Here is a 57363-nt window from a genome sequence, read left to right on the forward strand (position 1 = left end):
GAGGACTCGATGCTCTCCTTCATTTTTGCAGCGCTTTCTTTGTCGCCTCTGGTGAGCTCGAGAAGCAGATTACCGTTTGCAGTACGGCGAACACTTCTGCTCAGATCTTGCAGCTGGCCGTCGTCTCTCCGCGTAATCAGTGCGAGCACCTCGCTGTAGGTTTTTCCTTTCGCCTCGCTGCGCATCGCCAATTCTTCATTCACCGCGACGGAGTTTTCTTTTGCGGCCTCCTGGTTGCGTTGGCGCTTTTCTATCCAGGAAACCTTTTGGTCCGGTTCAGGTGGCTATATACCGTGCCGGCTATGAGTAAAATTTCCTGCATTAACATCTATTTGTTCACCCGCCTTTCTTCTGTACTCACTTCAAACTTTATATTTTACGCACAAAATTTCAACGGTGCTGAGTCAACGTTTCTCTTCCGTCCACACTCTACGAATTTCATAATCCACTCCACGTTTTCTACTTCTTTTCACTCCTATTTTTCCCCTTTCATCCTTAATCCTTTAATCCTATTTTCTTTCTTACATCCCCAGAACCGGCTTTAGCTCCCCCCGATGTCCCCATACACCATCGAGCCTGCCTGGACTTCCGCTAGATGGCGCGTCGCCCTCGGCCCTGGTCACCTATCGTTCAGGTGGGACTGAAACACCACCACGAGTATTTCGTCAGTCCTTGGAGGGACAACATTCGCGTGGGCATGACCACCGGAATCAGGAACACTCTAGAGCACATGCCACGCCCAACGTAGGCCACACCCACACCTCACTACAGTTTCAGGTCTTTGGCGTGGTATACTCCTATGGGACGGTCGTTAAGGTCCTCCAGAGCATACGCGTGCTATCCTACTGGCTTCACTACCCGGCATCGGATAAACTTGCGCGCGAACATGGCATTAAAGCCTTTGCCAAAGTCAGTAAGGACAAAATTTCGGCGGAATACCTCTTGTCCCGGACTTGCGTAGAACACCCGAGCTCGCTGGTTATACCGTACCCTACTACGCTCATATGCCTTATGTATGTATGTATGTATCGCGAATCCTCTCTTGGATGAGTTGTCGCTTTTCCTGACTCTCCAGCAGCGATATGTCCTGCTCGCCGATTGAACGCAGTCGCTTTGCCAGCTTGTAGCATAACCCATGCAAGTACATTTACTGCCCGAAGACTGCGAAGAATGGCGTTACGACCGTCGCCTCGTGAACCGAGTTCCTGATGGCCAGCTCTATCTCCGGCATCCCAGTCCCGGTGGTCGTCATTCAGATACCTCATATGAGTGACCCCGAATGCTTCTATCATCTCCCTAAAACTTTTCGAGACGAACTGAGCCCCATTGTCCGAGTGAATAATTCCCGGCACTCCCGTCCTGCCCTCGGGAAGGTTCAGTCGCAGAACTCCATCATACATAGTGTTCCATAGAAGCCCCAGCACCGACCCCTGCGGGACTCCAGCAGTTACTCTGTATACTCTTGTCCCTTCGCACGTCTCGTACAGCAGCACCCTCTCACTGAGATGGCTGTCCACTGTTCTCAAGAGGTATTCCGGGATCCGTAGCATCCGTAGGGCTTCCCTCGTTCTTCCCCAGTCCGCCGTGTTGAACGCATTTTTAATATCGAGGGTGACCAGCAGGCAGTACTGCTTCTTGCCCGCTCTACAACGCGTCCCGCTGATGGCGTTCTCCGCAATGTTGGTGACAATGCTGATAGAATCCAGAGTTGATCTGCCTTTCCGGAAGCCATACTGGTTGGGCGAAAGGCCGCCGGCATCTTCAATAGCATGACAGAACCTACGAGCGATGAGCTTTTCGCATTCCTTCCCCGCGTTGTCTAGGAGACAAATTGGTCTATACGAGGAAGGCTCGCCTGGTGGTTTTCCTGGTTTTTTGAGCAGCAATAGCTTCTGTGTCTTCGACCTATCGGGGAAGGTACCTTCTAGGAGATACTTATTGAAAACATCAGCAAAGGCGGATGGCTGTAGTGCCAATGCCAGTTTAAGAGCCCTATTTGGGATTGAATCCGGGCCTGGGGCTTTTTTGCTGGACAGCCTCCTCCCGGCTTCCAGGACCTCTTCTTCTGTGATCATTTCGATGTCCTTTATCGACGCATCGCTTGCTATGGGGACTACACGTCTTTGTGGCCTGCTTGGGAACAGGGTGCTCACTATGTCCTCGAGCGTGCTGGGTTCCGTAGGCGCTTTGCTTCCGGCACTGAGCCGCTTCATGACAATTTTGTAGGCTCTGCCCCAGGTCTTGTTCCGCTGTGTCGCAGAGCTGGAGGAAACATTTCCGTTTGCTACTCAATGCTTCAATGCCTTCCTGGCGGTTCTATACTCCTCATGCGCCATGTCGAACCGAGTCGTGCGTCTCGCTCTCTGCATAGCTCGTCTGGCCCTTAGGCACTCTGTCCGAAGTATATCGATCTCGGCGTTCCACCAGACGATTGGCTCGTGGTGCCGCATGAATGGCTTTCGCTGTCTCATGCTCGTGGCACAGGCCTCCTCCATTCGCGAGGCGAGCTGGTTAGCAGACTCGTTGGCGCTTGTGTCGCCGAATTCCTCCCACGTCCCGAGGGTTCTGACGAGTGCACTGATGTTGAGCGTGTCCTCGATGTAGGCTTTGCCCCTCGTGTTTGCCCTGCTTGGTCTGGGGCGTTCGCCAATAGTGCACACTATGGCTTCGTGATCGCTTCCGGTGTATTCGCCACCTTGTGTTGCGCAGTTGCGAAGGGCTGGCGAACGTTAGGTCAATGATCGACCCAGCGCCACCCCTGCAAAAAGTTTTCTGGGAGCCCTCGTTCAGCAGGGCTAGGTCCAGCGATGCAAATATTTAGAGAAAAATTCGGCCTCTTGCGTTGGTGACTTGGCAGCCCCACTCGTGTGCCCACGCATTAAAGTCCCCGGCGATTAGGACTGTCCCGCGGTTCCTTGCGTCTTCTGCTATATCTTCTATGATCCTGGTGTAGGACTCGAGCGCTAGGTAGCAGCTGTATACCCATAGGTAACCAGCTCTCGCGCGCACAAATCCGCTTCCTGCCAGCACGTTGCAGAGTTTGGAGGGATCGTCTCCACATGCCCACAGGGATGCCTTTCCCGTTTTGTCGGTCGCCCAGAACTCGTTATCGTCAGTTTTGTACTGCTCGCTGAGGATAGCCAGATCCGATTTGAGCTCTTTTACCGTCTGCAGGAGCAGGTCCTTTGCGGCCCTACAGTGATTAAGATTGAGCTGAATCACTTCCATCCTCTTTTACCAGCTACCTCTCCTAGCTTCGAGAAGGGGCACTGTCGGCTTCCCGATTGATGGCCTCTGTCCTCTCGGCCTTTCCCAGCGCAGACGAACAGTTCGAACAGTCTGCTATTTTGTGCCCATTGGCGCCACAGCGAATGCAGCACCCGGTTCGGTCCACAGTACTATGGCAGTTGGGCGCAATGTGCCCAATATCCAGGCACTTTTAGCACCTGGGCTGCGAGTCCTTCTCCTTGATTTTGCACACTGTCCATCCCACCTTAATCTTGCCCTTGCCGAGGACCACGTCAGCATCCTTGCTCGGCAGTCCAATTATGGCAACCTTGGCAAGGTCCTCCGAGGTTATTAGCGTGTCCAGGTTGCTGATCGCTAGCACCCTCGTCTTGGAGTCTTCCGAAAGGGCTCGAACCTCCGCTACTCCATCGAGGACTCGATGCTCTCCTTCATTTTTGCAGCGCTTTCTTTGTCGCCTCTGGTGAGCTCGAGAAGCAGATTACCGTTTGCAGTACGGCGAACCTTGTTAACACTTCTGCTCAGATCTTGCAGCTGGCCGTCGTCTCTCCGCGTAATCAGTGCGAGCACCTCGCTGTAGGTTTTTCCTTTCGCCTCGCTGCGCATCGCCAATTCTTCATTCACCGCGACGGAGTTTTCTTTTGCGGCCTCCTGGTTGCGTTGGCGCTTTTCTATCCAGGAAACCTTTTGGTCCGGTTCAGGTGGCTATATACCGTGCCGGCTATGAGTAAAATTTCCTGCATTAACATCTATTTGTTCACCCGCCTTTCTTCTGTACTCACTTCAAACTTTATATTTTACGCACAAAATTTCAACGGTGCTGAGTCAACGTTTCTCTTCCGTCCACACTCTACGAATTTCATAATCCACTCCACGTCTTCCCCATACACCATCGAGCCTGCCTGGACTTCCGCTAGATGGCGCGTCGCCCTCGGCCCTGGTCACCTATCGTTCAGGTGGGACTGAAACACCACCACGAGTATTTCGTCAGTCCTTGGAGGGACAACATTCGCGTGGGCATGACCACCGGAATCAGGAACACTCTAGAGCACATGCCACGCCCAACGTAGGCCACACCCACACCTCACTACAGTTTCAGGTCTTTGGCGTGGTATACTCCTATGGGACGGTCGTTAAGGTCCTCCAGAGCATACGCGTGCTATCCTACTGGCTTCACTACCCGGCATCGGATAAACTTGCGCGCGAACATGGCATTAAAGCCTTTGCCAAAGTCAGTAAGGACAAAAAGACTCTCCAGCAGCGATATGTCCTCCTCGCCGATTGACCGCAGTCGCTTTGCCAGCTTGTAGCATAACCCATGCAAGTACATTTACTGCCCGAAGACTGCGAAGAATGGCGTTACGACCGTCGCCTCGTGAACCGAGTTCCTGATGGCCAGCTCTATCTCCGGCATCCCAGTCCCGGTGGTCGTCATTCAGATACCTCATATGAGTGACCCCGAATGCTTCTATCATCTCCCTAAAACTTTTCGAGACGAGCTGAGCCCCATTGTCCGAGTGAATATTCCCGGCACTCCAAACTTGTAAAATACCTCGTGGACGAGGAATCTCACAACTTCCTTTCCTGACCAACATGGTTTTCAGGAACATGAACTTCGATACTATAAAAATCCACGCCTGGCCGTTCTTTGATCTCGGATATTTGCCCAAGAAATCAGTGTACAGTTTTTGGAACAGGCGCTCGGTGACCACCTATTGCCCTATTCCGACCTGCATCCGCTAGTTCTGCGCCTTCGACTCCTTGTACACGGTGCACCGTCGGATATAATCCCCCACCTGTACGGGATGTATCTGCCACTACATTGTCCACTCCTTTCCGGTGTTCTATGCCGAAATCGAAGGCTTGCAGTTGAGTGGACCACCGAGCTAGGCGACCATCCAGGTTTTTCATGGTCATGAGCCATTTGAGACTGGCGGGGTCAGTAATGACTGTAAATGGCATAAGATCCACGTACGGACGGAACTTTAGGATTGCCGATTGACCGCAGTCGCTTTGCCAGCTTGTAGCATAACCCATGCAAGTACATTTACTGCCCGAAGACTGCGAAGAATGGCGTTACGACCGTCGCCTCGTGAACCGAGTTCCTGATGGCCAGCTCTATCTCCGGCATCCCAGTCCCGGTGGACTCTGTCACCCAGTAGTTCTTCTGATGGCAATTTAGTTTGGTGGAGAAAAACGCTATGGGCCTCTCGTTCTGCTCGTCATCCCGTTGGAAGAGTACGGCTCCTACCCCATAATGTGAGGCGTCGCACTGTATATAGGAGTGCCGCTTGAAATCTGCGTGTACCAGGACTGGTGCCGAGGTGAGTGCAGTATTTACCTCCCCCATGGCTCGTTTTGCCTCATCCGTTAATCTAAATTTCCCTTTTCCCGACTTTTTCAGGGCATCTGTAAGCCGAGCGGCCATCTTAGCATCATTTTCTTTCTTACATCCCCAGTACCGGCTTTAGCTCCCCCCGATGTCCCCATACACCATCGAGCCTGCCTGGACTTCCGCTAGATGGCACGTCGCCCTCGGCCCTGGTCACCTATCGTTCAGGTGGGACGTCGCTATAGACGCTACATGTTCAGTTCTTAAATCAGAAACTTTGAAGTGAGTACAGGATAAAGGGGTCGAGCAAATAGATTGTAATCACAGCCGGCAAGGGATACTGGAGTTCGAGAAAGTCGACTGCGGAGAAGAAGACCATCCGACATGATCCTGAGTGAGTTCGTTGCAGTTGCGCGTGTGTGAGCCAAGAAGCGCGGGACGTGTGAAGGGGGGGGGTAAAAGAGGACGATTTAGCTGCCAGGGCGATCCTAGCCATAACGCACGTACGTTGCATCGCCTTCCAGTGCGTGCCACACGTTTGGTCTCATGCACCACGTAAAGACCCCGTAACCCTATTCACACACACATACACACACACACACACACACACACGCGCGACACCCACAGTGTGTATTCTAGTGAGTGCGGTCGTGTTTTTAAATCGTTCCGTATAATTCAGTGGAAAACGTCGGAAGTTAGCCTGGAAAAGAGGCAAAGAGTAGTTAGCGCGAGCCATAGTAGTGCTGCGTTACTTACCTGCGCGGAACGCAAGTCCGCAAGCAGAGAAGCGGCCACCTGGCCAATAGTACTGGCCGAAATCCCAGTGGGACGCCGTCGAGCCATAGGCCGAGAGGAGGGGGAAGGAGGAGCAGGTAAGTGCCTGTTTTCCTATTCTTCTTCGCTGTGATTCTTGGCGCCACTTGTTGGTTGCTGCCTTTTTTGTTTTTGGGCAAAATTGGCCAAGCACACCGCAAGTGGTGTTGGATAACGACGGAAGAACAGCTGACTGGAGGCTAAGTGCTGGAGGCTAGAGGGCGCGGCCACAGCAACCGGAGTTGCCAGATCAACGGCCAGATCGGAGATGAGCGATCAGCGGGAACAAGCTGCGGCTTGCAGCACTCCGCTGACAAGCTCATTCGCCTGGGATGAGGAGAATCCCTTTCGCCGGAGAAATGCTCTGGCGCGATCGCCAAACCAGCCGGCGGAAGCAGTGGAGGAGCGCGCAAGATCCTCTCCTCCAACGCTGCAGCGCCCCCAAGAGGAGCAAGCAGACCCGAAGGAGAGGGCCATGGCGCATTTGGCGAGCTTGGGCCAAAAGGCCAGAGAGTTGAGGAAGCTGATGGTGCTCCCAAAGAGGTCCATCACGAACCCAATGAGGGATCTGGTGGATGAGATCGAATATCTGCAGCGAGAGTTGGAATCGTGCTGGCAGGCGATCTCTGCGGAGCAGGCTGTAGCCAAGGTTGCACAGCCGGCAGTGACGGAGAGGGCGGGAAAGAGGGCACGGCCAGAGCCCAGGAACACCACCCACCCGTCCCCGTCCCCGTCCCCAAGACCGAAGAAGCCAAAACATGGACCCAAAAAGTCAAAAAAACGGAGAAGAAGCCGCAGGAAGGCCAAATGAGGGACGCCGTAGCTCGCAAAGGACCGGAGGACGCCCCAAAGGATCGAGAGGTGGGGTGGGTGAAGGTCGTAGCCAGGCAAAGGCCAAAGCCAAAGCAGCAGCAACGACCAAGACCGCCACGCAGCGATGCAATAGTCATCGCCGCCACCAGCACTGTCTCATATGCAGACATCCTAAGGAAGGTCAAGACAGAGCCAAGTCTTAAAAGGCTAGGGCAATCGGTGCAAGGGGTGCGACGCACAGCAAAAGGAGAGCTGTTGCTGATGCTGGAAAAATCGGCGGACCCGAGAACCCAAGAGATGCAGGCAGCAGTCAAGGAAGCGCTAGGAAGCACGGTTGAAGTAAGGAGTCTTACCGAAACTGTCATCTTGGAGGTAAGGGACATAGACGAAGTGTCCACCCAAGAGGAAGTCCTAGCGGAACTCAAAGCGCAGGCAGGGGTGGAAATATGCGAGGCCGCAGCCATCTCCATCAGACCAGCCTATAGGAGCACGCAGACCCTGACCCTGAAAGTTCCACCGGCTATAGCAAAGCCCCTCCTGGAGAAAGGAAGAATTCGCCTGGGGTGGGGGTACTGCAGAATACGACCCAAGTCAACTCCCCGAAGATGCTACAAGTGCATGGAGTTTGGCCACATCGCGCCTAATTGTAAGAGCAGCCAAGACTTCACGAAGTGCTGCTACAATTGCGCAGGAGCCGACCACCAGGCCAAAGATTGCAAAGACGAACCAAGTTGCATTCTTTGCAAGCGCCACCGGGTGAAGGACCCGAAGCACCAAACGACGAGTTCGAGGTGCCCGCAGTACCAAAAGGCGATGCAGCAAATGAAGGATAGATGAAAATCATCCAACTAAACCTCAACCACTGCGAGATGGCACAGCAGCTGCTGGACCAGACCATAAGGGAGCACCGTATTGATGTAGCAGTCATAAGCGAGCAATACCGGAATCGCAACTCGGGAGAGTGGATTGCTGACTCGAGCAAGAAGGCAGCGATATGGAGCTGTGCGAGTCCCACACAGCAACTACTGCAAACATACGTCGGAGACGGATTCGCCAGAGCCCGGATAAATGGAGTGCACATATATAGCTGCTACCTGCCCCCGAGCCTCAGCCTACAGCAGGCGACGCAGGCACTGGAAAGGATTGCTGAAGATGCGCGGGAGAAACACCCTATGCTCATAGCCGGCGATTTCAACGCTTGGGCGACGGAGTGGGGATGCCCGAGAACGAACCCAAGGGGACAGGCACTCTTAGAATGCTTTGCGACGTTGGATGCCGTACTGCTGAACACAGGCACACAGCAGACGTTCGGCAGAGCTGGAACGGGGTCTATAATAGACCTTACGTTCGTGAGCAGCAGCCTCAGCCGCAGGACAACGTGGGAAGTTAGTGGCTTATACACCGGGAGTGACCACCAAGCCCTCATATGTGAAATCCAGGAAGCGGGCGCACCTAACCCGTTCATTGGCAAGCGGATCGGTTATAAGACCGAAACGCTAGAGCCGGATATGGTCCGGGCCATGTTTGAGGACTACGAGACCAACGGTACGGCTGAAGAGAGAGCAAGCCAACTGGCTATACATACGCTGGAAGCATGTGATGCCTCCATGCTAAGGAAAAGAAGAAGCCTGAACAACCGCAGGCCAGCTTATTGGTGGAACGCTGCAATAGGTAGCGCCAGGCAGGAGTGCCAGCGGAAAAGACGACTGTACCAGCGTTCGAGAGGTTCCCCGGAATTCGAGAGGCTCCAAGGAGAATATAAGGAAAGCAGACGCTGCTTGAAGAGACAGATCAAAGATGCCAAGCGCAAATGCTTCGAAAAGCTCTGCGATGACGCAGATGCGAACCCTTGGGGCTACGCATACAGGCTGGTAATGAAGAGACTGCGAGTGTTCAGTCCCCCGCCGCCAATGTGTGCAGATCTGCTGGTTAACATAGTAGAAACCCTATTCCCAGAGAAAGTGGCAGCCCAGAGGGTGATGGATAGAATACCGCCAACTGAAATAGAAGCCACCACGGGAGCAGAAGTCCTCGAAGCTCTACAACGGATAAAGAACGGCAAAGCACCAGGACCTGATGGGGTCCCAAATGCCGTTCTCCGCACGGCTATTGAGACCAATCCACAAATGTACGTGGATTTATTCAATGCGTGCATGTCCGAAGGGACCTTCCCCAGACCATGGAAGCGACAGCGGCTAGTCCTCTTACCCAAGGGGAACAAGCCGACCGAGGAGCCATCATCCTATAGACCACTCTGCATGCTCGACACAGTGGGTAAGATCCTCGAGCGCATAATCCACACCAGGCTGGAGAAGGCAGTAACGCGTCAGCTCTCACCGAGACAGCACGGGTTTCGCAAAGGTAGGTCCACGGTGGACGCAATCGGCGAGGTATGTGAGATAGCAAAGCGAGCTATCGATGGCACCCGGTGGATGTACGGGACCAAAGAGTATTGCATAGTGGCAACACTCGATGTCCAAAATGCATTCAACTCTGCCAATTGGGATCACATACTAGAAGAACTGAGAAACTTTCAAGTACCGCCGTATCTGCAGAATATCATCGCGGACTACCTAAGAGACCGATTGCTCATATATGAGACGGATAAGGGGACACGTGAGCACCAAATCACTGGAGGAGTTCCCCAAGGATCGGTCCTCTGCCCGCTGATGTGGAACATCATGTATGATGGAATCCTCAAGATGGATATGCCAATGTGCGCAACGGTGATAGGCTTTGCCGACGACATAGCAATAGTCGTAGTGGCAAAACAGAAAGAAGCGGCGGAAGAAATCTGCAACGACGCGGTAGAGAGAGCCAGAACATGGCTATCAGGGAGTGAACTCGCATTAGCCACCCACAAAACGGAGGCGGTGCTCATAAGCAGCAGGAAAGTAGTGGAGACGGCCACGATCCGAGTAGGAGACTGCACTATTAGCTCCAGTCCAAGCCTGAAGTACCTGGGGGTCATGATTGACCACAGACTCAGCTTCAAGCATCACATGGCGTATGCAAGCAGCAAAGCAGGAAAGACGGCAGTGGCCCTATCCCGCATCATGGCCAACACCGGAGGCCCGAAACAGCCAAGGCGAAAGCTACTAGCGAGCGTAGTTGGCTCAACGCTAATGTACGCGGCACCAATATGGGTTGATGCAATGAAGCATAAAACATATGCCCGAGAATGCAACGCAGTCCAGAGGCTGTGTGCCCTGAGGGTGTGTTGCGCATTCAGAACGGTATCCCAAGACGCCGCACTTGTGGTAGCAGGAATGATTCCCATCCATCTGCTGGCAAGAGAAGCCGCAGGAATCAGGGCACAGCGAACCCTGGGGACTACGGACCAGGACACCAGAGGTGCCTTAAGGCAGCGCACAATCCTGCAATGGCAAGACTGGTGGGATAACAGAAGCAAAGGGCGATGGACCCATGGGCTAGTCCCAGACCTGAAGAGTTGGCTGAACCGTAGCCATGGACAAGTGGAGTATCACCTAACTCAACTGCTGACAGGACACGGTTGCCTTAAAGCCTACCTGCATAGGTTTAAGCACGAGGACGACCCCTTCTGCGTGGTCTGCGCAGGGGTCATCGAAGACGCAGAGCACTGCTTCTTCGAATGTCCAAGATTTCGGCAAGAACGAGAGGATCTAAGCAACAAGCTTGGAAGAATGCCAGCGGTGACAAACCTGGCAGAATGCCTGCTGGAGTCGGAAGGAAACTGGGCCGCGATTAGATTCATGGCCGTAACTATGGCTACCAAACTGCGTCGCGAAGAAAGAGCACGCAATGCTAGGAGATAAAGGATAAAGGAGATTGTTAAGAGAAGAGCCCTACGGGCATCTCCCCCCGGCGAAGTAATATCTCGCGACAGTACCGCCGGGATCCGGGATAGGTGTGGTTGGTTTTAGAGCGGTTAGAGTCCCTCACTTCGGCTTCGGCTGAGTCGGCATGAAGCTTTCCTGTAGTCACACAACAACACACACACGCGCGCATACACCACAATCACAACAAAAAATTATAGAGGAAGAAAACGTATTCACGAGGAGTGCAAGGATGGCAAGATCACCGGTGGTGGTGAGACCTGCGGGAGAAGCAGCAGTAGCAGTCCAGGAGCGGACTCAAAAAGAGCGGAACAAAAATGAGCTTAAACAGAAGGAGCAGACCCAGATAGAGCAGACCCAAACGGAGCAGACCCAGAAGGGGCGGAGCAGCACGGCGCTACGCGATCTCGGGCAGGAGATTGCAAAGCTGGTGGATATGCTGGAAGATGGGAAGAGGCGCTCCATCCACCAGCCGATGAGGGACTCCATTGAAAGCATCCGAGCTCTCTACGAGCTGGTGGCCATCCAGCTTCATGATGATAGGGCAAAGGCGGTGATCCGTACCCACCAGTCCTCCCAAACTTCGCCGTTGTTTAGGACAGCGGTGGAGGCAAAAAGGAAGCAGGAAAACGGGAAAACACCAAAAAACAAGAGGAGCAAAGGGGTGGACACCCAGACGAAAACATGCGCGGTTGGAGTGGATGCGAAAACTCCAACTCCAGGAGATAATGGCACAGGGGAGACACCAACGGCGCCTCCGAACAGGGAGTGGAGGAAAGTGGAAAGAAGGCCGAGAGTAAGGAAGCCGAAGCCTTCTAGGGTGATGACGGAGAAGGCACACCCGGATGCCATCATCATAGCAGCGAAAGACCCAAGCAGCTACGCAGAGATTCTGCGAAAGGTAAAAGGAGACGAGAAGCTACAAGGGTTAGGAGAGGCGGTGGCAAGAATCCGCCGCACCCAAAAGGGGGAACTCCTGCTCCAGCTCAGCAAATCAGGAGAGGAAACCTCGTCCTTCCTGAGCCTGGTCGGCGAGTCGCTAGGGGACGCAGCAGAGGTCCGCGCCCTCCAAGAGCGAGTCATCGTTGAATGCAGCGACTTGGACGAGGTGACCACCAAGGAGGAGATAAGGCACTGGACGACACATCAATAAGCATAGTGTACGGGCAGACGCAGATTGCAACTGTCCGACTTCCGACAGAGGACGCCCGCAATGCACTCAAAATAGGAGGACTGATGGTCGGTAGACGACTGACGGTTCTGCCATATGGCCAGACAATGTAGCAGCGATGTAGATCGCTCTAAGCTGTGCCGGAGATGCGGGAAGGAGGACCACCTTGCAAAAGACTACGACAAGGACCCCCAGTGCATGTTCTGCAAGGGAAAGAAGGAAGATTGGAGGCATATCGCGGCAGGTGCCCCCTCTTTAGACAGGCACTTGCAAAGAGGATATGATGAGGTGCATGCTGCTGAACCTTAACCACTGCGAGGCGGCACAGGCACTACTGAGCCAAGACGCCAGGGAGAGGAAACCGGACGTGGTCAGCGTATGCAAACCATACAAACCGGTGCCAGGCAGCGGTTGGGCACAAAGTAAGTGCAGGAAGGCCGCGATCTGGGGCGTCGAGACCCCGCCGCTCGATGTGGATTCGTCAAAGGAGGGCTTTGTAAGAGCTAGACTCAAGGGTGTAACTTTCTACAGTTGTTACGCACAGTTGAGTTGGGACCTGTCGCGTTTCCAATCTAGGTTGGAACACATTGCGGAAGACACTCGTGGGAGGACACCCTTCGTCATCGCAGGGGACTTTAATGCGTGGGCCGTCGAATGGGGCAGCAAAGAGACCAACGCAAAAGGGTACTGCCTACTGGAGCAGTTCTCGTCTCTCGACGTCGGACTGGCAAACGACGGGAAAAAGATGACCTTCTGCAGGGCGGGAAGATCCTCAATTATAGATCTGACCTTCCCAAGCAGTTCGCTATGTAGACATTCCACCTGGAGAGTGGGTGACGAATTCACATTTAGCGACCACCAGGCGATACACTTTGAGCTCGGACAGCGCAACAGAGTCCCCAGGAAGCCAAATACAACGGCGCCAAAGTGGACGGATAGTCTACTGGACGTCGCAGCCTTCTCGGACTCCTTCAGGCAACACGAGTGGAACCTAGCTGGTATCTCAGCGGAGGAAGCGGCACGGGAACTGACGCAGAGGATAGCCGACGCATGCGACCAGTCCATGCCAAGGAGGAAGCCGTCTCTACGAGGAAGACCTTGCGACTGGTGGACGCAGGAAATAGGCGAGCTTAGAAGGGTTTGTCTCCGAGCGCGACGGCGTGCCCAAAGAGCGAGAGGCCGCTACGCCTTCGAAACCAGGCAAGAAGAATTTCGCACGGCAAAACACGGGCTGAAGGTGGCCATCAAGAAGAGTAAGAGCGACTGCTCCCGCCATATATGCGACGAAGCGGAGGTAGACCCCTGGGGTACTGCTTATAAAGTAGTCACCAAAAGGATCAGAGGAATAAGCACTCCTACCCCGACGTGCCCGCAACTGCTGCATAGGATTGTGACAGCGCTGTTCCCCAGGCACCCGCAGAAGGAAGAAACTAACCTGGACCAGGAGGAACCACCATACGAGCCAGTATCTACACTGGAGGTCATAGAAGCAACCAGGAGAGTTGGCGTTTGGAAGGCACCAGGGCCGGATGGAATACCCAACAAGGCCCTAAAGCTCGCGGTGGCCACCCGACCGGAACCCTTTGCGGAGACTTTCAACAGTTGCCTCAGGGAAGGAACATTCCCAAAACGATGGAAGAGGCAGCGTCTAATTCTGCTGCCCAAAGGCAACAAGCCAGCAGACGATCCATCGGCGTACAGACCAATCTGCTTGTTGGACACGGTGGGCAAGCTGCTTGAAAGAGTTCTGTACAACAGGCTTCTAGAGTTCGTGGAGGAAACAGAAGCACTCTCAGAGGCGCAATATGGATTCCGGAAATCCCGCTCGACCGTGGACGCCATCATGGCGGTAGTTAGCATCGCAGCTAAGGCCATAGAAGGAACAAGATGGAGGTGGGGCACCAAGGAGTACTGTGCCATCGTGACGCTGGACATCCGAAACGCTTTCAACTCGGCCAACTGGTCAAGGATCGAGACGGCGTTGTACCGAATCGGGGTTCCGGCATACCTTGTGAGGATGATCTCCAGTTACCTCGTATTTCTGGATGGATGCGGGAAGCGGGAAGCGGATGCGGGTCTGGATCTGGCTGGCCACAAGACGGAAGCAGTCCTCATCACGAGCCGGAAGAAGACGGAGTATGCCACGGTGCGAGTAGGAGCAGACCTGATCAAATCGCAAGACTCCATCAAGTATTTGGGAGTGATGTTGGACAACCGCCTTACCTTCCGCTCGCATGTGGAGTATGCTAGCCAGAAGGCAGCGAGGATGCAAGGAGCTCTCTCCCGCATGCTTCCAAATGTTGGTGGACCAAAGACTGGATGCCGAAGACTGATGGCAAGCGTAGTGTCCTCCATCCTTCTCTACGCAGCGCCAATCTGGGCGGCAGCGGTCATAAACAACCAAAGCCTACGAAGGAAGTTAGCTGCTCCATACATGCTAGCCGCGCTGAGGGTCATCTCGGCTTACAGGACTGTGTCTGAGGACGCAGCACTAGTCCTAGCGGGTATGATACCCGTGGACATACTGGCCAGGGAGATGAAAATAGTCTACGAAAAGATTACGGCGCAGGGAACCATAGGCGGCACGGCGGCCATCCGCAATACAGCGCGTCAGGCCTCCATCGAAACATGTCAGAAACGGTAGAATCAGAGCGTCAAAAGGAGGTGGATGCATAAATTGATCAGTAGCGCGAAGGAGTGGATCGGAAGGAGCAGAGACAACGCGGACTACCACATAACGCAATTCCTAGCCGCGCATGGGGGCTATCGTAGCCACCTATATAAGTATAAGCACGATACCAGCCCATACTGCCCTACGTGCCCAACCGCAATCGAAGACCCGGAGCATGCCCTCTACGGCTGTAAGAGATACGCAGCATGGACGGAGAATATCCCCCCCAGCAGAGTTTCTGGTTAGCTTTATGACAGCATCGGAGGATAACTATATCTACGTGTACCGTCTCATCAAGCGCATCCAGGATGACCTGAGACGATGCGAGAAAGAGCGGCATGTAGCGGCCTAGAATAGGCCCCCCTTCCCCGCGAAGCAATACCTAACGGTGATCCCGCGGGGGGAAGAGGTGTGTATGTGTGTGGGGTGGTTTTAGTACGTATGACTTGACTAGAGCAAGGAATCGTGCATGCCAATGGCACGGGTCATTGGAATCTCATGAAGATTTCAACTCCCCATGGCGCATCCCTGAAAAAAAAAAGAAAAAAAAAAACACGCGCGCATACTTATACACGGCACACAGCAGACGTTCGGCAGAGCTGTAAAGGGGTCTGTAATAGACCATACGTTCGTGAGCAGCAGCCTTAGCCGCAGGACAACGTGGGAAGTTAGTGGCTTATACACCGGGAGTGACCACCAAGCCCTCATATGTGAAATCCAGGAAGCGAGCGCACTTAACCCATTCATTGGCAAGCAGATCGGTTATAGGACCGAAACGCTAGATCCGGATATAGTCCGGGTCATGTTTAAGGACTACGAGACCAACGGTACGGCTGAAGAGAGAGCAAGCCAACTGGCCATACATACGCTGGAAGCATGTGATTCCTCCATGCTAAGGAAAATAAGAATCCTGAACAACCGCAGGCCAACGTACTGGTGGAAGGCTGCTATAGGTAGCGCCAGGCGGGAGTGCCTGGAAAAGACGACTATACCAGCGTTCGAGAGGTTCCCCGGAATTCGAGAGGAGAAGGAGAATACAAGGGAAGCAGATGCTGCTTGAAGAGGCAGATGAAGGATGCCAAGCGCAGATGGCATACAGGCTGGTAATGAAGGGACTGCGAGTGTTCAGTCCTCCGCCGCCAATGTGTGCAGATCTGCTGGTTAACATAGTAGAAACCCTATTCCCAGAGAAAGTGGCAGCCCAGAGGGTGATGGATAGAATACCGCCAACTGAAATAGAAGCCACCACGGGAGCAGAAGTCCTCGAAGCTCTACTACGGATCAAGAAGGGCAAAGCCCCAGGTCCTGATATGGTCCCAAATGTCTCGCACGGCTATTGAGACCAATCCGCAAATGTACGTGGATTTATTCAATTCGTGCATGTCCGAAAGGTCCTTCCCCAGACCATGGAAGGGACAGCGGCTAGTCCTCTTTCCCAAGGGGAACAAGCCGACCGAGGAGCCATCATCATATAGACCACTCTGTATGCTCGACACAGTGGGAAAGATCCTCGAGCGCATAATCTACACAAGGCTGGAGAAGGCAGTAACGCGTCAGCTCTCACCGAGACAGCACGGGTTTCACAAAGGCATGTCCACGGTGCACGCAATCGGCGAGGTATGTGAGATAGCAAAGCAAGCTTTTAATGGCACCCGATGGCTGTACGGTACCAAAGAGTATTGCATAGTGGCAACACTCGACGTCCAAAATGCATTCAACTCTGCCAACTGGGATCACATACTAGAAGAATTCAGAAACTTCCAAGTACCGCCGTAATTGCAGAATATCATCGCGGACTACCTAAGAGACCGAGTGCTCATATATGAGACGGAAAAGGGGACACGTGAGCACCAAATCACTGGAGGAGTTTCCCAAGGATCGGTCCTCGGCCCGCTGCTGTGGAACATCATGTATGATGGAATCCTCAAGATGGATATGCCAATGGGTGCCACGGTGATAGGTTTTGCCGACGACATAGCAATAGTCGTAGTGGCAAAACAGAAAGAGGAGGCGAAAGAAATCTGCAACGACGCGGTAGAGAGAGCCAGAACATGGCTATCAGGGAGGGATCTCTCATTAGCCATCCACCAAACGGAGGCGGTGCTCATAAGCAGAGACGGGAGCAGAACGGTATCCCAAGACGCCGCACTAGTGCACTATACCACTATAGTGGTAGCAGAAAGGATTCCAATCCATCTGCTGGCAAGAGAAGCCGCAGGAATCAGGGCACAGAGAACCCTGGGGACTACGGACCAGAACACTAGAGGTGCCGTAAGTCAGCGCACAATCCTGCAATGGCAAGACTGGTGGGATAACAGAAGCAAAGGGCGATGGACCCATGGGCTAGTCCCAGACCTGAAGAGTTGGCTGAACCGTAGCCATGGACAAGTGGAGTATCACCTAACTCAACTGCTGACAGGACACGGTTGCCTTAAAGCCTACCTGCATAGGTTTAAGCACGAGGACGACCCCTTCTGCGTGGTCTGCGCAGGGGTCATCGAAGACGCAGAGCACTGCTTTTTGGAATGTCCAAGATTTCTGCAAGATCGAGAGGACCTAAGCAACAAGCTTAGAATAATGCCAGCGGTGGCAAACCTGGCAGAATGCCTGCTGGAGTTGGAAGAAAACTAGGCCGCGATTAGATTCATGGCCGCAACTATGGCTACCAAACTGCGTTGCGAAGAAAGAGCACGCAATGCACGGAGATAAAGGAGATTATTAAGAGAAGAGCCCCACGGGCATCTCCCCCCGGCGAAGTAATATCTCGCGACTGTACCGCCGGGATCCGGGATAGGTGTGGTTGGTTTAAGAGCGGTTAGAGTCCCTCACTTCGGCTTCGGCTGAGTCGGCATGAAGCTTTCCTGTAGTCACACAATGTTAAGACCTTAAAAGAAAAGTCTAGACATTTGCGAGTTGAGTTGTAAATTCAAACTAAATTTTATTCTTAAAATCAGAGCCTTATATGTGATTTGACAATGAGGTAGGAGGTACAATTTGGTAGTCTATAATTATCGTTAGACCTACGCAGAGGATACACTTTACTGAGGGTGTCTATTTAAGTACATGCTTACATTAGTTTTATTTTAGGACCGCATTTGTTAAGTGTTTTCTCCACTTGTGTTTTGTTGTAGTATTAATGGGTTACAGATCACTGTTTACACCCGTGCAGTCATAACTTGTCTACTTTATGTGATTTCTTTAGAGATCGGTGTTGTTACATGAGTGAATGTGTACAGTATACTATTTATGTTTAAACATTCTGCAAGGGGCCGAAAGTGGCATTGTATTGACGATAATATGTTCATGTTTGAACATTCTGCAAAGGGCCGAAAGTGGCATTGTTTTGTATTTTGATTCTTGTGAACTTTTTTGTGTACATTTTCTTTATAGCTATATTTACAAGTACAGATAATCATTTACAGTCAATTAAAGTGGGTAGGGAAGTGCTATCGTTTGCAATCTTCGTACTACTTTAATTCTTCTTATGGCATAGATTATTAATATTATCATTATTATGATTCCGATAATCAAGGCCGCATGTCCAGATACATGATGTAACTTAAGTCCTTTTAAGTCATGATGACCTTCTTTTAGCAATTTTATTTCGTTTCTTAGCTTATCCATTTCTTCTGTATGGTTAATTAATGGTACTGTTAATGGATTCCAAACAATTTTTGGTATTTTGCTTATATTACTTATATAAAAGGATATACTCGCATACTCTTCTATTCGTTTGCCATTTCCTCATAGGTTAAGTTATTGTCCCCAATTACCCTTTTTAAGTGATATTTCACTGATTTTACCCCAGCTTCCCAAATACCTCCGAAGTGAGGTCCTGCCGGGGGAATAAAATGCCACTCGATCTGTTCTCTTTCTAATATTGGCGTGTCGGCACCTGTCATCAGGTCATCCATATAAAAATCATTCTTTATGATTTCCCTAATTGCTTGATTTTTGCAATTATCTGCTATTGCAACAAGCACCCTGGTTGCTAAGTAGGGTGCTGAAGCTGTACCGTACGTAACGGTTGTAAGTTTATAATCTTTTAACTTTTCTTTTGGATTATCTCTCCAAATTATATGCAAATATTGTTGATCGTGTTTATCAACATTAACAACAGATATTACAAATGGCCATTTACGCATTTCACCATAATATCGAAGATATCTTTTTGGACCCTTGGTCCAACCCACATCATTTAAACTTTTATTGTTTGTGGTTTTTGCTGAAGCATCGAAAACCACCCTCAGCTTTGTCGTTAGACTGGAATCTCTTATGACTCCTTGATGGGGTAAATAATATTTCCCATCTTCTTTGGACTCTACCATATGTCCTAAGATTTTATATTCATGCATGAACTTTACATAATTTTCTTTTAATGTTTTATTATTGCTGAGCTTTCTTTCTAAACTATAAAATCGCGCTATAGCTTGGGGTTTTGAATCTCCTAGATCCTTTTCTTTTTTAAATGGTATTTTAACTACATACCTACCATTCTCATCTATTCTTGTTGTTTCCAAGAAATGCTCCTCGCACACATCTTCTTCTACGTCATTCTTTTCACTTTCCAATTCCCAGAACCGCTCTACTAGTCCCCAACTTCAATTGTTGTCGCCACAATAAATTTATCACCTTTTGATTTGGTGCAACCGGATATAATCCATCCGAATTCTGTATTTTGTCCAAGTAGACCGTCTATTTTTACTACTCCGTCTTTTAAAATATGGGTATACAAATCTATCCCAATTATTCCATCTACCCTACTTGGTTTGTTAAAGTTAGGGTCTGCCAACACATAATCTTGCCACTTAGTTTTATCAATATTGAAAGACTTTAATGGTAAAGCTTTCATCAGTTTCGGAAGAATAATTGCTTCAATATTTAGAGGACCTTTATTATAATCACGAGTTTTTACCGATAAAGTAACTTTGTACTTTGAAGTGCAAAAGTCTGTAGATGACACTCCACTTACCTCGGTGTTCGCTCTTTTTATACCCGATACTCAAAATGAGTATTGGGGTATATTAGATTTGTGGTAAAAGTGGATGTGTGTAACGTCCAGAAGGAATCGTTTCCGACCCCATAAAGTATATATATTCTTGATCAGCATCAATAGCCGAGTCGATTGAGCCATGTCTGTCTGTCCGTCTGTCCGTCCGTCCGTCTGTCCGTCTGTCCGTCCCCTTCAGCGCCTAATGCTCAAAGACTATAAGAGCTAGAGCAACGATGTTTTGGATCCAGACTTCTGTGATATGTCACTGCTACAAAAATATTTCAAAACTTTGCCCCGCCCACTTCCGCTCCCACAAAGGGCGAAAATCTGTGGCATCCACAATTTTAAAGATACGAGAAAACCAAAAACGCAGAATCGTAGAGAATGACGATATCTTTTAGACTACGGAATCTGAATTGGATCGTATTGTTATTATAGCCAGCATCAAGAAAACAATTTCATTTTTTCTCGCCCTGTCTCTCTCTAACACACACGTAGCATAGGCGGCTTTGCTTAGAGTAAAACATTAGCGCCTAGATCTCAGAGACTATAAAAGCTAGAGCAACCAAATTTGGTATCCACACTCCTAATATATCAGACCGAGACGAGTTTGTTTCAAAATTTCGCCACACCCCCTTCCGCCCCTGCAAAGGATGCAAATCTGGGGATATTCATAGATCTCAGAGACTATTAAAGCTAGAGTAACCAAATTTAGTATCCGCACTCCTGTTAGATCTCACTATAAAACGTATATCTCAAAATTTCGACCCACCCCCTTCCGCCCACACAAAGGACGAAAATCTGTTGCATCCACAATATTGCAGATTTGAGAAAACTAAAAACGCAGAATCATAGATAATGACCATATCTATCAGATTGCTGAATCTGGATCAGATCAGATAATTTTTGTAGCCAAAAGGAACAAATCAATTTGCATTGGCTACGCAGCGCCCGACGTCACGCTCAGACTGATTTTCTGTCTCTCTCGCACGCACTCTTTGTCGTGTCGTTTAATATTAGCGGCGCTGCCGGAGGAGAGCCATACTGACTTAGTATCGGGTATAACTGTAGAGTTGCGGTGTCCGCAGCAACTCACAACGTTCCCCCTCGTTCGTACTAAGTTTAATATTTGCGCAGCTTCTTCTGAAATTATGGTACATTGCGACCCACAATCAATGAGAGCTCTAAGGTTTTGATAGCCACCATTCCTTGCCCTTACTTTTATAAGTGCTGTGGCTAAGAACGCTTGTTCTTTTGTCAAGCAAGTGTTAACATTTTCCCTCTTTTCGTAGGGAATATGGAGCATCGTATGATGAGGTTTTTTACAAATCCCACATAAAATTTCAGAAAAGCATTTCTTATACATATCATGCCTACAGCACTTTGTGCAAAGGCGCTGTTTTTTAATCAACTGGCCTCTATCTATCGGACTCATTCCCTTAAACTTATAGCAGTGAATTATGGTATGTCCTGCCATTTTACATAACGGACAATTTTCTTTTATTTTACCATATTGCACTACTTTTTTCAACGGTTTCCACTCTTTATCCTGCGACGTGTAAAGAGAAGTGTACCGTTGTTCTAAAAATTCCATTACATTCCATACAATTACATCATATAATTGTAAGGTATCTTTGTTGAATTTTTTCAACACAATGTGCGCGAAAATCACATCAACTTCTTCTGTTAAATGTGACTTTAATTTAATTAAATGTATTGACTCATTTATAGAATCAGAAAACCATTTAATATGTTTCGTTATGTGGCAGCTTCCTGTTACATGGCACACGACAGGCCCGCTCCACCGGAAGAACTTAGGAGTCTGGTGACAGAAGCCGGCTCCAAAAATCTCCAACTCCTCATCGGTGCAGACGCCAACGCCCATCACAATGTGTGGGGAAGCCCTGACACCAACGATAGAGGTGAGTCACTCCTAGACTTTATCTTATCAACTAACTTAGATGTAGCAAACGTGGGGGAGGAACACACCTTCGTGGGTCCCACCTCGTCAAACGTGCTAGACCTAACTCTTGTCACGGGAAAGAGTACCTTGGTATCTGACTGGAGAGTCCTCGAAAGACCATCCTTCTCAGACCATAAGTACATTTAGTTCAAGTGCGAATTCAAACACTCTTCGAAGATAACAGTCTATAGAAACCCCCGAAACACAAACTGGGTAAAGTTTAAAAAGACTGTTACTTCGAAGCTCGCGAATCCGGGCTCAGTGAAATCCGCGGAGGATATAGAGAAATCCCCAAAGACCCTATCCAACGAGTTACTGAACGCCTACCATGCATCGTGCAAACCCTCGAGAACGAAGAGGATGTCCAAGCCACTCTGGTGGAACCGAGATCTCTCTCTCCAAAGGAACAACCTCAAGGAATTCTTCAAGATCGCCAAACAAGCGAACGAAGAGATTGTCAATGAGGAATATAAAATCCTACTTAGGAGCTACAAGAAAGAAATACGTAAGGCACAAAGGAACTCGTGGAGAAACTTCTGCTCCAATATTGAGAAAGTGCCCGAAACCGCTAGGCTCCGGAAGCTGCTCTCAAAGCAGCCCACAGTACAGAGCCAACTAAAACTAGACAACGGACAGTGGACAGAGGGCAGTAAAGAAGTCCTAACAGCACTAATGGAGGCGCACTTCCCTGGATGCACCGAGGTCACTGACGCCAAGGAGCATCCGGACCTAGCAACTGAGGAACAGCAGAATCATAGATAATGACCATATCTATCAGATTGCTGAATCTGGATCAGATCAGATAATTTTTGTAGCCAAAAGGAACAAATCAATTTGCATTGGCTACGCAGCGCCCGACGTCACGCTCAGACTGATTTTCTGTCTCTCTCGCACGCACTCTTTGTCGTGTCGTTTAATATTAGCGGCGCTGCCGGAGGAGAGCCATACTGACTTAGTATCGGGTATAACTGTAGAGTTGCGGTGTCCGCAGCAACTCACAACGTTCCCCCTCGTTCGTACTAAGTTTAATATTTGCGCAGCTTCTTCTGAAATGATGGTACATTGCGACCCACAATCAATGAGAGCTCTAAGGTTTTGATAGCCACCATTCCTTGCCCTTACTTTTATAAGTGCTGTGGCTAAGAACGCTTGTTCTTTTGTCAAGCAAGTGTTAACATTTTCCCTCTTTTCGTAGGGAATATGGAGCATCGTATGATGAGGTTTTTTACAAATCCCACATAAAATTTCAGAAAAGCATTTCTTATACATATCATGCCTACAGCACTTTGTGCAAAGGCGCTGTTTTTTAATCAACTGGCCTCTATCTATCGGACTCATTCCCTTAAACTTATAGCAGTGAATTATGGTATGTCCTGCCATTTTACATAACGGACAATTTTCTTTTATTTTACCATATTGCACTACTTTTTTCAACGGTTTCCACTCTTTATCCTGCGACGTGTAAAGAGAAGTGTACCGTTGTTCTAAAAATTCCATTACATTCCATACAATTACATCATATAATTGTAAGGTATCTTTGTTGAATTTTTTCAACACAATGTGCGCGAAAATCACATCAACTTCTTCTGTTAAATGTGACTTTAATTTAATTAAATGTATTGACTCATTTATAGAATCAGAAAACCATTTAATATGTTTCGCTGAATCGTGATCTAGCATTGGTAAGTCTAGTAAACGATTCAGCTGATCCGAAAAAATGTTTCGCTTATTTTCATACCGCTTGGTCAGCAATTCCCAAGCGGCATTATAATTCTCCAGCGGCCCAGTTAAAAGGTGAGTTACCATACTCCGTGCCTCAGCCTTTATCGCGATTTTCAAATAATTGAATTTTAGAGATGTACTCAGACTATCTCTGTTATGAATTAATTCACAAAATATTTGTGAAAAGCCGTCCCACTCTTTTTCTTCGCCCGATAATGTGGGTACTTCCACTTTCGGGAGATCAGGCAAATCGAAATCTTCTTTTTTTACCGTTGCCCCTTTAGTATCCATGCTGTTTTCTTCAGCTTTGGTTTGCATCCTAACTTCTGGGTTGCTCAAAATGCTTTGAATATCAAATTCCAAATCTCCGATCTGATTGTCGAAGCTGTCGTTTGTTTCATAGCTATGATAATACTCCTCAATTTTTGAGCTCAGTCTTTTACTGAGGAACTCAATTTTTTCCTTTCTCATTCTACACTCTCCCATTTTAGCCTGATCAAACCTCTGCATGGTTTGCTCTAAATATGTCCTAAGGTTTTCCACTGTTCTGATGATTTCCTCAGATACTTTTTCTATGCTATTGTCAATTTTGGGCTCTATGTCTTCCTTCAAAGTTCCAGTCTCCACTGATTGTAACTTTGTTTTTTCTACCTTCCCTTTCGTTAATGTTTCATTAATTTTTGACACTACATATTTGTATGTATGTCCTCTATATTTTTAATCATTTTTTCGTACTGCTGTCTCTTATAGTAGTCATGATCGACTGCTCCATATGTTAACAGTGCAGAATTATTGCCTGTAACTTTGTTTTTAAGGTCTCCTAACCTTTGGATTACATCGCTGGTCAAATGACCAGCTTCAATCTTTTTAATCTCCCTTGCTATCGCTGCTTGAGCCTCTAATAGCTTAATTATTTGTTCCGACAACATCTTAGTTTAATTTTTTTTTACTTTTACTTAATTAGGCTTAAAAACAATTTGAAATATGAGACTTAGCTGATGAATTCTGCTTCTGCTGTTGTTGTTACTGCTGCCGCTGAAGTCGCTGCTGCTGATACCGCTGTTGATGCTGCTGGTGTTGCCTCTGCTTACGTCGCTGCTGCTGGTGTTGCCTCTGCTTAAGTCGCTGTCGCTGATCTTCCTGGCGCTGCAGTTATTGTTGCTGGCACAGTGGGCACACACAAACCCATTTATATATTTATTTTTCACAGTCACAGTTATTTGCCACTTTTTTTCAATTCTAGCCATTAAGCACTTTCGATGTTTCGGATTATTATTTTTTTTTCTCTTTCGATGTTCCGGCCTCGAAAACGCCACCGTCGCGAAAAATTTTTATTTTTCAATTACAATAGATATATATATTTCGTTATCTATTAAAATACAGCCTGTCCAGCTCGTATTTTTCAAAATTATTAACTGAAACTTCCGTTTCATTAATTTTTGTTTATTGTTTTTTTGCTTTATTTTCCGATCACAATAGATATTAGCTCGTATTTTTCCAAATTATTAATTGAAACTCTCGTTTCATTAATTTATTTTATACTCTGTTCCTTCCTATAGGAGGGAAATCAAAGTTATTTATTTTGCTGCCTTTAGCTGTCACTGAACTAGACACTTGTTCAGTCTCAAGGAAGCTGGTGTAACTCCGTGCTCTTACCACAGGGGGGAAACAACGGAGAGTCTCGAAGGACCAAAATGTTAAGACCTTAAAAGAAAAGTCTAGACATTTGCGAGTTGAGTTGTAAATTCAAACTAAATTTTATTCTTAAAATCAGAGCCTTATATGTGATTTGACAATGAGGTAGGAGGTACAATTTGGTAGTCTATAATTATCGTTAGACCTACGCAGAGGATACACTTTACTGAGGGTGTCTATTTGAGTACATGCTTACATTAGTTTTATTTTAGGACCGCATTTGTTAAGTGCTTTCTCCACTTGTGTTTTGTTGTCGTATTAATGGGTTACAGACGGCTGGCAAAAACTCTAGCTGAACCCTCCACGAGGGTTCCGGCTGGGCAATGGACACTGCATTATCCCGGGCGAGGATAATGCACTGTTGCTTGCCCTGCCCGGGGTAATGCAGTGTCTAGCTAAGGCTATGGTCCATCGAACCAAGGCCATGGCTAGAGGTGCCTGGCGGCCAGGCATAAAACGCTAGGGGGTGGTTCCCCCGAAAAACATTAACCGGTATGGACCTTCGGGCCAAATATGAAGGCAGATAAGGAGCAAACACGGGTTGGGATGTCAACCCAAAAGTCGGTGGAAAGCGTGACTGCTACCACCGGCGGGCACGGGGAGGAGCAATCCTCTCTGCGTGTCGCCAGCGGTCACACCTCGGGCATGGCGGGAGCAGCTCATGTCAGTTGTAATACTACTGCCACTAAAACGACGCGTTGCAGGGTGAGCCGCGCGGGTGCCGTTGTCGATGCAGACTCGGACCTGGAGAGCTTGCTATCCCTTAGCAAGACCGAAGAGGAAAGCCTTCTCCGCTCGCCGGAACCAGGTACCAGCTCCCTGCGTAGGGAAGGGCCGAAGCGTTTCAGGGAGGGGATGAAGGCAAAAGCTCAGTATAAGCTCCAGGGCAAGGCGGATATCTCCCAAGAGGAGAAATCCAAGCTAGCCTGGGCTGAGCAACGGGTACAGGAGGGCCGCGAATACTACGCGTAGTTGCCGCAGATGAAGGCAACAAACGGTGGATTCGCAAACAAGGTGGAGGAGATGTGTCCACCAAGAGGCAACGCTCGATCGAGAGTGCTGCCAAAGACACTCCGGCGAGAAAGCGGCAACGCGGGCCCAAGGTGGCCACCCCCCAGCCGAAGACGAGGAAGACGAGGAAGCCGAGGCACAAGGCCATGAGCGAGGTGTCCAAGAGACATCTCATTGTGGCCTTGATCGATCGCAGCGACGAGAATGGGAAGATGACGGCGGCGCAGTGGAAGTTAGTCCACGCGCAGCTCGTCGATGCACTGTTCTCGCGAATGGAGGAGGACCCTAGCGCTCCCATGCCCACGTTCGATGGAGCGGGATGGCTGAACGGGGTCAAAATCCTCAAATGCAACGACGACCCAACGCGGCAGTGGCTGGTGCAGAAGGTGCCCCTACTGGAAGCTCTGTGGGAGGGGGCCAAGCTGGAGGTGGTAGACATTGCTCTTCCCCATTGCTGTCCAGGGGGAGCGAGCACTGAAGCTGCTGCAGAGGCAAAATCCGGACGTGCCAACGGCTGACTGGAAGGTTCTGCATGCCGGTAGCCCACTACCCTACGAGGGGGGCCAGCACGTGATCCTCCAGATCAGCAAGGTGGTTGAGGACATCCTGTATCCCAAGTTCGGGAAGATGGCGTGGGGCGTAGGTAGCGTATACCTACGGCTGAAAAAGCGCCACCCCGAGGATAAAGATGCGCACACCCTCCAGGCAGGCGAGGTCGAGAAGGACCTAGGTCTGGAGACCATAGTGGAGGCCGCCCAGGATCTTGCGCTGGATGACTCGGAGGAGGAGGAGGACGGTGGCGTTGACCTGACAATCATAGTCAACCCGTCGTGCGAGGTTGAGTTAGCCACCCATGACACTAAGGGTGCTGCAAATTAATCTCCATAAAAGCAAGGTAGCGTCGGCGGAGCTCCTCATTGCCATGGAGCAAGGGCCCGCCGACATAGCTTTAGTCCAGGAGCCGTGGATTACGTCAGGCAACTCTGTGGCCTCAAATTACTCCTCAAATTACAGCCTTCTCTACTCAACATCGGTAAGCAGGAACAGAACCGCCGTACTCGTACGGAAGGGAATCCATGCTCATCTTATGTCTCATTACAGCACGGATGACCTGACGGTGGTGATGCTGGAGAGCGAGGAAAAGCGCCTAATGGCAGCTTCCTGTTACATGGCACACGACAGGCCCGCTCCACCGGAAGAACTTAGGAGTCTGGTGACAGAAGCCGGCTCCAAAAATCTCCAACTCCTCATCGGTGCAGACGCCAACGCCCATCACAATGTGTGGGGAAGCCCTGACACCAACGATAGAGGTGAGTCACTCCTAGACTTTATCTTATCAACTAACTTAGATGTAGCAAACGTGGGGGAGGAACACACCTTCGTGGGTCCCACCTCGTCAAACGTGCTAGACCTAACTCTTGTCACGGGAAAGAGTACCTTGGTATCTGACTGGAGAGTCCTCGAAAGACCATCCTTCTCAGACCATAAGTACATTCAGTTCAAGTGCGAATTCAAACACTCTTCGAAGATAACAGTCTATAGAAACCCCCGAAACACAAACTGGGTAAAGTTTAAAAAGACTGTTACTTCGAAGCTCGCGAATCCGGGCTCAGTGAAATCCGCGGAGGATATAGAGAAATCCCCAAAGACCCTATCCAACGAGTTACTGAACGCCTACCATGCATCGTGCAAACCCTCGAGAACGAAGAGGAGGTCCAAGCCACTCTGGTGGAACCGAGATCTCTCTCTCCAAAGGAACAACCTCAAGGAATTCTTCAAGATCGCCAAACAAGCGAACGAAGAGATTGTCAATGAGGAATATAAAATCCTACTTAGGAGCTACAAGAAAGAAATACGTAAGGCACAAAGGAACTCGTGGAGAAACTTCTGCTCCAACATTGAGAAAGTGCCCGAAACCGCTAGGCTCCGGAAGCTGCTCTCAAAGCAGCCCACAGTACAGAGCCAACTAAAACTAGACAACGGACAGTGGACAGAGGGCAGTAAAGAAGTCCTAACAGCACTAATGGAGGCGCACTTCCCTGGATGCACCGAGGTCACTGACGCCAAGGAGCATCCGGACCTAGCAACTGAGGAACAGCACCCCCCAATTGGTCTGTTAACCACTAAGAGAATCCACTGGGCCGTAGACTCCTTCGCGGCCATAAAAGCACCAGGACTGGACGGGATATTCCCAGCCATGATGCAGTTGACCAAAGAGGTTATTACCCCATGGCTCCTCGCAATATACTCAGCATGCCTAAGTACGGGCTATATCCCCATCCAATGGAGAACCTCGAGAGTTGTCTTCCTCCCTAAGGCAGGAGAGTGCAGCCACGTGAGTCCCAAGAATTACAGACCGATAAGCCTTACCTCCTTTATACTAAAAACACTAGAAAAGCTGTTGGATTTACACATCAGGAATGAGGTAGAGGGACTGATGTCAACAAACCAGCACGCCTACACCAAGGGGGAAATCAGTGGAGACGGCACTACACTCGCTAGTAGCCACCATCGAGAGCGCCCTTCACAACAAAAAGTATGCTTTGGGAGCATTTGTGGACATCTCAGGAGCATTCAACAACGTGGCCACAACCGCAATAACAAGTCGCCTAGAAGCGAATAACATACACCCTGCAATCAACGTCTGGATCAAAAACCTCCTAAGTTGTAGACGGGTGCAATCGGAGTGGGGCACTGCTTCCATGGTGAAAGAGGCACACAGAGGCACACCCCAGGGTGGAGTCCTGTCGCCCCTCCTGTGGAATCTGGTGGTCGACGACCTCATCAAGAGATACGAAAGGAAGGCCCCAATAATAACAGCTTATGCGGACGACATAAGCATACTTATTACGGGTGTTTGCCCATCGACCCTCAGCTCCATAATGGAACGTACACTCAGGGAGATACGCGAGTGGGCGGAAGAAGTAGGACTCAGTATCAATGCGGACAAGACGGACCTCATCCTCTTTACCAAGAGGTACAAGGTACCGATATGGACCCCCCGAAAATTGACCAAACTAGGCTGACTCCAAAATCACAGGTGAAATACCTAGGCACAGTACTGGACAGCAAGCTGGCATGGAGGCCCAATGTAGTGGAAAGGGTGAAGAAGGCTACCATTGCGCTTTATGCATCCAAGAAGATGCTCAGCAGCACATGGGGCCTGTCACCTGCTCTAATGCACTGGATCTACATCTTGGTGGTGCGACCAACTCTGCTGTATGGAGCCTTAGTGTGGTGGCAGGCTATTGAAAAGAAGACATACCATAAGCGTATGTCGACAGCGACAGGCTCTGCTCTGTATTACAGGGGCGCTGAGGTCAACCCCAACAAAAGCACTTGAAACTATACTCGGAATCGACCCCCTGGACATATAGCTTCAGGAAACCTATCCATACAAGGATACGGGCACAGTTCAATTGGCAGGGACATGACCAGATCAACTGATTACATGACCCCCCAAACTTGCCTTGACGTCAAAACAACCACATCTTTGGGACCTGAAGACTGGAAAATTGGAAGGGACCAAACTGAGCACCTCAATATATACACAGACGGCTCCAAGATGGAAGGAGGATTAGGAGCGGGCCTATACTGTACAGACCCTGAGATAAGGCTGTCGTATAAGCTACCGGACCAATGCAGCATATTCCAGGCAGAAGTTTTTGCCAATCGGGAAGGCAGCGGAGGTCGCTCTCCTAACAGAACGAGCACACGATGCGGTCAACCTATTCGTCGACAGCCAAGCGGCGATAAGATCCATGCAGTCGTCCGCGGTCAGTTCCAGAAGTGTCTTGGCGAGCAGGGAGGCATTAGACATCCTAAGCACAACAAAGACAGTGCGGATCTATTGGGTTCCCAGCCACCAGGGCATCGAAGGAAACGAAGCGGCGGACGTACTAGCTAAGGAAGGCGTCGGGCTGGAGAATAGGAGAACCGAGAACGTGCCTGTCTCCCTTAGAACGCTGCAATGCGATCTAGAGAAGCAGGCTAGAACACAGACTGATAAAAGGTGGAACAGTACCACCACCTGCAAAACCTCGAAGATAATGTGCAAGGAACGCAACGAGAAACTTAGCCACTACCTACTGCACCTACCACGAAAAGACTGTAGATTGCTAGTGGGAATACTTACAGGTCACTGTCTGGCTGCTGCACATGCAGCTAAGCTAGGCATCACCAACAGAGACAGCTGTAGGAAATGTGATGAACCTGGGGCTATCGAAACCCTGGAACATCTCATCTTCTACTGTCCGGCTCTCTCAAGGGCAAGGAGGAGATACCTGGGCGCCCCAGTGCTGGCATCACTGGAAGATGCCTCCAAAAGGACGCCACAGGAAGTGCTGGCCTATGCTAAAAACACCTCGATTCTCGGGGACTTTAAAACCACCTAAACACTCCCGCGACGGTTCATAAATTCTATTTATGTTTAAACATTCTGCAAGGGGACGAAAATGGCATTGTCTTGACGATAATATGTTCATGTTTGAACACACAACAACACAAAAAAAAAAAAAAAAAACACGTATACATGAACCTACATAACTTTATGGCTGAGCGGCCACGGCCAGCGATCGCCCACGTCATTTGAACTTACAAAATACATCATCTACACGCCAAACACCTTCCACATTAAATGTTGTTTTGTTCCTTGTGTTGTCCATTATACAGTATTTAGTATTTATTATTAGCTTAAACAGTTTAACATAAAATCTTGGCCATTGAACTAAATATGTAAAAACACCAACACCTTTCACGAACCGAAATCTGCAATCAGCTGTTCAGTTCCAGCAGATTAACCCTTAGTGGGTGACGCGGGGGTCCCGTCAGTCCACCGTATTTGGTCGAGCGATTTGTGGAAATCTCCTTATTGTTTATGTCCCGGGGACCCTTAACAAGAGCTCTTGGTAGGTTAATCTCCGTATGGGCCCGAGTTTAATTAACTCCCGTAAAACTGGATCCAGTCATGTACACATGTTCCATTACGTATGGTTGAACGAAATTTCAGCTGTTATTTCCTTGTTTGCCTTTGTGTCGAACGTTTTGGTGTTTCTATTTATTTATGAGAAAGATGAAATTGTCAACTTATAATTACTAAAGCTTGGATATATATTGAAACATGATGGAGTAAATTACAATAGAGGGAGGACGCGTGGCGTAAGCCATGGATTGGGCCAGCCGCAGCCGTTCCAGCAGAGGGTGGACAAATGAATGTTGTGGTTGATCACAGGTAGGGCGGGCGCGCGAAGTGATAACACCCAAGCTTCACCCACTTGATAGCCGTCTGTTTATGATTTTCTTTGTATTTTGGTTGTTGTTAGTTTTGATGTCCCGAGGAGTAGTATGTCTCCATCTTTGTCTACATTTGGCGGGCAAGGGAACTACCCAGCCTTGGGGTCGACAGCTAGCCGGCGTTGCCCTCTGGGAAACAAGCCAAGTGTAACAGATACGCATTAATATTTGAACATAATTTTCGTTGACCTAAAAAATAGGAAGGTAATAAGTTTTTTTTGTAATATATTATTTAAATAAATTCATATATACTTTTTTCCAAAGCAGTGGATCAGTTTCCTCCGTGGCAAATGAGCTCTCCATATACTGACTTGTTATTATAATGGCACCATTACGGGCGGTATTTTTGTTTTCCATTGCCTTTTCTTGAAAAAAATAAAAAATCTAACAGATCCCAACAGAACGTACCACCGAATGAGGCAAAATTAGCGTTTCAGGTCGCTTCAGTCGCCATTACACACACTTTTTTCACAGTTAAAAGCATTAACTAAAAAATTTCGAGTGCTATCGATAGTGACGAGCCACTATCGATGGTGTCTCGATAGTGCCAAACCATCGATAGTGGCGATAGTGCCATCGATAATTCTCCACCTCTAGCGTAACCTAGACCAAGTTTTGATACGTCAATTGAAAAATTTAATAATAAAAAACGCTGTTTTTTTCAACCAGTCCGTGTACGTAAACAACGTAACGTTATATTGAAATACTGCAAATATCCTTGGTTTATGTGTTTATTCGGGCTAACCGTTCGAGTACATAGAAATGTACACATGTACATATATAGATTTTCAAATTACTATAAATTTGCAAATAAACCAAGAGTGAAAAAGGCCAAAATAGACCTTGCTTTAGTAGCATCGTGGAAGCATACAGATAACTTAAATATGCCAATATATGTATATTATAGTTATTCGGCAAGGTCCTATTTTATGTGCAATGGAAAGTGTGCTGCAGCTCGTTCACACGTGTATAACATTGGTTGGCATCACTAATGTTCCGTTTTGCCTGCTGTCTACGCTCACAAACACACTGCAAAACATATGTATGTACATATGAATGTTTGCGTGCCAATCACTCTCCTATAAACATATGTATACAGTAAAGGAAAGAAGTCAACATACAGCACCAATTTTTCAATATTTCTGGTTTTCGCAATGAGAATTAAGAAAATTGGTATGCCATTATTTAGGACACTTTGTATTATTTATATTTGAGAAAAAAAAATTTTTTTAAACGATGTGAAAAAATTCACTCAAAAACAATTGCCAATTTTTTGCACAAGGATGGTGATGAAACCTTTGATTTCTGAAAAGAATCGGATGTTTCGCCTGGAATTCGAAAAAGTACACTTAAATAAGGATCAAGACTTTTGGAAAAGTGTTTTATTTACTGATAAACCTGATAACTCCAAATTTTGGAGAATGGCAAAGATTTTGACCCTATAAAGATGATACCCACCGTCAAGCTGGATGCGGTAGTGTAACGGTTTGGAGCGCTACGGCGTCGTCTGGAGTCGGTAATTTGGTGTTTGTGAAAGGGAATATAGATCGCTTCCAGTTGGAATAAATTTGAAGAAAATTTAAAAGCATCGGCGGATACATTAAGCATGGGAAACAGTTGGATCTACCAACAGGACAATGATCCAAAGCACATCATACATGTTGTGCGAGATTGGTTGCTGTAATATGCCCCAAGACAGCTTGATTCACCACCCCAATCGCCAGACCTTAACCCCATCGAACATCTGTGGGACATTTTAGAAAGATTGGTACGGAAGTATGATATCAGCAATCGGAAAAGCCTCAAAACCGCCCTTATTCGAGCTTGGGCGGAAGTTACGCCGACAACAACCGAAAATTTGTTGCCATCGGTGCCCCGAGGACTACAAGCTGTAATAGATGCCAATCGTGGACCCACCAAATAACACAAGTATAATAAGTATTAATATTAAGATGACTTTGAAACTATAATACAAAAGCATAGAGGCTGTATGAAGACTTCTTTCCGTATACATAATTTTTTAAAAAAAATTTTTTTTTTTTAAATAATGATAATTGTAAGTGTCCTAAATAATGGCCTACCAACTTTTTTAGTTATCAATGCGAAAGCCCGAAATATTGAAAAGTTGGTGCTGTATGTTGACTTTTTTCCTTTACTGTATATATATGTGGGTATTTTGGTTTGGCTTAGCAGATTAACGTTTATGTTATGAAATTCACTTATTGGTGAATATACATATACCTTGCATGGCACATATATGTCATATACATACAGTCAGCACAAAATTTATTCGGACACCCGTACATTTCAATTTTCTTTATAAATAACTTGAAAAGTATTTAACTTTAACAAAAAATTTGTATTTCATTATGAACACATTATTCGGATACATTTTCGGTTATTCTTCTTTCTTAGAAAATGCAACGGTAATCGGTGATTCTTTTTGCGTACTTCTCTTGCATAATGCTTCTCTTTCCTTGTGATCTGCTTTTTTCTCTGCTTTGATGTTAGTTTTGCTCGGGAAGAGCGAAAAGTACTGTCGACCGTTAAAAAAAAACCCCAAAATTTCGTCAACAACACTGCCAATTCATTCAAGAAAGCAACCAAGCAAGTGTTTCTGCCCAAACTGTTCGTAGCTGCCTACAAGGTGCTGCATTACATGGTAGAGTTGTTCGCCGAAAACCATTCATTTCAGATGTGAACAAAAAAAATAAATTTGGAGTTCGCCAAACTTCATTTAAATAGGCCAGATTCTTTTTGTGACATGGTGGACCATCCAAAGTATGGAGAAAGGAGAATGAAGCCATGAAAGAGCATGGCGGTGGAAATGTAATGGTTTGGGGGTGTATAGCAGCAGTTGGACCTGGGTAAATGGTGTTAATTGAGGCTTAGATGGACAAACACAGCTACAGGAATATTTTGAGTGACAATTAAATTAAATGCCGAGCGTCAAAAAATTGGGTCTTGATGCGAAGAATTTCTTGTTTCAACAATACTCGACCCCAAACATACCTCGTATTTGGTTCAAGAATGGCTGTTGTATCACTGCAAGCAGTTAAAAACGCCGCAGCAGTCATCAGATCTGATCCACTCTATGGGGATTTGCTGGAAAAAAAATTAGAAAACATAAAATTTCCTCCAAGGAAACCATTAAAACGGCTCTGATGAAGGAATGGGAGAAAATTTATCCCAATCAAAACAATAATTTGGTAAAAAGTATGCCTAGACGTCTAGTTGTTATTGGAGCTAAGGGCGGCCCCACCAAATATTGAAAGCTGAAAAATTCAGGTTAAATAAGTTTTTTTCGTAAAATCTAAATTGTGTCCGAATAATTGTGCTTAAAAAAGTGCCTTTTTTATACTTTTAAGTTTTTTTTCATATGCCAAAGAAAGTTTTTTTTTTGTTTTTATGGTTAAAATTAGTATTAGTAAACTTGATCTTCATAATGAAAAACACATTTTTATACCCGATACTCAAAATGAGTATTGGGATATATTAGATTTTTGGTAAAAGTGGATGTGTGTAACGTCCAGAAGGAATCGTTTCCGACCCCATAAAGTATATATATTCTTGATCAGCATCAATAGCCGAGTCGATTGAGCCATGTCTGTCTGTCCGTCCGTCCGTCTGTCCGTCCCCTTCAGCGCCTAATGCTCAAAGACTATATAAGCTAGAGCAACGATGTTTTGGATCCAGACTTCTGTGATATGTCACTGCTACAAAAATATTTCAAAACTTTGCCCCGCCTCCACAAAGGGCGAAAATCTGTGGCATCCACAATTTTAAAGATACGAGAAAACAAAAAACGCAGAATCGTAGAGAATGACCATATCTGCAGAATCTGAATTGGATCGTATTACTATTATAGCCACCATCAAGAAAACAATTTCATTTTTTCTCGCCCTGTCTCTCTCTAACACACAGGTAGCATAGGCGGCTTTGCTTAGAGTAAAACATTAGCGCCTAGATCTCAGAGACTATAAAAGCTAGAGCAACCAAATTTGGTATCCACACTCCTAATATATCGGACCGAGACGAGTTTGTTTCAAAATTTCGCCACACCCCCTTCCGCCCCCGCAAAGGATGCAAATCTGGGGATATTCACAAATCTCAGAGACTATTAAAGCTAGAGTAACCAAACTTGGTATCCGCACTTCTGTTAGATCTCACTATAAAACCTTTATCTCAAAATTTCGCCCCACCCTCTTCCGCCCCCACAAAGGACGAAAATCTGTTGCATCCACAATATTGCAGATTTGAGAAAACTAAAAACGCAGAATCATAGATACCGACCATATCTATCAGATTGCTGAATCTGGATCAGATTAGATCATTTTTATAGCCAAAGGAAACAAATCAATTTGCAGTGGCTACGCAGCGCATGACGTCACGTTCAGACTGATTTTCTGTCTCTCTCGCACGCACTCTTTGTCGTGTCGTTTAATATTAGCGGCCTCTGCCGGAGGAGAGCCATACTGACTTAGTATCGGGTATAACTCTAGAGTTGCGGTGTCCGCAGCAACTCACAACGTTCCCCCTCGTTTTTGTTAATGTTAAGTGCTTTTCAAGCTATTTATAAAAAAAGTTGAAATAGACGAGTGTCCGAATAAATGTTGTGCTGACTGTACATATCTTGATTACCATCTCCATCTTTGGAAAAGTGCGCATCAGCTTTAACTGACGTATATTTTCATATCTTTTCATGTGTGGTAATTCGACGCCAGATGGTGACAAGGACTGTGAATCAAATGTGCATATAATATTCTAATAGAAACACTCGCATATGTACATTTCTACTAAACTTACATAATCAAAAGAACCAACAATCGAATGTTCCATTTTCAGAAATTAGCAAACAGTACAAGCAGCGACAGAAAATTAAATGAAAATGTCTATCTCGTTAGCTTTTTGACGTTTTCTTTTCTTTCGATTCGTTTGACTCACACATTCCACACTGCAGTGAGCAAAACAATGCACAACAAATTGAGCTAGAGGGACACCACATACATTTTCTCTCTGTCACAACGTTTTTCGTAACAGTGTGAGTGCGAGTCATGCGAAATGGCAGGAGTCACTCGACAATTATGCCCTGAGTCAATGAGTCAGCATATGAAGCAAAACAATGAATTGAAAGATAGTGTGAAAAAGAGACATGAATCATGTTTTTATACCCGATACTCAAAATGAGTATTGGGGTATATTAGATTTGTGGTAAAAGTGTATGTGTGTAACGTCCAGAAGGAATTGTTTCCGACCCCATAAAGTATATATATTCTTGATCAGCATCAATAGCCGAGTCGATTGAGCCATGTCTGTCTGTCCGTCTGTCCGTCTGTCCGTCCGTCCGTCTGTCCGTCCCCTTCAGCGCCTAATGCTCAAAGACTATAAGAGCTAGAGCAACGATGTTTTGGATCCAGACTTCTGTGATATGTCACTGCTACAAAAATATTTCAAAACTTTGCCCCGCCCACTTCCGCCCCCACAAAGGGCGAAAATCTGTGGCATCCACAATTTTAAAGATACGAGAAAACCAAAAACGCAGAATCGTAGAGAATGACGATATCTTTTAGACTGCGGAATCTGAATTGGATCGTATTATTATTATAGCCAGCATCAAGAAAACAATTTCATTTTTTCTCGCCCTGTCTCTCTCTAACACACACGTAGCATAGGCGGCTTTGCTTAGAGTAAAACATTAGCGCCTAGATCTCAGAGACTATAAAAGCTAGAGCAACCAAATTTGGTATCCACACTCCTAATATATCGGACCGAGACGAGTTTGTTTCAAAATTTCGCCACACCCCCCTTCCGCCCCCGCAAAGGATGCAGATCTGGGGATATTCATAAATCTCAGAGACTATTAAGGCTAGAGTAACCAAATTTGGTATCCGCACTCCTGTTAGATCTCACTATAAAACGTATATCTCAAAATTTCGCCCCACCCCCTTCCGCCCACACAAAGGACGAAAATCTGTTGCATCCACAATATTGCAAAATCGAGTAAACTAAAAACGCAGAATCATAGACAATGACCATATCTATCCGGTTGCCGAATCTGGATCAGATCGGATCATTTTTGTAGCCAAAAGCAAGAAATCAATTTTTAGTGGCTACGCAGCGCCCGACGTCACGCTCAGACTGATTTTCTGTCTCTCTCGCACGCACTCTTTGTCGTGTCGTTTAATATTAGCGGCGTCTGCCGGAGGAGAGCCATACTGACTTAGTATCGGGTATAACTGTAGAGTTGCGGTGTCCGCAGCAACTCACAACGTTCCCCCTCGTTTGATACTGTGCACAGTGGGATTCCTAAATGTTAACACGAATTAGTGTGCACTCGTGCAGGGCTCTAGTAGGTATACACATACATATGTATGGGAATTTCCGCCAAAATATCTACCAAGCCAATAAAAAACTGATTTCCATATAGTTTTATATCGATATTATTTTCTAAATTTATTGATTTGTTGATTTATTGAATTTATTACCCAATTGACATATCGATTCATAACCTTTGATCTGAAAGCCTATTCAAATAAGCAAAGGTTAACTTTTTCGTAATTTTATAGTCATGTTTCCCTTTATTATTTTCTCATTTAAGAAAGATGGTTCTTGATCAAAAATGCTAGATTTGTGGTGAAGGTGGATGTGTGTAACGTCCAAAAGGAATCGTTTCCGACCGCATAAAGTATATATATTCTTGATCAGCATCAATAGCCGAGTCGATTGAGCCCTGTCCGTCTGTCCGTCCGTCCGTCTGTCCGTCCCCTTCACCGCCTAGTGCTCAAAGACTATAAGAGCTCTAGCTAAAACCAATAACGCAGAATCGTAGAGGATGACTATATGTTCTAGAGTGTAAAATCTCAACCAGATCGTATAATTATTATAGCCAGAATCAAGAAAACAATTTCATTCTTTCTCGCTCTGTCTCTCTCTAACACACATTTTTCATGCTCGGTTTTGCCAATTGCAAAATATGAGTTCAAGGATCTCAGAACCTATAAGAGCCAGAGCAACCAAATTTGGTATCCGAACTTCTGTTAAATCTCACTATAAAACGTATATCTCAGAATTTCGCCCCACCCCCATCCGCCTCCACAAAAGACGAAAATCTGTTGCACCCACAATATTGCAGATTCGAGAAAACTAAAAACGCAGAATCATAGATAACGACCATATCTATCCGATTGCTGAATCTGGATCATATCGGATCATTTTTGTAGCCAAAAGGAACAAATCAATTTGCACTGGCTACGCAGCGCCTGACGTCACGCTCAGACTGATTTTCTGTCTCTCTCGCACGCACTTTTTGTCGTGTCGTTTAATATTACCGGCGTCTGCCGGAGGAGAGCCATACTGACTTAGTATCGGGTATAAATGTAGAGTTGCGGTGTCCGCAGCAACTCACAACGTTCCCCCTCGTTTTTTTTGTGTATATGTATATACATATGTACATACAAGCAAATTTACTGGTCAGAGCAATTGTAGATATCAAACATTTAGGGGAATTCCTATTTTGTGGAAATTTAAGGGGATTCAATTTTTGCAATAGAAATGTGTTGAAATGTGTTTGGGAACTATCAATGCAATCAGACGAGTTTGGTAAAGACATTTTTTATACGCAAACTTAATTTTCCAATGTTTCCTAATTTGAATAGGTTTTAGAGATAAGGAACCAATAACCAATTTTTGTATACGATCAATATCTTTTTTACATGGTTTTATCAGGAACCAATCTACCGTGTAAAAACAGAATTAGATGTACTTTATGTTTTCAGCCAATACGTTTAGATTTCGGTTTAGGGGCTCCCGGGTTTACAAATTTTTGGTATCGATATGTTTCAATTTCTCATCGGATCTGGCAAACAAAAACAGCTGACCTGGTTGCTTTGAACGTATACAGCGTGATAAAAATGCTCTTATTTTTTCAATTTTTTGTTTTGAAGTAAAAAGACGGCAAAAAGTGCGCCAGTTAAAAAGATCAAGATATCTTAGATGCATGTCTTACAAACTGTAAGTAACAGCATGCATATTGAAAGTTAAATCAAAAAATGAATTTGTTGTACCTACATTTTGAATTGAATGTGGCGGGAAACCGCTCTTAGCTTACCCAGGTTTCTGGTACTTTCGTGTTACAAGCATAGTCTGTGATGTTACATGCAGTGTGTGCTGTTACATGCACATTTGTGCTGTTACATGCACATTTGTGCTGTTACATGCACATTTGTGCTGTTACATGCACATTTGTGCTGTTACAAGCACAAGAAGGAAGCGTTTCCGGCCCCATAAAGTATATATATTCTTGATTAGCATGAATAACCGAGTCAATATAGCGACGTCTGTCTATCCATCTGTTTGACGCCTAGTTCTTAAAGACTATAAGAGCAAGAGCAACCATATTTTTTATCCGGACTCCTGTAATGTCACACTGTCACAAGAGTATTTCAAAATTTCTCTCCGCCTCCACAAAGGACGAAAATGTGTGGCATCCAAAACTTTAAAGATACGAGAAAACTATGAAGTAGATTCGGAGGCTGAATCCAAATCAGCAGCCCGTTTTTTTAAATTGGTTCTAGTTTTCGAAATAGGGTCCAACAGTAGTCGCTCATCATGCCTTCGTCCCAAATCCTTGGTATCGCCTTTCGATTTTCGCTATATCTTGATGTAGCCGCTCTCCTTACTCGTCGCTCGTACTGCCAAAGTTTTGTGGGAAAGATGTGAATGCAGAAAATGTATCTTGAGAGACATTCGAGCTCCAATCTTGTGGTAACTCTTCAAAAAATTGTCGATTACTTGTTTGTAATCCGGTGATTTGTAGTTACCGATTTTCCCACGCTTTCGGAGCATATAACAGCCTCTGTACAACGTTTACAAGTTTAGCACAATTACAGTACAAAAACAAATTCCGAACGATGTTCGATGCAACGTAGTCAGTTGACAGCTGTTATAAGAGCGCAGTACCGCCACCATCCGCGAAATCGATAACTAAAACCATTCTTGACAAACGGTTTGAAGATCTGAGTTTAGGGCACCAAATAACGGTAAAAATCGTTATCATCTGCTCGGGTCAAAAAATTGACCCTAATTTGCGAACTTGTGTTATTATAGCCAGAATGAACAAATCAATTTGCAGTGGCTAGTTCAATAGTTCAGTGTAAAGTTTAACACAACCAGATGTAAGATGCTAAAGTTAGAGGAAAAAAGAAGCACTAGCTCAAAAAAAAAACATTAATAAAATAACAGTTTTTTTCAATTTAAAAAAAACCATACAACAGAAAAATATGAGGGGGAACGCTGTGAGTTGCAGCTGCGACCGCAACACTACATTTATATCCGATACATAGTCAGTATGGCTACATTAAACGAGAGCGACAGAAAATCAGTCAGAACGTGTCGACGGCCGCTGTGTAGCCACTGAAAATTGATTTGTTACTTTTGGCTATAATAATAATCCGATCTGAATAGTCTCTGAGATTTGTGGATGCCCCAGATTTTCGTCCTTTGAGGGAGCGGAAGGGGGTGTGGCGGAATTTTTAAAACTAACTCGTCATGGTCCGATATCACAGGAGTGTGGATCAAAAATTTGGTTGCTCTAGCTTTTATAGTCTCTGAGATCGAGGCGCTAATGTTTTACGCTAAGCCAAGCCTATGATACGTGTGTGTTAGAGAGAGACAGGGCGAGAAAAAATGAAATTGTTTTCTTCATTCTGGCTATAATAAGGATACGATCCAATTCAGGTTCTGCAGTCTAGAAGATATGGTCATTCTGTTTTTGTGACATGGTGGACCATCCAAAGTATGGAGAAAGGAGAATGAAGCCATGAAAGAGCATGGCGGTGGAAATGTAATGGTTTGGGGGTGTATAGCAGCAGTTGGACCTGGGTAAATGGTGTTAATTGAGGCTTAGATGGACAAACACAGCTACAGGAATATTTTGAGTGACAATTAAATTAAATGCCGAGCGTCAAAAAATTGGGTCTTGATGCGAAGAATTTCTTGTTTCAACAATACTCGACCCCAAACATACCTCGTATTTGGTTCAAGAATGGCTGTTGTATCACTGCAAGCAGTTAAAAACGCCGCAGCAGTCATCAGATCTGATCCACTCTATGGGGATTTGCTGGAAAAAAAATTAGAAAACATAAAATTTCCTCCAAGGAAACCATTAAAACGGCTCTGATGAAGGAATGGGAGAAAATTTATCCCAATCAAAACAATAATTTGGTAAAAAGTATGCCTAGACGTCTAGTTGCTATTGGAGCTAAGGGCGGCCCCACCAAATATTGAAAGCTGAAAAATTCAGGTTAAATAAGTTTTTTTTGCGTAAAATCTAAATTGTGTCCGAATAATTGTGCTTAAAAAAGGCACTTTTTATACTTTTAAGTTTTTTTTCATATGCCAAAGAAAGTTTTTTTTTGTTTTTATGGTTAAAATTAGTATTAGTAAACTTGATCTTCATAATGAAAAACACATTTTTTTTGTTAATGTTAAGTGCTTTTCAAGCTATTTATAAAAAAAGTTGAAATAGACGAGTGTCCGAATAAATGTTGTGCTGACTGTACATATCTTGATTACCATCTCCATCTTTGGAAAAGTGCGCATCAGCTTTAACTGACGTATATTTTCATATCTTTTCATGTGTGGTAATTCGACGCCAGATGGTGACAAGGACTGTGAATCAAATGTGCATATAATATTCTAATAGAAACACTCGCATATGTACATTTCTACTAAACTTACATAATCAAAAGAACCAACAATCGAATGTTCCATTTTCAGAAATTAGCAAACAGTACAAGCAGCGACAGAAAATTAAATGAAAATGTCTATCTCGTTAGCTTTTTGACGTTTTCTTTTCTTTCGATTCGTTTGACTCACACATTCCACACTGCAGTGAGCAAAACAATGCACAACAAATTGAGCTAGAGGGACACCACATACATTTTCTCTCTGTCACAACGTTTTTCGTAACAGTGTGAGTGCGAGTCATGCGAAATGGCAGGAGTCACTCGACAATTATGCCCTGAGTCAATGAGTCAGCATATGAAGCAAAACAATGAATTGAAAGATAGTGTGAAAAAGAGACATGAATCATGTTTTGATACTGTGCACAGTGGGATTTCTAAATGTTAACACGAATTAGTGTGCACTCGTGCAGGGCTCTAGTAGGTATACACATACATATGTATGGGAATTTCCGCCAAAATATCTACCAAGCCAATAAAAAACTGATTTCCATATAGTTTTATCTCGATATTATTTTCAAAATTTATTGATTTGTTGATTTATTGAATTTATTACCCAATTGACATATCGATTCATAACCTTTGATCTGAAAGCCTATTCAAATAAGCAAAGGTTAACTTTTTCGTAATTTTATAGTCATGTTTCCCTTTATTATTTTCTCATTTAAGAAAGATGGTTCTTGATCAAAAATGCTAGATTTGTGGTGAAGGTGGATGTGTGTAACGTCCAAAAGGAATCGTTTCCGACCGCATAAAGTATATATATTCTTGATCAGCATCAATAGCCGAGTCGATTGAGCCCTGTCCGTCTGTCCGTCCGTCCGTCTGTCCGTCCCCTTCACCGCCTAGTGCTCAAAGACTATAAGAGCTCTAGCTAAAACCAATAACGCAGAATCGTAGAGGATGACTATATGTTCTAGAGTGTAAAATCTCAACCAGATCGTATAATTATTATAGCCAGAATCAAGAAAACAATTTCATTCTTTCTCGCTCTGTCTCTCTCTAACACACAGGTTTCATGCTCGTTTTTGCCAATTGCAAAATATGAGTTCAAGGATCTCAGAACCTATAAGAGCCAGAGCAACCAAATTTGGTATCCGAACTTCTGTTAAATCTCACTATAAAACGTATATCTCAGAATTTCGCCCCACCCCCTTCCGCCCCCACAAAGGACGAAAATCTGTTGCATCCACAATATTGCACATTCGAAAAAACTAAAAAAGCAGAATCATAGATAATGACCATATCTATCAGATTGCTGAATCTGGATCAGATCGGATCATTTTTGTTGCCAAAAGGAACCAATCTATTTTTAGTGGCTACGCAGCGCCCGACGTCACGCTCAGACTGATTTTCTGTCTCTCTCGCACGCACTCTTTGTCGTGTCGTTTAATATTAGCGGCGTCTGCCGGAGGAGAGCCATACTGACTTAGTATCGGGTATAAATGTAGAGTTGCGGTGTCCGCAGCAACTCACAACGTTCCCCCTCGTTTTTTTTGTGTATATGTATATACATATGTACATACAAGCAAATTTACTGGTCAGAGCAATTGTAGATATCAAACATTTAGGGGAATTCCTATTTTGTGGAAATTTAAGGGGATTCAATTTTTGCAATAGAAATGTGTTGAAATGTGTTTGGGAACTATCAATGCAATCAGACGAGTTTGGTAAAGACATTTTTTATACGCAAACTTAATTTTCCAATGTTTCCTAATTTTAATAGGTTTTAGAGATAAGGAACCAATAACCAATTTTTGTATACGATCAATATCTTTTTTACATGGTTTTATCAGGAACCAATCTACCGTGTAAAAACAGAATTAGATGTACTTTATGTTTTCAGCCTTACGTTTAGATTTCGGTTTAGGGGCTCCCGGTTTTACAAATTTTTGGTATCGATATGTTTCAATTTCTCATCGGATCTGGCAAACAAAAACAGCTGACCTGGTTGCTTTGAACGTATACAGCGTGATAAAAATGCTTTTATTTTTTCAATTTTTTGTTTTGAAGTAAAAAGACGGCAAAAAGTGCGCAAGTTAAGAAGATCAAGATATCTTAGATGCATGTCTTACAAACTGTAAGTAACAGCATGCATATTGAAAGTTAAATCAAAAAATGAATTTGTTGTACCTACATTTTGAATTGAATGTGGCGGGAAACCGCTCTTAGCTTACCCAGGTTTCTGGTACTTTCGTGTTACAAGCATAGTCTGTGATGTTACATGCAGTGTGTGCTGTTACATGCACATTTGTGCTGTTACATGCACATTTGTGCTGTTACATGCACATTTGTGCTGTTACAAGCACAAGAAGGAAGCGTTTCCGGCCCCATAAAGTATATATATTCTTGATTAGCATGAATAACCGAGTCAATATAGCGACGTCTGTCTATCCATCTGTTTGACGCCTAGTTCTTAAAGACTATAAGAGCAAGAGCAACCATATTTTTTATCCGGACTCCTGTAATGTCACACTGTCACAAGAGTATTTCAAAATTTCTCTCCGCCTCCACAAAGGACGAAAATGTGTGGCATCCAAAACTTTAAAGATACGAGAAAACTATGAAGTAGATTCGGAGGCTGAATCCAAATCAGCAGCCCGTTTTTTTAAATTGGTTCTAGTTTTCGAAATAGGGTCCAACAGTAGTCGCTCATCATGCCTTCGTCCCAAATCCTTGGTATCGCCTTTCGATTTTCGCTATATCTTGATGTAGCCGCTCTCCTTACTCGTCGCTCGTACTGCCAAAGTTTTGTGGGAAAGATGTGAATGCAGAAAATGTATCTTGAGAGACATTCGAGCTCCAATCTTGTGGTAACTCTTCAAAAAATTGTCGATTACTTGTTTGTAATCCGGTGATTTGTAGTTACCGATTTTCCCACGCTTTCGGAGCATATAACAGCCTCTGTACAACGTTTACAAGTTTAGCACAATTACAGTACAAAAACAAATTCCGAACGATGTTCGATGCAACGTAGTCAGTTGACAGCTGTTATAAGAGCGCAGTACCGCCACCATCCGCGAAATCGATAACTAAAACCATTCTTGACAAACGGTTTGAAGATCTGAGTTTAGGGCACCAAATAACGGTAAAAATCGTTATCATCTGCTCGGGTCAAAAAATTGACCCTAATTTGTGAACTTGTGTTATTATAGCCAGAATGAACAAATCAATTTGCAGTGGCTAGTTCAATAGTTCAGTGTAAAGTTTAACACAACCAGATGTAAGATGCTAAAGTTAGAGGAAAAAAGAAGCACTAGCTCAAAAAAAAAACATTAATAAAATAACAGTTTTTTTCAATTTAAAAAAAACCATACAACAGAAAAATATGAGGGGGAACGCTGTGAGTTGCAGCTGCGACCGCAACACTACATTTATATCCGATACATAGTCAGTATGGCTACATTAAACGAGAGCGACAGAAAATCAGTCAGAACGTGTCGACGGCCGCTGTGTAGCCACTGAAAATTGATTTGTTACTTTTGGCTATAATAATAATCCGATCTGAATAGTCTCTGAGATTTGTGGATGCCCCAGATTTTCGTCCTTTGAGGGAGCGGAAGGGGGTGTGGCGGAATTTTTAAAACTAACTCGTCATGGTCCGATATCACAGGAGTGTGGATCAAAAATTTGGTTGCTCTAGCTTTTATAGTCTCTGAGATCGAGGCGCTAATGTTTTACGCTAAGCCAAGCCTATGATACGTGTGTGTTAGAGAGAGACAGGGCGAGAAAAAATGAAATTGTTTTCTTCATTCTGGCTATAATAAGGATACGATCCAATTCAGGTTCTGCAGTCTAGAAGATATGGTCATTCTGTTTTTGTGACATGGTGGACCATCCAAAGTATGGAGAAAGGAGAATGAAGCCATGAAAGAGCATGGCGGTGGAAATGTAATGGTTTGGGGGTGTATAGCAGCAGTTGGACCTGGGTAAATGGTGTTAATTGAGGCTTAGATGGACAAACACAGCTACAGGAATATTTTGAGTGACAATTAAATTAAATGCCGAGCGTCAAAAAATTGGGTCTTGATGCGAAGAATTTCTTGTTTCAACAATACTCGACCCCAAACATACCTCGTATTTGGTTCAAGAATGGCTGTTGTATCACTGCAAGCAGTTAAGCAGTCAAGCAGATCTGATCCACTCTATGGGGATTTGCTGGAATTAGAAAACATAAAATTTCCTCCAAGGAAACCATTAAAACGGCTCTGATGAAGGAATGGGAGAAAATTTATCCCAATCAAAACAATAATTTGGTAAAAAGTATGCCTAGACGTCTAGTTGCTATTGGAGCTAAGGGCGGCCCCACCAAATATTGAAAGCTGAAAAATTCAGGTTAAATAAGTTTTTTTTGCGTAAAATCTAAATTGTGTCCGAATAATTGTGCTTAAAAAAGGCACTTTTAATACTTTTAAGTTTTTTTTCATATGCCAAAGAAAGTTTTTTTTTGTTTTTATGGTTAAAATTAGTATTAGTAAACTTGATCTTCATAATGAAAAACACATTTTTTTTGTTAATGTTAAGTGCTTTTCAAGCTATTTATAAAAAAAGTTGAAATAGACGAGTGTCCGAATAAATGTTGTGCTGACTGTACATATCTTGATTACCATCTCCATCTTTGGAAAAGTGCGCATCAGCTTTAACTGACGTATATTTTCATATCTTTTCATGTGTGGTAATTCGACGCCAGATGGTGACAAGGACTGTGAATTCTAATAGAAACACTCGCATATGTACATTTCTACTAAACTTACATAATCAAAAGAACCAACAATCGAATGTTCCATTTTCAGAAATTAGCAAACAGTACAAGCAGCGACAGAAAATTAAATGAAAATGTCTATCTCGTTAGCTTTTTGACGTTTTCTTTTCTTTCGATTCGTTTGACTCACACATTCCACACTGCAGTGAGCAAAACAATGCACAACAAATTGAGCTAGAGGGACACCACATACATTTTCTCTCTGTCACAACGTTTTTCGTAACAGTGTGAGTGCGAGTCATGCGAAATGGCAGGAGTCACTCGACAATTATGCCCTGAGTCAATGAGTCAGCATATGAAGCAAAACAATGAATTGAAAGATAGTGTGAAAAAGAGACATGAATCATGTTTTGATACTGTGCACAGTGGGATTCCTAAATGTTAACACGAATTAGTGTGCACTCGTGCAGGGCTCTAGTAGGTATACACATACATATGTATGGGAATTTCCGCCAAAATATCTACCAAGCCAATAAAAGACTGATTTCCATATAGTTTTATCTCGATATTATTTTCTAAATTTATTGATTTGTTGATTTATTGAATTTATTACCCAATTGACATATCGATTCATAACCTTTGATCTGAAAGCCTATTCAAATAAGCAAAGGTTAACTTTTTCGTAATTTTATAGTCATGTTTCCCTTTATTATTTTCTCATTTAAGAAAGATGGTTCTTGATCAAAAATGCTAGATTTGTGGTGAAGGTGGATGTGTGTAACGTCCAAAAGGAATCGTTTCCGACCGCATAAAGTATATATATTCTTGATCAGCATCAATAGCCGAGTCGATTGAGCCCTGTCCGTCTGTCCGTCCCCTTCACCGCCTAGTGCTCAAAGACTATAAGAGCTCTAGCTAAAACCAATAACGCAGAATCGTAGAGGATGACTATATGTTCTAGAGTGTAAAATCTCAACCAGATCGTATAATTATTATAGCCAGAATCAAGAAAACAATTTCATTCTTTCTCGCTCTGTCTCTCTCTAACACACAGGTTTCATGCTCGTTTTTGCCAATTGCAAAATATGAGTTCAAGGATCTCAGAACCTATAAGAGCCAGAGCAACCAAATTTGGTATCCGAACTTCTGTTAAATCTCACTATAAAACGTATATCTCAGAATTTCGCCCCACCCCCTTCCGCCCCCACAAAGGACGAAAATCTGTTGCATCCACAATATTGCACATTCGAAAAAACTAAAAACGCAGAATCATAGATAATGACTATATCTATCAGATTGCTGAATCTGGATCAGATCGGATCATTTTTGTAGCCAAAAGGAACCAATCTATTTTTAGTGGCTACGCAGCGCCCGACGTCACGCTCAGACTGATTTTCTGTCTCTCTCGCACGCACTCTTTGTCGTGTCGCTTAATATTAGGGGCGTCTGCCGGAGGAGAGCCATACTGACTAAGTATCGGGTATAAACGTAGAGTTGCGGTATCCGCAGCAACTCACAACGTTCCCCCTCGTTATACCCGATACTAAAAATGAGTATTGGGGTATATTAGATTTGTGGTAAATGTGGATGTGTGTAACGTCCAGAAGGAATCGTTTCCGACCCCATAAAGTATATATATTCTTGATCAGCATCAATAGCCGAGTCGATTGAGCCCTGTCCGTCTGTCCGTCCGTCCGTCTGTCCGTCCCCTTCACCGCCTAGTGCTCAAAGACTATAAGAGCTCTAGCTAAAACCAATAACGCAGAATCGTAGAGGATGACTATATGTTCTAGAGTGTAAAATCTCAACCAGATCGTATAATTATTATAGCCAGAATCAAGAAAACAATTTCATTCTTTCTCGCTCTGTCTCTCTCTAACACACAGGTTTCATGCTCGTTTTTGCCAATTGCAAAATATGAGTTCAAGGATCTCAGAACCTATAGGAGCCAGAGCAACCAAATTTGGTATCCGAACTTCTGTTAAATCTCACTATAAAACGTTTATCGCAGAATTTCGCCCCACCCCCTTCCGCCCCCACAAAGGACGAAAATCTGTTGCATCCACAATATTGCACATTCGAAAAAACTAAAAACGCAGAATCATAGATAATGACCATATCTATCAGATTGCTGAATCTGGATCAGTTCGGATCATTTTTGTAGCCAAAAGGAACCAATCTATTTTTAGTGGCTACGCAGCGCCCGACGTCACGCTCAGACTGATTTTCTGTCTCTCTCGCACGCACTCTTTGTCGTGTCGCTTAATATTAGGGGCGTCTGCCGGAGGAGAGCCATACTGACTAAGTATCGGGTATAAACGTAGAGTTGCGGTATCCGCAGCAACTCACAACGTTCCCCCTCGTTATACCCGATACTAAAAATGAGTATTCCGTCCCCTTCACCGCCTAGTGCTCAAAGACTATAAGAGCTCTAGCTAAAACCAATAACGCAGAATCGTAGAGGATGACTATATGTTCTAGAGTGTAAAATCTCAACCAGATCGTATAATTATTATAGCCAGAATCAAGAAAACAATTTCATTCTTTCTCGCTCTGTCTCTCTCTAACACACAGGTTTCATGCTCGTTTTTGCCAATTGCAAAATATGAGTTCAAGGATCTCAGAACCTATAAGAGCCAGAGCAACCAAATTTGGTATCCGAACTTCTGTTAAATCTCACTATAAAACGTATATCTCAGAATTTCGCCCCACCCCCTTCCGCCCCCACAAAGGACGAAAATCTGTTGCATCCACAATATTGCACATTCGAAAAAACTAAAAACGCAGAATCATAGATAATGACCATATCTATCAGATTGCTGAATCTGGATCAGATCGGATCATTTTTGTTGCCAAAAGGAACCAATCTATTTTTAGTGGCTACGCAGCGCCCGACGTCACGCTCAGACTGATTTTCTGTCTCTCTCGCACGCACTCTTTGTCGTGTCGTTTAATATTAGCGGCGTCTGCCGGAGGAGAGCCATACTGACTTAGTATCGGGTATAAATGTAGAGTTGCGGTGTCCGCAGCAACTCACAACGTTCCCCCTCGTTTTTTTTGTGTATATGTATATACATATGTACATACAAGCAAATTTACTGGTCAGAGCAATTGTAGATATCAAACATTTAGGGGAATTCCTATTTTGTGGAAATTTAAGGGGATTCAATTTTTGCAATAGAAATGTGTTGAAATGTGTTTGGGAACTATCAATGCAATCAGACGAGTTTGGTAAAGACATTTTTTATACGCAAACTTAATTTTCCAATGTTTCCTAATTTTAATAGGTTTTAGAGATAAGGAACCAATAACCAATTTTTGTATACGATCAATATCTTTTTTACATGGTTTTATCAGGAACCAATCTACCGTGTAAAAACAGAATTAGATGTACTTTATGTTTTCAGCCTTACGTTTAGATTTCGGTTTAGGGGCTCCCGGTTTTACAAATTTTTGGTATCGATATGTTTCAATTTCTCATCGGATCTGGCAAACAAAAACAGCTGACCTGGTTGCTTTGAACGTATACAGCGTGATAAAAATGCTTTTATTTTTTCAATTTTTTGTTTTGAAGTAAAAAGACGGCAAAAAGTGCGCAAGTTAAGAAGATCAAGATATCTTAAATGCATGTCTTACAAACTGTAAGTAACAGCATGCATATTGAAAGTTAAATCGAAAAATGAATTTGTTGTACCTACATTTTGAATTGAATGTGGCGGGAAACCGCTCTTAGCTTACCCAGGTTTCTGGTACTTTCGTGTTACAAGCATAGTCTGTGATGTTACATGCAGTGTGTGCTGTTACATGCACATTTGTGCTGTTACATGCACATTTGTGCTGTTACAAGCACAAGAAGGAAGCGTTTCCGGCCCCATAAAGTATATATATTCTTGATTAGCATGAATAACCGAGTCAATATAGCGACGTCTGTCTATCCATCTGTTTGACGCCTAGTTCTTAAAGACTATAAGAGCAAGAGCAACCATATTTTTTATCCGGACTCCTGTAATGTCACACTGTCACAAGAGTATTTCAAAATTTCTCTCCGCCTCCACAAAGGACGAAAATGTGTGGCATCCAAAACTTTAAAGATACGAGAAAACTATGAAGTAGATTCGGAGGCTGAATCCAAATCAGCAGCCCGTTTTTTTAAATTGGTTCTAGTTTTCGAAATAGGGTCCAACAGTAGTCGCTCATCATGCCTTCGTCCCAAATCCTTGGTATCGCCTTTCGATTTTCGCTATATCTTGATGTAGCCGCTCTCCTTACTCGTCGCTCGTACTGCCAAAGTTTTGTGGGAAAGATGTGAATGCAGAAAATGTATCTTGAGAGACATTCGAGCTCCAATCTTGTGGTTTGTAATCCGGTGATTTGTAGTTACCGATTTTCCCACGTTTTCGGAGCATATAACAGCCTCTGTACAACGTTTACAAGTTTAGCACAATTACAGTACAAAAACAAATTCCGAACGATGTTCGATGCAACGTAGTCAGTTGACAGCTGTTATAAGAGCGCAGTACCGCCACCATCCGCGAACTCGATAACTAAAACCATTCTTGACAAACGGTTTGAAGATCTGAGTTTAGGGCACCAAATAACGGTAAAAATCGTTATCATCTGCTCGGGTCAAAAAATTGACCCTAATTTGTGAACTTGTGTTATTATAGCCAGAATGAACAAATCAATTTGCAGTGGCTAGTTCAATAGTTCAGTGTAAAGTTTAACACAACCAGATGTAAGATGCTAAAGTTAGAGGAAAAAAGAAGCACTAGCTCAAAAAAAAAACATTAATAAAATAACAGTTTTTTTCAATTTAAAAAAAACCATACAACAGAAAAATATGAGGGGGAACGCTGTGAGTTGCAGCTGCGACCGCAACACTACATTTATATCCGATACATAATCAGTATGGCTACATTAAACGATAGCGACAGAAAATCAGTCAGAACGTGTCGACGGCCGCTGTGTAGCCACTGAAAATTGATTTGTTACTTTTGGCTATAATAATAATCCGATCTGAATAGTCTCTGAGATTTGTGGATGCCCCAGATTTTCGTCCTTTGAGGGAGCGGAAGGGGGTGTGGCGGAATTTTTAAAACTAACTCGTCATGGTCCGATATCACAGGAGTGTGGATCAAAAATTTGGTTGCTCTAGCTTTTATAGTCTCTGAGATCGAGGCGCTAATGTTTTACGCTAAGCCAAGCCTATGATACGTGTGTGTTAGAGAGAGACAGGGCGAGAAAAAACGAAATTGTTTTCTTCATTCTGGCTATAATAAGGATACGATCCAATTCAGGTTCTGCAGTCTAGAAGATATGGTCATTCTGTACGATTGCGTTTTTGGCTTTTTCGTATTTTTAAAATTGTGGATGCCACAGATTTTCGTCGTTTGTGGACAGATAGCCATGGCTCAATCGACTCGGCTATTGATGCTGATCAAGAATATATATACTTTATGGGGTCGGAAACGATTCCTTCTGGACGTTACACACATCCACTTTTACCACAAATCTAATATACCCCAATACTCATTTTGAGTATCGGGTATAAAATGTTAGCGCCAAATCTATCAGAAAACGTTGGTTTGCTTAGAAGTGTAAATAAAATGTTAAATTTTGTTGCCTAGTATAATTTATAAAAATAATGTCACCGAAGAATGTTCTTTAAACTTAATTTACATTTTAATTTTGTGATTTTTTAAATATAATTTATAATGATTATGGTCCCTGCTTATAAAGTGAAAGCCTGGATCAACCATGGAAATGCCGCAACTGGCTGCAATACTGGAGCAGCCCAACTCAACATATAGTGGAAGCAGCAACGTCAACAGTACTGACACAGTCACAGAGCATCTGAACAATGAAAAACATAATGAACATATTACAACTCAATTGCGACAGTTTGGAAGGCCCACGTTGGTAGTTTCGGAGGAAGAAGGGGCTGCTTCCAGTACATCGTACTCATTTTCGGGGAGTTCTCTTGCTGGTGGAAACATTGCTGATTTGAATAAATCTGACGATTCTGGGACTGCACAGTCAGTACCGACTGACTCTGAGCCAGGCTTAAGTGCTGATAAAAAGGAAACAACTGGCAACAGTTCTAACGATAAGGAACATAGTGATGAATCACTTTATGAGTGTAACATATGCTTGGACACAGCAAAAGATGCCGTGGTTAGCATGTGCGGACATTTGTTCTGCTGGCCCTGCTTACACCAGTGGCTATTGACGCGTCCCAGTCGTAAACTCTGCCCCGTATGCAAGGCTGCAGTTGACAAAGACAAAGTCATACCACTTTATGGTCGAAATAGCACGCGGCAAGAGGATCCTCGGTGAATACAACTTAAGAAATAAACAAACAAAAATTTAACAATGATATTTGCTTCTTTATTTCTACAGCAATAAAGTTCCCCCACGACCCGCTGGCCACCGCACCGAGCCAGAACCGGTGCCTGGTTTCCCTGGCTTTGGATTTGGTGATGGGTTTCATATGTCGTTTGGCATTGGCGCTTTTCCTTTTGGTTTTATTACATCTTCACTTAATTTTGGTGAACCGCGTCCGCCTGGTGAGTTCGTTTGCTTTATTGTTCTTTTCCTATGTCGTATGGCCAGTCTCTTTATTTGCCTACTTCTCTCTAACTTTTAGCTGCCAATCGCGGCACCACGCAATACGAAGACGAACAGACACTTTCCAAGCTGTTTCTTTATTTGGCTTTTCTGTGCATCGGATGGTTACTCTTTGCATAAAAATCACACAGCCGTATATGAAAATGAGAACAACACCATTGACATTAAACCGTTAAGGAAAATCGCAAAACATCAAAAAGCAGTTCCAGCAGCGGAATTTCAGCAATTACGAAACTATCACACACCAGTGCATTGAAATCCGAGTTTACTGGTTATAATGCGATCAATTCACAAAAAATATTCAGCGTCCTGAATGAAAAAACCACAAAAAGGGTTTAGTTGTGGGTGTGGCCCCACAATATTATTATTAAAAAACCAATTATTTCTGTATGCTCTGGATCGCCTTTATATATTGATAATTATAAATTAGTTGTAAATTATAAACGGAAATACATACATAACCAAATGACGAAATTTCTCAACTGACGTTAGTTCAATAGTTTCATTTCAATATGTTCTTTTATCTCCAGAACTAAGTAACAAATTATACTTTTGATCATCATTCTTAATTTACAAATAGAATTTTCTTTAATACTACTAACAAGGAAATTGAATTGAAGTTATTCCAATTCCATCACGTGCACTAAGCTCTACCAAGACAAAGTTTGTTACGCTCGGATCCCAGGAAGAACCGACCGCAGGGCTCTGCTGCATAACGAGCGACATTTATACGAGGGCTGCTTTTTATATTTCGGGAATAGCAAATATGAACCAAAGCTTTTAAATGAAAATGATTTTATTTTTATACCCGATACTCAAAATGAGTATTGGGGTATATTAGATTTGTGGTAAAAGTGGATGTGTGTAACGTCCAGAAGGAATCGTTTTCGACCGCATAAAGTATATATATTCTTGATCAGCATCAATAGCCGAGTCGATTGAGCCCTGTCTGTCTGTCCGTCTGTCCGTCCGTCCGTCCGTCCGTCCGTCTGTCCGTCCCCTTCAGCGCCTAGTGCTCAAAGACTATAAGAGCTAGAGCAACGATGTTTTGGATCCAGACTTCTGTGATATGTCACTGCTCCAAAAATATTTCAAAACTTTGCCCCGCCCACTTCCGCCCCCACAAAGGGCGAAAATCTGTGGCATCCACAATTTCGACGATACGAGAAAACTAAAAACGCAGAATCGTAGAAGATGACTATATCTTCTAGAGTGCAAAATCTGAACCAGATCGTATAATTATTACAGCCAGAATCACGAAAACAATTTCACTCTTTCTCGCTCTGTCTCACTCTAACACACAGGTTTCATGGTCGGTTTTGCCAATTGCAAAATATGAGTTCAAGGATCTCAGAACCTATAAAAGCCAGAGCAACCAAATTTGGTATCCACACTCCTGTGATATCGGACCTTGACCGTTTCCTGTCCAAATTTCGCCACACCCCCTTCCGCCCCCGCAAAGGACGAAAATCTGAGGCAACCACAAATCTCAGAGACTATTAAGGCTAGAGTAACCAAATTTGGTGCACACACTCCTTTAAGATGTCACTATAAAACGTATATCTCAGAATTTCGCCCCACCCCCATCCGCCCACACAAAGGACGAAAATCTGTTGCATCCACAATATTGCAGATTTGAGAAAACTGAAAACGCAGAATCATAGATAATGACCATATCTATTAGATTGCTGAATCTGGATCAGATCAGATCATTTTTATAGCCAAAAGGAACAAATCAATTTGCAGTGGCTACGCAGCGCCCGACGTCACGCTCAGACTGATTTTCTGTCTCTCTCGCACGCACTCTTTGTCGTGTCGTTAAATATTAGCGGCGTCTGCCGGAGGAGAGCCATACTGACTTAGTATCGGGTATAACCGTAGAGTTGCGGTGTCCGCAGCAACTCACAACGTTCCCCCTCGTTTTCCTCTAACTTTAGCATCTTACATCTGGTTGTGTTAAACTTTACACTGAACTATTGAACTAGCCACTGCAAATTGATTTGTTCATTCTGGCTATAATAACACAAGTTCACAAATTAGGGTCAATTTTTTGACCCGAGCAGATGATAACGATTTTTACCGTTATTTGGTGCCCTAAACTCAGATCTTCAAACCGTTTGTCAAGAATGGTTTTAGTTATCGAGTTCGCGGATGGTGGCGGTACTGCGCTCTTATAACAGCTGTCAACTGACTACGTTGCATCGAACATCGTTCGGAATTTGTTTTTGTACTGTAATTGTGCTAAACTTGTAAACGTTGTACAGAGGCTGTGATATGCTCCGAAAACGTGGGAAAATCGGTAACTACAAATCACCGGACTACAAACAAGTAATCGACAATTTTTTGAAGAGTTACCACAAGATTGGAGCTCAAATGTCTCTCAAGATACATTTTCTGCATTCACATCTTTCCCACAAAACTTTGGCAGTACGAGCGACGAGTAAGGAGAGCGGCTACATCAAGATATAGCGAAAATCGAAAGGCGACAGACGTCGCTATATTGACTCGGTTATTCATGCTAATCAAGAATATATATACTTTATGGGGCCGGAAACGCTTCCTTCTTGTGCTTGTAACAGCACAAATGTGCATGTAACAGCACAAATGTGCATGTAACAGCACACACTGCATGTAACATCACAGACTATGCTTGTAACACGAAAGTACCAGAAGTAAGCTAAGAGCGGTTTCCCGCCACATTCAATTCAAAATGTAGGTACAACAAATTCATTTTTTGATTTAACTTTCAATATGCATGCTGTTACTTACAGTTTGTAAGACATGCATCTAAGATATCTTGATCTTCTTAACTTGCGCACTTTTTGCCGTCTTTTTACTTCAAAACAAAAAATTGAAAAAATAATTTTTTTCTTACCAATTCCGCTTTGAGCGTTGTCTGGCACATTGGTCTGATACCAATTTGTTTTGGAAATTTTAATTTTTCTTCGTAAATTTTCTTAAGAAAATATTTAAATAATAAAAATGGAATTCGCTGTGGTCTGCGCCAAAAAAACCTGCAAGAAGCAGATCACTCACGATCAGCCGAATGACCCCTGCTGGCTCTGCGACAGCGTAGTCCACGCAAAATGCGCGGGATTTTCTGGCCTCGTGATTGATGCTATAGCCAAACGTAATGGCTTGCATTATAGTTGCGGGGCATGCCGTGCGGTGGAGAAGGAAATGGTATCTTTTATGAGGCAGACGCGGAGTGGCTTTAAGGAGCTGACCGTTGGTTTCAAAAACCAATACGATCGGCTCCTAGCCATGGAGGCTCAGTTTAGCGGTTTAAAACTGCTGAATGAGTCTCCGAGGCGCAAAAAGGTCACTCCGCGGGACCTGCAAGTGCCAACCGTCACTCATCCGTGCGCCGCCGAAAAACTGACTCCGACCACTTCAAGTGTGCAGCAGTTGATCTCGTTTGCCGCTCCAAATGCAACGACAGCTGCTGGCGATGCAGATTCGGTAGCCGAATTCATCGCCTCGGAGAATGTGCAGCCAAGTACGTCTGCAGCGTCCGTGTCCGTGGTGTCCGCAAGTTCACTAGTTGTCCCGTCTATCCCGATCCCACCAGTAAATAGACGTTCCGGACCTCCGGATATTGCCACCACAGGTACTAGACCTGTGGTGACTAAACCACTGGTGGGAGTCCCACCAAAACGACAAGTTTTTGTTTCACGGCTGGCCCCTGACCTCACATCTAATGATGTAACTGCTTTTATTCAAAGCAAAATAAAAGCCGTGGGTTTAAAGGT

General features: G+C 44.8%; 1 protein-coding gene and 1 long non-coding RNA gene across 3 annotated transcripts; one reads left to right on the plus strand and one right to left on the minus strand.

Annotated features, from left to right (window-relative positions):
- Positions 1–30944: 30944 nt before the first annotated feature.
- Positions 30945–34897, minus strand: LOC113566087. 2 transcript variants are annotated; one of them, XR_003408934.1, is made up of 3 exons: positions 34553–34897; positions 31793–31905; positions 30945–31729 (listed from the first exon to the last, which is right to left on the minus strand). It is a non-coding gene; the product is annotated as an uncharacterized LOC113566087 (long non-coding RNA). The 2 variants fall into 2 exon arrangements; XR_003408935.1 differs by lacking the exon at positions 34553–34897 and having other exon boundaries at positions 30945–31300; positions 31385–31729; positions 31793–32005.
- On the plus strand, positions 32190–54097 carry LOC113566086 (E3 ubiquitin-protein ligase RNF185-like). The gene is made up of 4 exons (XM_026990063.1): positions 32190–32214; positions 52724–53316; positions 53384–53550; positions 53631–54097. Exons 2-4 carry the CDS (start codon positions 52742–52744, stop codon positions 53729–53731), a joined length of 843 nt encoding a protein of 280 aa, XP_026845864.1. The 5' UTR covers positions 32190–32214; positions 52724–52741; the 3' UTR covers positions 53732–54097.
- The last annotated feature ends 3266 nt before the right edge of the window (positions 54098–57363 follow it).

This window comes from Drosophila persimilis, unplaced genomic scaffold (genome assembly GCF_003286085.1).
Source record: "Drosophila persimilis strain 14011-0111.01,24,50 unplaced genomic scaffold, DperRS2 tig00000520-arrow-pilon, whole genome shotgun sequence".
NCBI lineage: Eukaryota > Metazoa > Arthropoda > Insecta > Diptera > Drosophilidae > Drosophila > Drosophila persimilis.

Coding starts and splice junctions, on each gene's coding strand:
- LOC113566086 (XM_026990063.1), top strand. CDS start 52,742: ATGGAAATGCCGCAACTGGCTGCAATACTGGAGCAGCCCAACTCAACA. Junction 53,317..53,383: donor ACGCGGCAAGAGGATCCTCG/GTGAATACAACT, acceptor TTATTTCTACAG/CAATAAAGTTCCCCCACGAC. Junction 53,551..53,630: donor TGGTGAACCGCGTCCGCCTG/GTGAGTTCGTTT, acceptor TCTAACTTTTAG/CTGCCAATCGCGGCACCACG.